The sequence below is a fragment of the Lycium barbarum genome, chromosome 7 (genome assembly GCF_019175385.1).
Source record: "Lycium barbarum isolate Lr01 chromosome 7, ASM1917538v2, whole genome shotgun sequence".
Classification (NCBI taxonomy): domain Eukaryota; kingdom Viridiplantae; phylum Streptophyta; class Magnoliopsida; order Solanales; family Solanaceae; genus Lycium; species Lycium barbarum.
Window position 1 is genome coordinate 52,590,191 of NC_083343.1, and position 72,089 is coordinate 52,662,279.

General features: G+C 40.9%; 1 protein-coding gene and 1 non-coding gene across 2 annotated transcripts; both read left to right on the plus strand.

Moving 5' to 3' along the window:
- The first annotated feature begins 30,415 nt into the window (after positions 1–30,415).
- Positions 30,416–31,600, plus strand: LOC132602272 (uncharacterized). Its single transcript, XM_060315204.1, has 2 exons — positions 30,416–30,912; positions 31,542–31,600. The coding sequence occupies exons 1-2, from the start codon at positions 30,519–30,521 to the stop codon at positions 31,577–31,579; spliced, it is 432 nt and encodes a 143-aa protein (XP_060171187.1). The 5' UTR covers positions 30,416–30,518; the 3' UTR covers positions 31,580–31,600.
- Positions 31,601–64,815: 33,215 nt separating this feature from the next.
- On the plus strand, positions 64,816–64,921 carry LOC132604802 (small nucleolar RNA R71). The gene has a single exon (XR_009568900.1). It is a non-coding gene; the product is annotated as a small nucleolar RNA R71 (small nucleolar RNA).
- Positions 64,922–72,089: the final 7,168 nt, after the last annotated feature.

Genomic DNA, 72,089 nt, shown 5'->3' on the forward strand with positions numbered 1-72,089 from the left:
ACCTACATAATCAGAAAAATAAAAGACCCTCTTTAGATCAGAGTGAGACCCGTTACGAGAACCTTCCGGAAATTGTTAAGGCCCCGACTTGCCCTAGATTACGTGAGAAGGGTTGTGCGGGGAAGTGGGTGCAATTATACCAGTATTAACGCATCGAAATGCATTAAAGTTTTGAGGTTAAGCGTGCTAGGGCCAGAGCAATTTTGGGATGGGTGACTCCCTGGGAAGTGTACTAAAATTTCAACAAATATAGATATAAGAGACAAATAGGAAATTTGGGGGTAACCTAAAGGAAATTAGAATATGCGGAGTGATTAGAAACCTTAAAAAGGTCGGGTAGATTGAGGTAGAATAGGCCGGTGAAAAAGAAGACAGAGCAACATAGCTTTGGAATGAGAGTATGTTTGAATAAGCGTTTGGGGAATGTTTTGTAAACGAAATGGTAGTAAATGTATATGTATGCATATGACATTCCATTTATGACTGTATCGATCGGCAGGTGGGCCCCAGCAGTCAGTGTTGCGATATATGAAAGACATTGACTGAACGGAATTTAAAAGACAAAGCGAGAGATATGGTACAGATGTTACAAGTAGACTGATACTGGTTCCACCAATAATTAAGGCTAGAAAGTCCTAGTACAACGATGTCCGGGAATAGAAAGAAAGCGAGTACGAAAAAGGGGATAGCAATTGTAACGTTTGGAAATTTTTGAAGGAAAGACAGAGACCTCCCCGAAGTATTATGAGACCCCATAAGGTCATTTAAAAATTCGAGGACGAATGTTCTAAAGGGGGGGAGGATGTTATATCCCGTATTTTGCACGTTTGGATAAATTGGGATAATCAAGACAAGTTAAGGACAAGGCTACAATTTTATCTTGTTTAATATATAAGTTGTTCAAGAAAATATTGACGTAGAAAATTGAGGAAGGATTAGGGAAAAATTGAAAATTTGGAGAATTGTTTCATAAATTGCAAATTGTCATGAAATAAAAGTGGGCTTCGAATGAAAAGAAAAAAAATTGGGCTTGAATTAATTGGCCAAGGTGGCCATCCACCTTAGTGGACCAAGGCCCATGTGAGAGCCCATTACATGCTATTAAAAGATGACAAAGTCATCTTATTTATCATCTTCACTTTAGAAAGTTCAAGAAAATTTGAGAGACAAAAAATTGAAGGGCCATTCGGCGAAGGTGCTCAACAATTGAGCCTTCAATTTTGATCCCAAAAAAAATAATTCCTCCTAGCATTCCTACTAATTTGAAGGTCCACTTCAACGTGGTATAATTATTTAAGCAAGAAAACCACTCTTGGTGGCAAGTGGAAAATTGAGGAAAAGGTGATAATTTCTATTCTTTTACATGTTATGGAAGATTTATATATGTTATAGTGAGTCGAATTGAATGAAAATCATGGAAATGTTATGTGTTGTGTGTGGGCCGTGTAGGTGTGTTGTATGTGTGTGGCCGTGTGGTGTAAATTAGTGGAGGAAGGATGAATTAATTTTATTTAGCGTGTTAGTTGTGTTGTTGTGGCCTTTATAATGTAAATGAAGGTTTAATGGTTCAAGTCGGCATTGAAATTTGTTGTGGGTTGTTGTAGGAACTTAATGCGATTTTAATATGGTTTTATGTAATTGTGGAAATGGAGTTGCTAAGGTGTGCATTGTTATTGTATTTTATGAATTTGAAAGAAGAAAATGTGTTGTTGTAGTTCTTGTTGTATTTGGATGGTTTTGGATGGAATGGAGGTTGGTTGGATTGTTTTGAATGTTATGCGAATAGTTTGAAATGTACTTGAATATGTAAGCAATTGTGAATTGAACGTAAATGGAAAGTCGTCAAGTTTATAGAAAGAAGTTGTTAACGTTGGAATGTGTTTTGAATTGATTGTCGATATTGTTGGAATAAATGTTGGCATTGTTGTATTTTTGGCCGAGTTGAATTCTCAGGGATGGTGCATTTACAGGGGAAATGTTGCCGAAATTTCTGTAGATTAAGTGTTGGCTTAAAATTGGACTCTAAGTGTTGATGGCTAATGTTTGATATGTATGAATATTGTTGTAGATCTTGAGAAGTCAAAGACTTAAGTTCGGATTAGCGTAGAAAGCGGGCAAGGTATGTAAGGCTTAACATTTTCTTCTTTGGCATGATCCTTATGAAATAAGTATATGACGTATATGTATGACTTCAGAAAGATCCTTATTCTTAGAGCCACTAGGATGGCTTACGTTCTTGATTTCCTATAAGCTGTTCCGTATGGCTTTGATATGTATCCATGACGTTCAATGATGTGTATCTATGATGTCCGAAGTTTGGCCAATATGTCCCGAATAGCATGTGAGAAACAAACGATATGACTATAGTTTTGACCTTCCAAATGTTAACATATTTTATTGTTCCATCGGGCCTTTGATATGTTTGATATGTACATAAGATTCCAAAAGTTCTATTTGATTTGATCCATAATGATATCCAAAAGATTTTGACATGATTATGGTTGTGATTTTCCAAAAATGGCTTCTGAAACGCTTATAGAACGTTCTGTACTTCAAAAGCTCGTAACTTTCTTATGCTAATTTCGATCGACCCGAAACTTGTTTCTGAGTCCTCAGATGTCGGTAAATATATTTGTCCATCAAGTCTTGGAGTTTATTCATTCATTTATATGCATATGGTTTTGATACGTATCTATGACTTTTGAAGCTCTATTTGATATGTTCCGAGTTGTCTACGATTCTTGTCCATTTTCGATATGGGTACGCTCGATATAATCGAGCTTATTATATGAATGAATAACGAGATAAGCATAAAGAATTTTGTTTCTAAAGAGTTCTGTAAGTTTTGATGTCCCTAACTTTCGTAAGAATCTCGGATTTGCTTGAATGTCCATAAAAGTTTTGTGGTAAAAATGTCCGAAACTCTCACATACTAACTCCGATTGATTCGAGACGTGTTTATGATCTTCAAATGTCGGTAAGTGTACCTATCTATTGAGTCTGGATATTTGTGCATATGGGTTCTTACTGCTCTGTTCGTGCGAGCCTCAGTATGTTATTCACTGCGCCCCGGGCCAGGTTCTGTTATCATGCATCTTCCTCTGCATTGTTCACCGCGTCCCTCTCCCTTGCGGGCCGGGTTCTGTTATATGTATGTCTGTATATGATGATATGGGGATGGCGGCCAGGATGGCATATGATGATTCTGTTCACCGCGTTCCGCAATAGAGGGTCGGGATCTGTTATCTGCATATACAGTACATGACTCTGACATACATTGATTACCCTGTCCACCGCGTCCCTCACTAAAGGGCCGGGATCTGTTACATGCATATATGGTATCTGATTTTGGCATCGGATGATTCGGTCCACCGCGTCCCTTACCTGAGGGCCGGGATCTGTTATAAGATTATGTTCACCGCGTCCCTCACTAGAGGGCCGGGATCTGTTATATGTATAGATACGATATATGATTCTGATATGTTTGGTTTGTATCTGGAAAGTAAGCATTTTGGCATTATGTATCCTCTGTATTTCTTCTGACATATGATATCAGCATACATGATCTGTGTCTGGAAAACAAATATTCTGACATTCCGGATCCGTACTTCTTCTGACATATGACTTCGGCATATACGATCTGCGTTTGGAAAACAATCATTCTGATATTTTGGGTCTGCACTTTTCTAACATATGACATCTGCATATATGATTTGTGATTGGGGAAAATAGCGCTTTGGTAATCTGGATAATGTACTTACTTTTGTATCGTTGTTCCGGTTATGGTTCTGCTTTCTGTATTTCATTCCTTACATACTCAATATATATTCCGTACTGAACCCCTTTCTTCGAGGGCTGCGTTTCATGCCCGCAGGTACAGACGCTTATTGTGGTGATCCGCCAGCCTAGGGTGTCCATTCTTCTACTTTGGAGTGCTCCTTTGATCCGGAGCCCACACTTTTGGTACAGATCTTACCGTTGTACATATTTATGTGTATATGACTATTCAGGGGTATGGCGGGGCCCTGTCCCGTCATATGTTTCTATTGTCTTTGTTAAAGGCCTGTAGACATGTTTGTGGGTCGTGGGTCGCATGTGATCAGTGACGTCTATATGGTTTGTGTCCGGCATTCCTATACACTACGATAACCTAATCAATTTATGTGTTATAATATAAGTAACGATTTAAATGATATGTTTATGGTTTTGTATTCACGAAGTCCTTAATAGGAAACGCAAGTGAAATTTGGTTAGTTGGTATGTACGAATGTCCATCTCGGGCACTAGTCGCGGCCTACGGGGTTGGGTCGTGACATGCCACTTCGTGATAAATGAAGGGATCGTCCTTGGGCATAAAATCTCTGAAAAAGGTATTGAGGTTGATCAAGCGTAGATCGATGTGATATTAAGCTTTCTCCACCTATCTCAGTTAAGGGTGTCCGGAGCTTCTTGGGACACGCTGGTTTCTATTGGTGTTTCATTAAGGTTTTCTCAAAATTTCTAACCTGATGTGTAAGCTTCTTGAAAAAAAGGCTAAGTTCGAATTTGATGAGAAGTGTCGAAAGGCATTCAATGAATTGAAGGAGCATTTGACCACAACTCCTATTATTGTTTCTCCATACTGGTCTCTGCCATTCAAGTTGATCTGTGATGTGAGCGGTTTTGCTATAGGTGTGCTTGGCCAGAGACATAATAAAATCGTGCACCCTATCTATTATGCTAGTAGAACGTTGAATGCGGCTCAGATGAATTACACGGTGACTGAGCAAGAGCTGCTTGCTATAGTCTTTGCTTTTGACAAATTTCGAGCTTATTTGTTGGGGTCCAAAATTTTGGTGTACACAGATCATGCTACATTGAGGTACCTAAAGGCAAAGAAGGAAGCTAAGCCGCGACTGATCTAATGGGTGCTATTGTTGCAAGAGTTTGATTTCGAGGCGAATGACCGCAAGGGAAGTTAGAATCAGGTTGCTGATCATCTCTCCCGGCTTAAAGAAGCCGGGAGACCTTCAGATAAGCTAGATATTGATGACGCATTTCCAGATAAACAGGTGTTGTCAGTGTTAATGAAGGTGGCACCATGGTATGCAGATATTGCCAACTATTTGGTAACAATCATAATTCCAGAGGAGATCAAGTTCTACCAAAAGAAAAAGTTTTTGTGAGATGCTCATCAATACTATTGGATGAGCCATACTTGTTCAGAACATGCACTGATAGCATCATTCGACATTGTGTTCCTGAGAGTGAAGTGGTGGTGATTCTAAAGGTATTCCACGACTCTCCGATTGCGTGTCATCATAGTGATAACAGGATTGCTGCTAAAGTTCTTGAATGTGGTTACTATTGGCCCACTCTCTTTCATTATACAAATCTGTTGGTGCGGTCTTGTGATTAGTGTCAGAGACAAGGGAGTATAGGTAGGAGGCAAGAGATGCCTATGAACTTTGTAATGGAAGTGGAGGTGTTCGATGTCCGGGGTATTGATTTTATGGGGCCCTTTGTGAGCTCTTGTGGCAGGAAGTATATCTTGGTTGTTGTGGATTATGTATCTAAATGGGTAGAAGCGGTGACTTTACCTAATAATGAAGCCAAGAGTGTCATGGTGTTCCTAAAGAAAAACATATTTACTCGATTTGGTACCCCGAGGGCTATAATCAGTGATGGTGGTTCTCACTTCTGCAATAGAGCCTTTGCGGGATTGATGGAGAAGTATTGTTACACCTCGGAAATTTTTCCGTACTTGTGTGATGAGTAGAACAATGAAGGACTTGAGTGTATGGTGTTTTACTAAGTCGAGAATGGCTAATTTTGCATTTTTGGAAATAATAAAGTTGCAGAAAAAAAATTCACCCAGTGGTCGTATATGGCACTATACGGCCCGTAAAGTGATTTACGGACCGTATAGTGCAATCGTCTTTCATTACGTCAAAAATCTCAAGATTCTGTTAAGTGTTGAAATGGTTAAAGACGACCCAGTTTACGGCCCGTAAACTGGTTTACGGACCGTAAGCCAGGTCGTAAACTGCCATGTCCCTCAGCCAAGACTTCCTGTAAATGGTGAAAATGATTAAAAACGACTTGGAGGACGGCCCGTAAACTGGTTTACGGACCGTAAACCTCAGTCGTAAAGTGCCATGACACTCAGCCAAACCTTTTGTTCTTGAATTTCTTAAACATGATCATGGAAGACGGACCGTAAACCACAATACGGTCCGTAAACTGCAATTTACGACCACTGTTCACCCGACGAGAAATCATTAAACATCAGCTTTTGAGTTATTAAAAGGAACTTAGGCCTCATTTTATTTCATTCTTCATTCATACAACTCAAGAACACTCTAGAACTCTCCAAATACTTCCTCCATAAGAATCCAAGAGAATCAACGAAAAAGCTAAAGATCAACAACACAAAACGTATGAAATCAAGTGCAAGAACACATCAAAGGATCATCTAAGTCAAGTAATTCCCAAGAAAGTGAAACTAGGGTTTTGTTTAAGTGAAGAATTTCAACTCAAGGGTTGTTCAACCACTATCCAAGGTAAGTTTCATGATCATTCTATGTTGTTTGAAGTATTGAAAAGCATAGACACTTGAAATGTAGAAGAACATAGAAATGGACCATTATTGAGTGAATAGTGCCATAAATGAATGATAGTGGGATTGAATTATGAATGTTGAAGTGTTGTGAATACAAATACGTTATAAATGATGTTTATATCATGAAACAAGCGTTAAACGCATGAAAATGCAAGGACGAGTCATAAGGCTAATTATGAGGGAAATTGGAGGAAAATGGTGGATTTTGCTAAATGTACGTAAACGACGATTGTTGATTTCGATATTTTGAGTAATGCTATGAATGTTGGGAGTTAATATAAAACATGGGAAAAATAGTATAAACAAGAGAAGCACTGTCCGACTTCTCTTAGAATTAGCGACGCGTTCTTGTAGTTAGTATGCTAATGTTGATATGAATTCTTTATGAAGGTAACGACGCGATATTGAAGGAGAACGAGTGAGCGATATCTTAGCTAAACGACCAAGGTATGTGAGGCTAGTCCCTTCTTCCTGATGGCATGAATCTTGTAGCACGAAATTCCTATTCTTTTCATGAGTTCTTATAGTCCGAAAGGCTAAGAGTCTAACTCCTTAATGTCTATATAAGATGAGGAATGCGATATGATGATGCTAGTATAATGACGATGTTAATTATCGCTTACACTCACCTTATGTACTAGTTCCTTCAAGGTGAGGCAGAGTATCAATAGTTGTTCCATAATGGAATCGGGGGATCACGACCTTACGTCACCCCGATAGAATAAAGTTGATCTTGAGCCTTATGCATGTATTACAATGAGATAAGTATTTTATGATGAGTATATTATTATTATGAGCATTTCACACCGTGCCTAGTTGGCCGGGCAGTCACCGCCAAGGCGGGCAGCTATACGGATACACCATGACCTTCGGGCATGGGCAGACACCACTAGTGAGCGGCATGAGATGGTACCCGGGATGCGGGAGGCCTGGACGCGGGCTAAAATTATTGATTATCACACCGTTCCGACATGGACGGGCAGCTTGCATATGATGCATATATGTTATGAGGATGAGTACGAGTAAGATGGCACGCATGATTTCCTTTATGATTATCAGATAGATCCAGATATTTCATGTTGATGTTATCACTATATTGTTGATGTTTTCTTTCATTGTTTATGCTTCTCATACTCAGTACAACATTCGTACTGACGTCCTTTCTTCGGACGCTGTGTTCATGCCCACAGGTAGACAGAGAGGAGAGCTTGGCCCAGATCCTCAGTAGTAGTCAGCTGGTTGAAAGCACTCCATTGTTCGGAGGTGCATAGGATTATCCTTTTGGTATATATGTATATTTTGGGCACGACGGAGTCTTGTTCCGTCCATGTATATACAGTATGTTAGTAGAGGCTCGTAGATACGCAGTGTGGGTTAGATGGTCTCACAAGACGTTTTCATATGCATGTATATTATTTTGATGGCCGAAAGGCAATTGTATATAAAGTATTTATGTTTGCTTAATTATGATTTTCCTACAACTGGTATGTAAATTGATAAAAGAGTATTAAATGAGCAAGATAAGTAGTAGAGTGAGCGGTGCTCGGTAACTAGCTCCGGGTACCCGTCGCGGCCCCTAACTGGGTCGTGACAGAAGTGGTGTCAGAGCAGTTCGTCCTAGGAAGTGTCTACGAGCCGTGTCTAGTAGGGTCTTGTTTATGGCGTGTTGCGCGCCACGCTAATAAACAAAAGGCTACAGGGCATTTAGGAAAATGACCATCCTTCTTCTCATGAAATCGTGCGATAGAGCCATGCTTAGGATTATGTTGTTCCTAAAAGTGCGTTATGGTTTCAGAAAATGCCGCCAAAGGGAAAAGCTACAGCTGCCCAGAAGGGCAAAGCTACGATAAAGAGGCAGGCGGAAAGAGAGCCTCCGGCAAATGTAGAGGAAAGCGAATCGCAAAGTGAGGTCGTGCCCAATGTAGGACAGCAGGGAGGAGCCTCAGCTCCGATTCCTCCATCGAGTGTTTCGGGTCAACAAGTGTCCAAGGCCATCCATTTATTGACACAATTGGTTGCCGCTCAGGCACAACGACAGGATGCGGGTCCAAGGGATCGTTCAGCTAGCACGAGAGCCCGTGACTTTATGGCCTTAAATCCTCCAGAATTCTTTGGGTCAAAGCCAGATGAAGATCCGCAAAATTTTATCGATGAGATGTTGAGGACTTTAGAGATTATCCATGCTTCCGAGACCGAATCCGTGGAGTTGGCTTCTTATAGAATCCGCGATGTGGCGGTGTTATGGTATAAGAATTGGGTGATAACAAGAGGAAAAAATGTTCCACCTCCCGTGTGGCAAGAGTTTGTAGATGCCTTTATTCGTCACTACTTGCCACCCGAAGTCCGCCGAGCTAGAGCGGAAAAGTTCCTGAATTTAAAGCAAAGGGGTATGAGTGCCCGAGAGTATAGCATGCAATTCAACTCATTGGCTCGATATGCTCCGACTATGGTGGCCGACATGGGAGACAGGATCTATAGATTTGTGAGTGGTCTGGGGCCACATTTGTACAGAGATTGTTTGACGGCCTCCTTGCAAGACGGGATGGATATTTCCCGGATACAGGCCCATGCTCAGAATCTCGAGGAACGACAACGACAGCAAAGAAGTGATCGTGATGGTGACAGAAGACAAGGTAAGAGGGCTAGATCTATGGGAGAGAACAGTGAGTATAGAGAGGGACCGAGACAGACACATCCCAGGCGCTCAGGTCAGTCCGTGACTAGTGCGCCTCCCAGATTCTCAGACGGAAGGTTCGATCGCTCTTTCCAGTCAGGGCAGGGTCAGAGTTCGAGGGCCCCAAGTTCTCAGTATCAGGGAGATTTTAGTCAGAGGAGACCTCCAGTACCGCGGTGTAGCCAGTGTGGCAAATTACATTCCGGACGGTGTCGTCAGGGTTCGGATGCTTGTTATGCTTGCGGGCAAGTTGGTCACATGATGAGAGATTGCCCCTCAGCGAGAGATAGAGCTGGGACTCAGCCTACAGGCTCAGCAGCGGGTTCTTCTTCAGCACGCCCGACAACACAGACTCCTCAGACTACAGCAGGTAGAGGCAGAGGTAGAGGGGGAGCATCTACTTCAGGTGCTGTTCAGCCCCGTGTGTATGCTTTAGCTGGGCGACAGGATCTCGAGTCTTCCCCAGATGTTGTCACAGGTACCCTGACTATATTTTCCCGTGACGTATATGCTCTGATTGATCCAGGTTCTACCTTCTCATATATTACTCCGTATATCGCTGATTGTGTTGGGGTGAGACCCGAGCCAATTAAACCTTTCGAAGTATTCACTCCGGTTGGTGATCCTGTAATAGCGAGGCAAGTATATAAGAACTGTGTAGTCCTTATACGTGATCGTCAGACAAAGGCTGATTTGATTGAACTTGAGATGATAGATTTTGACGTAATTATGGGTATGGACTGGTTGGCGTCATGCTATACTAATGTTTGTTGCCGGACAAAGGTAGTTCGATTCAAATTTCCGGGAGAGCCCATACTCGAGTGGAAGGGTAATACAGTTTCCCCAAAGGGTAGGTTTATTTCCTACCTTAAGGCGAGAAAGATGATAGCCAAGGGTTATATTTGTCATCTAGTTCGGGTTCATGACACGGAAGCGGGAGTGCCAACTTTCCAGTCTGTCCCGGTAGTGAATGAATTCCCAGATGTGTTTCCCGACGAGTTACCAGGCCTTCCTCCAGAAAGGGAAATCGATTTAGCTATTGATGTAGTACCCAACACCGAGCCTATTTATATTCCTCCCTATCGAATGGCTCCAGCAGAGTTGAAAGAGCTAAAGGCACAGTTGAAAGACTTACTCGAGAAGGGTTTTATTAGACCCAGTTCATCACCGTGGGGAGCACCGGTCTTGTTCGTGCGAAAGAAAGATGGGTCGCTACGAATGTGTATCGATTATAGACAGTTGAACAGGGTGACTGTGAAGAACAGATATCCCCTTCCCAGAATCAACGACTTGTTCGATCAATTACAAGGTGCTAAGTGGTTTTCTAAGATAGACCTAAGATCGGTTTATCATCAAGTGAGGATCAGAGAAGAAGCCATTCCCAAGACAGCCTTCAGAACGAGGTACGGCCATTACGAGTTCCGAGTGATGTCGTTTGGGTTGACAAACGCCCCGACGGTGTTCATGAATTTAATGAATATTGTGTTCAGGTCGTTCTTGGATCTTTTTGTGATAGTGTTTATCGACGATATCCTGGTATATTCTCGCACAGAGTCAGAACATGCAGATCATCTAAGAATTGTTCTTGGCGTTTTTCGAGATCGGGAATTGTATGCAAAGTTTTCGAAGTGCGAGTTTTGGCTAAAATCCGTGGCATTTCTAGGTGATGTTATTTCAGATGATGGTATCCGAGTCGACACTCAGAAAATAGAAGCTGTGAAGACTTGGCCAAGGCCTACGACACCTACGGAAGTTCGTAGTTTTCTTGGGTTAGCAGGATATTACAGGAGATTTGTAGAGGGCTTCTCATCTATTTCAGCCCCATTGACGAAGTTAACTCAGAAGTTGGCTAAATTCCAGTGGAATGATGCCTGTGAGCGTAGTTTTCAAGAGTTGAAAAACAGGTTGACCTCAGCGCTAGTGCTAACACTTCCGGAAGGGTCTGACGGCTATGTCGTATATTGTGATGCCTCCGGTGTGGGAATAGGATGCGTATTGATGCAGCATGGGAGAGTCATTGCATATGCCTCGAGACAGTTGCGAAGGCATGAACAGAATTATCCGACTCATGATCTCGAATTGGCCGCGGTTATCCACGCCTTAAAAATATGGAGGCACTACTTGTATGGTGTACATGTTGACATCTATACGAATCACAAAAGCCTCCAATATATTTTCAAACAGAAGGAGTTGAACCTGCGGCAAAGGCGATGGTTAGAATTACTAAAGGATTACGATGTGAACATTCTATATCATCCAGGGAAGGCGAATGTAGTGGCAGATGCACTTAGCCGCCGATCGATAGGTAGTTTATGTGGAGTTCCTTCGAAAAAGCGGGAAATGGTTCGTGAGCTCCATCAACTAGCAAGTCTCGGCGTACGTGCGACTGATGCAGAAGATGCAAGTATTAGCATTAATGACCCCACAGTTTCATCATTGAATCTAGAAGTGAAGGAACGGCAATATGAGGATTCCCAGCTAAGCCATTATCGATATCTAGCTCACGAAAAAGAAAAGTCTCCATTCGAAGTTTCCATAGAAGGGGTCCTTAGATATCGGGGCAGGTTATGTGTACCGGATGTGGCAAACTTACGCCAACGGATTTTAGAGGAAGCACATCATTCCCGGTATTCTATTCATCCAGGTGCAACCAAGATGTACCACGACCTTAAGTTGCTATATTGGTGGGATGGCATGAAGCGAGACATAGCGGGGTTTGTAGCCCAATGTCCAAATTGTCAGCAAGTGAAAGCCGAACATCAAAAGCCAGGAGGTTTATTGTTAGCAATGGAAATTCCTACGTGGAAATGGGAAGAAATTAATATGGATTTTGTGGTAGGATTACCCCGTACGCGAGGGAAGTATGATTCTATATGGGCGATCGTGGACAGGCTCACAAAAGCAGCTCATTTTCTCCCCGTCAGGACTACGTATTCAGCGGAAGACTATGCTAAATTGTATCTCAAGGAGATTGTACGACTTCATGGTATTCCTTTGGCCATTATCACGGATAGAGGGGCGCAGTTCACAGCCATGTTCTGGAAGTCCTTTCAAGAAGGTCTAGGTACTCGAGTTAAGCTCAGCACGGCGTTCCACCCACAGACCGACGGGCAAGCCGAGCGCACTATTCAGACCTTAGAAGATATGCTACGAGCATGTGTGCTGGACTTCGGTGGTAGTTGGGATGAGCATTTGCCTCTTATTGAATTTGCCTATAATAACAGCTATTATTCAAGTATCCAAATGGCCCCGTATGAAGCCTTATATGGAAGAAAATGCAGATCTCCCATTGGATGGTTTGAAACCGGAGAAGTACAATTGATAGGCCCCGACTTGGTCCAACAAGCAGTTGAAAAGGTTAAAGTGATTCGAGACCGACTGTTAACAGCTCAAAGTCGCCAAAAGTCTTATGCGGACAACCGCCGACGGGAGTTAGAATTTCAAGCTAATGATTGGGTATTCCTGAAAGTTTCACCAATGAAGGGAGTAATGAGGTTCGGCAAAATGGGAAAATTGAGTCCAAGATACATTGGACCTTATCGAATCATCCGCAAGGTGGGAAGAGTACCCTATGAGTTGGACTTGCCTTCAGAGCTCGAATCTGTACACCCAGTATTCCATGTTTCGATGCTCCACAAGTGTATTGGAGACCCCACGAGGATTGTTCCGATTGATGATGTACAAGTGACAGAGAAGTTGATATACGAAGAAGTGCCCATTGCTATTTTGGATAGACAAGTGCGAAGGCTTCGGAATAAAAATGTTGCTTCAGTCAAAGTGCTATGGCGTAACAATAATCGGGAAGAAATGACTTGGGAAGCGGAGGAAAAGATGAAATCTATGTACCCCCATTTGTTCCAATCCCCAGAAGAGATTCAAGATGAGACGTCGACGATATGAGGTATGAATGTTTTAATTTTATGTTTTTGGTCGTGTGTGGCCATAAATATGTTGATATTGTGATATAGCCCTATGAGGCGATGATATTATGGGCCGATGTGGTAAATTGGTAGTGCCAAAGTACAAAGGGAACTTTGGCAAAAAATTTCTAGAATCCCCGAGTGTCGAACATTCGAGGACGAATGTTCCAAAAGGCGGGAAGAATGTTACACCTCGGAAATTTTTCCGTACTTGTGTGATGAGTAGAACAATGAAGGACTTGAGTGTATGGTGTTTTACTAAGTCGAGAATGGCTAATTTTGCATTTTTGGAAATAATAAAGTTGCAGAAATGTTTTTCACCCAGTGGTCGTATATGGCACTATACGGCCCGTATAGTGCAATCGTCTTTCATTACGTCAAAAATCTCAAAATTCTGTTAAGTGTTGAAATGGTTAAAGACGACCCAGTTTACGGCCCGTAAACTGGTTTACGTACCGTAAACCAGGTCGTAAACTGCCATGTCCCTCAGCCAAGACTTCCTGTAAATGGTGAAAATGATTAAAAACGACTTGGAGGACGGCCCGTAAACTGGTTTACGGACCGTAAACCTCAGTCGTAAAGTCCCATGACACTCAGCCAAACCTTCTGTTCTTGAATTGCTTAAACACGATCATGGAAGACGGACCGTAAACCACAATACGGTCCGTAAACTGCAATTTACGACCACTGTTCACCCGACGAGAAATCATTAAACATCAGCTTTTGAGTTATTAAAAGGAACTTAGGCCTCATTTTATTTCATTCTTCATTCATACAACTCAAGAACACTCTAGAACTCTCCAAATACTTCCTCCATAAGAATCCAAGAGAATCAACGAAAAAGCTAAAGATCAACAACACAAAATGTATGAAATCAAGTGCAAGAACACATCAAGAGATCATCTAAGTCAAGTAATTCCCAAGAAGGTGAAACTAGGGTTTTGTTTAAGTGAAGAATTTCAACTCAAGGGTTGTTCAACCACTATCCAAGGTAAGTTTCATGATCATTCTATGTTGTTTGAAGTATTGAAAAGCTTAGACACTTGAAATGTAGAAGAACATAGAAATGGACCATTATTGAGTGAATAGTGCCATAAATGAATGATAGTGGGATTGAATTATGAATGTTGAAGTGTTGTGAATACAAATATGTTATAAATGATGTTTATATCATGAAACAAGCGTTAAACGCATGAAAATGCAAGGACGAGTCGTAAGGCTAATTATGAGGGAAATTGGAGGAAAATGGTGGATTTTGCTAAATGTACGTAAACGACGATTGTTGATTTCGATATTGTGAGTAATGCTATGAATGTTGGGAGTTAATATAAAACATGGGAAACATAGTAGAAACAAGAGAAGCGTTGTCCGACTTCTCTTAGAATTAGCGACACGTTCTTGTAGTTAGTATGCTAATGTTGATATGAATTCTTTATGAAGGTAACGACGCAATATTGAAGGAGAACGATTGAGCGATATCTTAGCTAAACGACCAAGGTATGTGAGGCTAGTCCCTTCTTCCTGATGGCATGAATCTTGTAGCACGAAATTCCTATTCTCTTCATGAGTTCTTATAGTCCGAAAGGCTAAGAGTCTAACTCCTTAATGTCTATATAAGATGAGGAATACGATATGATGATGCTAGTATAATGACGATGTTAATTATCGCTTACACTCACCTTATGTACTAGTTCCTTCAAGGTGAGGCAGAGTATCAATAGTTGTTCCATTATGGAATCGGGGGATCACGACCTTACGTCACCCCGATAGAATAAAGTTGATCTTGAGCCTTATGCATGTATTACAATGAGATAAGTATTTTATGATGAGTATATTATTATTATGAGCATTTCACACCGTGCCTAGTTGGTCGGGCAGTCACCGCCAAGGCGGGCAGCTATACGGATACACCATGACCTTCGGGCATGGGCAGACACCACTAGTGGGCGGCATGAGATGGTACCCCGGACGCGGGCTAATATTATTGATTATTACACCGTTCCGACATGGACGGGCAGCTTGCATATGATGCATATATGTTATGAGGATGAGTACGACTAAGATGGCACGCATGATTTCCTTTATGATTATCAGACAGATCCAGATATTTCATGTTGATGTTATCACTATATTGTTGATGTTTTCTTTCATTGTTTATGCTTCTCATACTCAGTACAACATTCGTACTGACGTCCTTTCTTCGGACGCTGTGTTCATGCCCACAGGTAGACAGAGAGGAGAGCTTGGCCCAGATCCTCAGTAGCAGTCAGTTGGTTGAAAACACTCCATTGTCCGGAGGTGCATAGGATTATCCTTTTGGTATATATGTATATTTTGGGCACGACGGAGTCTTGTTCCGTCCATGTATATCCAGTATGTTAGTAGAGGCTCGTAGATACGCAGTGTGGGTTAGATGGTCTCACAAGACGTTTTCATATGCATGTATATTATTTTGATGGCCGAAAGGCAATTGTATATAAAGTATTTATGTTTGCTTAATTATGATTTTCCTACAACTGGTATGTAAATTGATAAAAGAGTATTAAATAAGCAAGATAAGTAGTAGAGTGAGCGGTGCTCGGTAACTAGCTCCGGGTACCCGTCGCGGCCCCTAACTGGGTCGTGACAAGTATGGTGTCAAATATAGGGTGACAACACCGTATCATCCTCAGACAAGCGGGCAAGTTGAAGTCTCCAATTGGGAGATCAAGAGTATTTTAGCTAAAATGGTGAATACAAACAGAACTGATTGGGCCCGCAAGCTCGATGATGCTATATGGGCTTACTGGACTGCTTTCAAGACTCCAATTGCGACTTCGCCTTTCAAGCTAGTTTTTGGAAAAGCTTGCCACCTGCCGGTCGAACTGGAGCACAAGGCCATGTGGGCATTGAAGATGTTAAACATGGACTAGGAAGAGGAAACAAAGCTCCGGTTGTTTCAACTTAATGAGATGGATGAGTTTCGCCTGAAAGTGCAGCATTGTATAAAGAGAGGATGAAGCAGTATCATGACAAGAAAATCCTGAAGCGGGAATTCTACAAGGGTGATCATGTCCTGCTGTTTAATTCTAGATTGAAGCTGCTACCGGGCAAATTAAAATCAAGGTGGTCCGATCCTTTTGAGATGGTAACTTTTTTACCCCATGGAGTAATTTAATAGAAGTCCGGAGATGGAACTCGGACATTTATGTTACACCTCAAAAATTTCTCCGTGAGCGTACAATGAATAGACCAACGAAGAGTATGAGTGTACGGTGTTTTACTAAGAAGGGGATGACTACTTATGAGTTTTGAAAATGCGAGAGTTGTAGATTTGCACTTAGACCCAGTTGGTCGTAAAATAGAATACGGCCCGTAAAGTGGTTTACGGACCGTAAACTGCTATCGTCTTTCAACATTCCAAAACTTCAACTTTCTGTCAAATGCTGGAATGGTTAAAGACGACTTGGAATACGGACTGTAAACTAAAATACGGCCCGTAAACTGAGTCGTAAACCACCATGTCCTCAACCTGACTTTCTGTTTCTGTCATCCTTAAATACGACCACGAAATATGATCCGTAAACTGGAATACGGACCGTAAACTGTGTTTACGACCACTGTGCACTTTCGACGACTGTTCATTTAAGATCAGATTTTAGGTTATTAATAAGAGACCAAGTTCATTATTTCATTTCCACATGACACCCCCTCTGTCTAAAACCTCTCTCTACATAAATTCCACAAGAATTCAAGGATATTTGGTGATCAACAACATAAACTAAGTGAATCAAGTATAAGAAAACCCATTAAGGATCATACAAGTCAAGAAATCTCATTGGAGATAAACTAGGGTTTTGCTCAAGTGGAGTATTATCAACCAAGGCTTGTTCCTACGATATCTAAGGTAAGATTTATGATGTTTCTATGTTGTTTAAGGTATTTAAGAGTTGAAATACTTGGATTGTAGAGAGGTATGGCAAAATGGGTCATGAATGTGGAATAGTGCCATTTTGAGAAATAGTTTGAATTGAGTTATGAGTCTTGATGTATTGTGATGTAAATGTGTTATAAATGATGTTGAGAACATGAGATGAGCAATGTACGTGAATGGACATAGTTGTGTGTTATAGCTATGGCTATGAGTAATTGAAAGTAAGTCTAGAAATGTGGATAGTGCGGATGAATAATGATTATTGTTATGGTATTGTAAATGCATTATTGACGTTTGGGAGTTGATATACGCTATGGAGGAATGTCGTATAAATAAAGGAGAGGCTGTCCGACTTTCTCTAGTTTTGGTTAGATATGCTAGCTATCGATTCTAATGATAGTATGACTTTAATGAAGGTAGAAACGCCAGCATTGGAGGTGAAAACGCAAGTGCAAAATAGTGAACGGAAAAGGTATGTAAGGCTAACCCTTCTTTCATAAGGCATGGTTCTTTGGCCAAATATCTAACTCTTCTATGAGACTGTGATGTCCTTCAAATGACTTGATCTCCCGAGCTAGTAAGCTCATGATTCTTGATACGCCACGATTGTACTAAATCCCTCGTATGACGAGTAAGCCGATAAAGATAAATGTGATGAATGACGATGATAGTATAATGATGATGGTGATGATGATGATAATGATGTAATTAGTAAAGATGCTTATGAGCTATTATGTATATGTGTCTATGTATGACTATTATGGAACCCTGAGCTTATGAGGCCGGGTAAGATATGTAAATAAGTATGTATATGATTACGTAACGCGCGCACACCTCTGCAGATGGTACGGATAATCCTGACGCCTTGGTAGGGCCAGGTATGAGTAACCTTGAGCCTTGGTTGGCCAAGTACGTATGAAACACCGATCCTCCATGGTCGGGTATGCTATGTAAATACTATGTATATGATATGATGATGTATATGATATAGAAATGAGTATGAATATGAATATGATACGGCATAAATATGAATATGATACGATATGAATGTGAATAAGGTTATGTATACGAATACGGATGCTAATATGGAACGAATACGATTATGGATACGGATATTGATGTATGAGCACAAATACGCATTTGAATGGAAAGTTCCTATGAAAGGCAAGTAAGTGCCCATGACGATGATATTACCATCTCCCATCTTGTGCTACTTTTCATGATGTTCATTATGCTTTTATATTGATATTAATCATGCTTTACATACTCAGTACATTCTTCGTACTGACGTCCTTTTGTTTGTGGTCGGTGCACAGGGAGACAGGCTTGATCTATAGCCATATTCTCAGAGACTACATAGCAGGGCTCCACTTCATTTGGAGCTATAGCTTTTGGGTATTTATTCTTTTGTGTACATAGTTATGGGCATAGCTGTCACGACCCAACCTCGTAGGCCATGACTAGTGCCCGACCTGGACACCCGTATACGTACCTATCAGATATAGTCAAACTGAAACTACGAACAATATGGAACTTTACAAAAGAACTTCGAAAGTTCATAGCGTCATCATATATGTATATTCAGATAAATTGTCTTCTGAGGAGTCACAACTGATCAAATCATAAAATGATACACAAGCCGACAAGGCTGCCACTACACATCAATATCATGTCATATGCAAGCCGGCAAGGCTGCCATTACAGACGGACATCATATCATAGCACATCGTATAGACACAGCTAAACAGAACTTATACACAACCCACACATATGTGCACAGACCTCTAAGAGTACTAGTAGCGAAATATGACGGGACAGGGCCCCGTCGTACCCCTGGGTAAACATATACATATACGTCATAAGATTTGAACCAAAGGTCTAGACTACGAAACAACGGAGCTCTCCAAAACAGCTGAGTAGAAGTCCTATGCTGAAGGGTCGCCAAACCGACTATCTGTACCTGCGGGCATGAAACGCAGCCCTCCGAAGAAAGGGGGTCAGTACGGAATATGTACTGAGTATATAAAGCATGAAATACAATAAGGAAGATCATAACTGAAGTAGAGATTCCAGGAGACAAGTATGATAATCAAGAAATCACTGTACCTGTGCCTTACGAAACAAAATCATGCATATCATTATCATATACCGTACCCAGCCCATTATGGGACTCGGTGAATAAAATCATATCATCATATACATATACCGTACCCGGCCCTCTAGTGAGGGACTCGGTGAATAAAGTCGTGTACACGTATACCGTACCCGGCCCATCATGGGACTCGGTGCCATAATCATATCATCGTATCATCACATCATCATATCATCATATAACATACCCGGCCCTTTAGTGCGGGACTCAGTGAACAATGCAGTGAAACTATGCATGAATAACATACCTGTGTTATGTCCCGTATTTTCATACGTCGGGACGCTTTAAAATAAGCGCGACGAGTTAAAGGCAAGACTATCTTAAGATATGAAGTAGAGATTTTAACTTCCGGTTTCGTGTCGAGTCACAATTTATCCACAACTTTCGTGTGGCATTAAACTAGTAATGGAAAATTGGGATGAAACTAACCATAATTGGATTAAAAAGTGGGATTGGAAAGAAAAAAAAAATCAGTCCACTTTATGCCTTGTTTGGCCGTGCCATGTAAGGCTTTGGTCAAAGAATCTTGACCCAATTTAGTGTAATCCACATGGCCAACTCAATGAGGGGAACATATTGACACAAAGTCTGATCACTCCACACCTTCACAACATAATTTTCATCACCACAAGTCAAGAAACATTTAGAGATAGAAAGGAGTTGTGAATGTCACAATACGTGTTGAATGCCCTTGTAGACTAATTGTAGTTCTTCACATCTTGATATAGGATAAGTATTGTTGGGCAGCAAGTACAAGTTAGAATACAACTAAACGCAAAACGTATGTAAAGCCTATTCCTTCTTTCTTTTGGCATGTCCTAGACGTAAGAATGAAACGATATGAATTTTGGGGTAAATTCTATTCTCTAGTTTCATGTATGGCTTATGAATCTATATTTCACTAATGTTATTGTCATGTACCTACAGTATGAGTGACTAATGAACGATGCATGAAAGTTCCTATACTTAAAGAATTGCACAACTAAAGACATACTTGACTTCCAAAAGCTATACCATATTAAAGTGACATATGTACATGAAGTCTAAAACGTTTCTTGTAATAGTTTGTTATGAAACTTGAAATGAACTGAAGGTGAACATTATTTTGACACTTAGAGCGGGTTAGTTGCTTATCCCTTGAGTCTAAAAAGATGATTTGCATATATGTGGTTGCTTATTATTCTGCTCGTGCTTACCGCTATATCCTTCACTGAGTCCCGGGCCAGGGTACGTTTTCGTGCGCACATTTATTATATTAATCACCGAGCCCCTCACTAGAGGGCCGGGACACGTTATGTATATATATATGATGATGGTATGATGATGTGATGATATGATGATATGATGATATGGAGATGATGGTGGCCAGGAGGGCATATTCCTTATTACCGAGTCCCTCAGGAAAGGGCCGGGACACGTCTATGTTTATGTTATGATGCTATGATTTTAAATTACCGAGTCCCTCATAAAAAGGGCCGGGACACGTCATGTATGTTTTATACAGAATGATTATGCAGCTTTGACTACAAAACTCTATAATAGCAATGATATGAGAATGATACAGATGAAATATGTTCAAAGGCAAGTTTTATGAAATTCTGTTGTTGCAATGCATCCTATGTACCGTGTCTCAATATAGGTCTATACTATGTTTCAAGCTTTACATATTCAGTACATATTCCGTACTGACCCCCTTCCTTCGGGGGGCTGCGTTCATGCCCGCAGGTACAGACGCTCGCTTTGGAGATCCGCCAGCTTAGATCATCTTTCAGCTATTTTGGACTGCTCCTTTGTTCCGGAGCTAGCTTGTGGTATAACCTCCTTATGTTGTGTCCGTATGTGTTTATTTGGGTACGGCGGGGCCCTGTCCCGCCACATAATACGGTCGTTACTCTTAGAAGTCTGTGGACATCGGTGTGGGTCTGTTTACAGTTGTTGATGCGTTTTATGTTTTGACTTAAGTTTGGGGCGTACCCAGTCGTAATGGCAGCCTTGTCGGCTTGCATATGTGTGTATGTTTGGTATTTTGTATATCGTGACAGCCTTGTCGGCTTGCTTAGGAATATATATAAATGTTGTTGTTTGATAAGTGCAGCTCCTCGGGAGATGGATGACTAAGGCATACAGAACTTGACAAATCTAAATAACTCACTATCGTCTTACATACAAATGAGATCATGACATGCTAATTATAAATTATTAGAGTTAACAGATAAATATGAGTGTCCAATTCGGGCACAAGTCACGGCCTACGGGGTTGGGTCGTGACAACCTGGCCCGGGACTCGGTGAATGATACAATAACAGTAAGCGCGAGTAGAATATCATGAGCAACTATATGCCACTACATCATCATCTGAGACTCAACAGAATAAGTGGACTACCTAACACTCGAATATCAAGACAATAGTTATGGTAAGTATGGATGTCAATAGGAACTATACCAAATAAAGCCTCAGGAATCATACGTCATGTTCCAAGATAATGCAAAACAATTGTTGGAAGTCAAGGACATTAATCATTACAGAGTCTTTAAGAATAGGAACTTTCTGTCACACCCTAATCTCCCTAGAGTGTGATGGGCACCCGACCCTTACTTAGGGCCGAGCGAACCCTCAGACTCTTAGTGCACACATTACCTTCTTAGACTTTTAAATCAAATAAAATGGAATACTTAGTATAGCTTTCAGAAATATTCTTTTACATCTATATTCTCAAATCAAGCAAAATCTATAATCATGTAGGGTTTATCACATAACACAAAATGACATATCGGCTGATGGAGCCGCTTACAAAGCTGACATTCTATACCCACGACTCTGTCTGCAAAGTCTCTAACATCAATCCAGAAATCGTAACATACAAACTCTGACTCGGCAACACTCCAGGAGCAATTGGAGCTTGCCATCTTCGCTGGAACATCTTCTATAATAGCTTCAACTCATCTGGGTGTACCTGCGTGGCATGAATCGTAGCCCTCGAAGAAAAGGGGGTCAGTACGGAAAATGTACTGAGCATGTAAGGCAGAGATCACAGAAAAGGGGTCGTAACTGACAATAAGAATACAGAAACATGTACAATGTCAAGAATGTAAAACTCTTGCCTTTAAAACATAAATCATGCATATCGTTATCACATACCGTACCCGGCCCGTTATGGGACTCGGTGAATAAAATCATGTCATCATACTTTCATTTCATTATGCGTGCATATATATATATATATATATATATATACCGTACCCGGCCCTCTAGTGAGGGAGTCGGTGTATGAAGTCATACCGTACCGGCCCATTAAGGGACTCGGTGGATAGAGTCATGCATGTGAACATCATAGACTCGGTGAATCAAATCATCATATGCCCTCCTGGCCACCATAACATATCATCATATCATCATACACATATACCGTACCCGGCCCTCTAGTGAGGGACTCGGTGAACAATGCAGTGGAGTGTGCACGATAACATACCCGGCCTGGGACTCAGTGAATAGACATATTGAGGCTTGCACGAACAGAGTAGTGCGAAACCATATGCACATAAATCAAGACTCGATAGACCAGTAAACTGTTATATCCCGTGTTTTCACACCGTTGGAAAATTGGAAATAATTTGGACTTGTAGGAAATAAGGTCATATTGAATTTATGTAACCCATGAGTTGTTCATGAAAGAATATTAATGTGGAAGTGTTGAAGAAGGCCAAGGGCAAAAATTGGAATTTCGGAAATTACAAATGGGATCTATAAGTCATTGGGCCAAAATAATTGAATGAAAAATTTAGGCCCAACACTTAAGGGATGGCCGGCCATGAAGGCCCAAAACCCACCAATTTAATGAATATTTTCCATGTGTTGGAATTAATATATGAAGCCCTTATCTATTGGAATATTCAAGAAGCATAGAAAAGAAAGAACAAAACAAAAGAAGAGCAAAAATTGAAGGGAATTCGGCCAAACCCTCACAAATTCACCTTCAAAAATCTTCCTCCAAAAATTATTATCTTGTGGTTTGTCTACTAAATTAAGTGTCCTTTACAACTTGGTGTAGTTGGTTTGGAAGAAAGAGGACTTGTTTCTTCAAATTGACAACTCACTCAAGTGAAGAAGATTGGAGAAAAAGGTAAGAACTCATCCCTTTTTATTATGTTATGAAGGTTTGTTTGTGTTGTAGTATGTAGGGATGAGTAGAAAGTATGGAAATATGGAAGTTTGCAAAGTGGGTATATAGATATATATGTAGCCGTGTGTGTGCAATGTGGTGTAGGCAAAAATGAGTTGAATTTTATGTTGTATTCTAATTGTGGTTATGGTGGGAATTATATTGGAAGTGGAAGTTAAATTAATTTGGTTGAAGTTGTAAAATGGGCACTTGGCCGTGTGGCACTTCTTGAAGAAATGGGAATGAATTAATGTTGTTTAATATGTTAGTGGTGTTGTTGTGATCCTTGCAATGTAGATGAAGGTAAAATGATGTAAGTTTGCATTGAAATGGAATGTAGTGGCTTATGTCGTTTTAGAATGATTTTATGACATTATGAAAATAAAGTTATTAAGTTGCAAATTATGATGAGTATTGATGAAGTTGGAAGCTAGAAACATATTATGAGTGTGTTTGTTAAAGATTAGAAGTTTCGGACGAGTTATGACTTTAGCGGAAAGTTTGTATATTATGTATATCGTATGAATATTTTGTGGAAATGCTATGAAATGCTTTTAAACTATGTTGTGGTGATCTAGATTGATAATGAATGTGAAATCGTTGAGCTTAGTTTGAAAGTTAAGGTTAAAGTGAATGTTATGGCATTATGTCGGCAAGTAGAACTAGTTATGTCATATTGTGTTTTGTATTGATTGTGGTTGTTGTGGGTGTTGTTGTTGGGTTGTTGTTGATTGATTTGGCCGAGTTGAATTCTCGGGGGTGCTATATGTATAGGGGAAATGCTGCCGAAATTTCGGTAGACAAATAAGAGTTGAATTGAATTTGTAGCATCTATAACTTACAATTGGTAAATGTGACCATTTGCAGATTTTCGACGAAACGGAGAGTGAGCTTGGATAGGCTTAAAAAGCTCAAAAGGTATGTAAAGCTACCCCGATCCTTCTTTTGGCATGTCTAACTGTTTTAGGATCGGATTCGGGCCTCAAAAGACCTTCTTGGCCATCGGAATCCGCAAGAGAAAATCTCAGTTTTTCCCTCAGTAGAATTGAACCATTTTGATATGCTTTTCCTGAAAGTATGTAGACTTTCTCTAAACTCCTTGAAAAGCTATAGAATGTCCGTAGAACCTTTATAGGTGACCCCATAAGCTCAAAGGGCGTAATTTGAGCCCACCGCCTTGCTTGTTCCGAGGTGGGCCCGCTATTCCCGGTTTTGCCCTTAATGTACTAAAGTCCCCTCTTTGAACGATTTTTGAAAGAAATGTTTCGACTACCCTTTTAATTACCTAACTAATATGGTTTTAAATATTCCATTGAGTCTGATAAATTGTTTTGATACTCGAAACTCATTTACTATGATTCCTTACGACTTCATCGGATCGGTTTGTCTTTGATATGCCTCATCGAGTCTATGGAAACATTTATGATAATTTACTTGCATTAGTTTCTCACGACTCTATTCGTGGATACCCCAATGTTTCCCACACTGAGCCCGGGCCAGGATATGTTGTCAAGCGTGATCCTCTGCATTGTTCGCCGTGCCTCGATGTGAGGGGGCAGGTATACGCGTACATGGGTTTGTGGAGTATGCTGTGCCATGTACGCTTGTTCTGATATGATTTACTATGGCCATCTGCTATGATATGTTATGTTATGGGGTTATGCCCCTATTCTGATTCTTCTGTGTTGTGGCACCAGCGTCGGGAGGGTGGCCACGTTCTGTCGGCCGAGTCCCTTGGCAGGGGCCGGATTTGATATGACATATGTTCTGTACACACTCTGCATGTTTTGGAAATATGTATCTGATACTTTGGATTTTCCATTTACTTTCTGTATGTTCTGCACCAGTTATGATTTTGTTTCTGCAACTCAGGCTTTACATATTCAGTACATATTACGTACTGACCCCCTTTTCTTCGGGGGCTGCGTTTTCATGCCGCGCAGGTACCGACGACAGGTTTGCTGATCCGTCTGCTTAGGATCTCATTCTGCTATTTTTGGAGCGCTCTTTTATTCAGAGCCATCTTTTGGTATAGTCTGTCACTTCTATATATATATATTCTCGTTCATGGGTACGGCGGGGCCCTGTCCCGTCATAGGATTCTGTTGGTTTGTTAGAGGTCTGTGGACATGTTGTGGGTTGGGATCTTTCTGTACAGTTGGGTGCTTATGTTGTGTTTGGGCGATCCCATTCGCCGCGGCGGCCGGTCCACATATATTTAGATGTTGCTTTGTTGGCCCTGTGTGGCCTTTGTTGGTATTTTCTGCGTGCAGGATATGTGGGATAGTCCATAAAACAAAGGAAACTCTGCCAAAATTTTTCTAAAAATTAGCTAAATTTGAAATGAAGCCTTGTCGGCTTCTGCCATATACTAGAATGCGTTTGAGTGCCCAGATCGGGCACTAGTCATGGCCTACGGGGTTGGGTCATGACAAAAGTGGTATCAGAGCGGTTCGTCCTCGGAATGTCTACAGACCGTGTCTAGTAGAGTCTTGTTTATCGGTGTTTTGTGCACCACACCTATAAACAGGAGGCTACAGGGCATTTAGGATACTACCCTTCTTTCTGTCTTAGATCGTGCGATAGAGCTGTGTTATCAGGATGATTCCTCCCTAACGAATTGTTACATTTGCAGTTATGCCTCCAAAGAAGGCGACAGCGGCCCAAAAGGCCAAGGCAGCAGCTGTGGGAGAGACTAGTCAGGCCCAGAGGGTTACCAGGGCCCATGCTCATATTGCTCCTGATATTTTGCCCCCGGCAGAGGGCTCTTCCACCCCGCCACACGTAGAGGATATTGGAGCAGCAGCGGCTGCAGGTCGAGGGGCGGCTCCACCGCCAGCTCCCGAGATTCCAGTACCTGAGCCTCCAGCTCCACGGCCAGGGACTGAGGATCAGACTATGAGAGAGGCAGTCCAGCTATTGACTAGACTTGTGGCAGGACAGGTTCAGGGGCATGGACAGGGAGGTGACCGGGCTTACAGGCGTGACAGTTCGAGAGCCCGTGAGTTCTTGACTTGTGGCCCTCCAGAGTTCTTCGGGACAAAGCCCGAGGAGGATCCCGAGGAGTTCATCAGGAAGATGCGGCACACCTTACAGTTTATTAATGCTTCCGAGACAGAGTCAGTTGCATTGGCTTCGTACCGGTTATATGATGTAGCGGCAAATTGGTACGAGTCATGGGAGTTATCCAGAGGCGACGGCGCTCCCCCAGCAGTTTGGGATGATTTTTCTCAGGCTTTTCTTAGCCACTTTCTGCCTCCGGAGCTACGGCGAGCCAAGGCTGACAGATTCTTATTGCTGAGACAGAGGGGTCGCAGTGTTCGAGAGTATAGTATGGAGTTCGACTCATTGGCCCGATACGCACCCGCTGTGGTAGCTACTATGGCTGACAGGATGCACAGGTACATTATGGGGCTGGACCGTTATTTTGTCGACAGCTATTTGGTATTGGCTGCTCAGCCCGGCATGGATATTGCCCGGATTCAGGCCCACGCCCAGGGCATGGAGGACCGGCATAGGGAGCGTCAGCCTGATAGAGGCCAGGATCGGAGACAGCCCAAGAGGGCCAGATCATCTGGGTATTCTGGAGATTTTCGGGGCAGGCAGCCTCAGCAGCCGCAGCAGCCTAGCAGACATCCATCCCAGCCGGCACAGAGCGCACCTCCACAGCCTACAGGTCGCAGATTTGATAGCCCAGGTTATTTAGGAGCAGGTCAGAGCTCCAGGGCTTCAGGTTCGCGGACAGACAGGGGTTCTGGTCAGACGAGGCCACCTAGGCCTCAGTGTTCTTACTGTGGCAGATACCATCCTGGGGAGTGCTACAGAGCCACCGGTGCATGTTTTTCTTGTGGCCGTCAGGGCCATTCTGTGAGAGATTGCCCGTATAAGGGTAGTTCGGGTGGTGCAGCGCAGCCTACTGGATCAGCCGCCGGGTCTTCATCTTCATCAGTGGCTATGCGCCCTACGGGGCCATGTACTTCAGCACCAGCGGGTCGCGGCAGAGGCCGTGGTGGAGCTTCGGGTACTAGCGGTCCTTCGAACCGCATCTATGCTCTGTCCAGCCGCCAGGATCAGGAGGCATCGCCTAATGTCGTTACAGGTACATTATCGGTTTTCTCTCGATCTGTGTATGCATTGATTGATCCAGGTTCGACCTTGTCATATATTTCGCCTCTGGTTGCTAGTAAAATTGGTATAACGTCTGAACCTATAGAGCCGTTTGAGGTAGCCACACCGATTGGGGACTTTATTGTAGCAAAACAGGTATATAAGAACTGTTCTGTAATTGTATGTGGCCGTGACACTAAGGCAGATCTGGTGGAGTTAGATATGGTCGAGTTCGATGTTATTATGGGAATGGACTGGCTAGCCTCCTGTTATGCAAATGTTGATTGCCAAAATAAGGTAGTTCGTTTCCAGTTTCCTGGGGAGCCAGTTATAGAATGGGCCGGTAATACAGCATCGCCGAAAGGTAAGTTTATTTCATACCTTAAGGCAAAGAAAATGATCAGAAAGGGTTATTTTTATCATCTGGTTCGGGTACAAGACTTGACAGCAGAAACGCCGACTCTTCAGTCAGTTCCCGTGGTTAATGAATTTCCAGATGTGTTCCCAGAAGAGCTTCCAGGCCTTCCTCCAGAGCGGGAGATAGATTTTACTATTGATTTGCTTCCAGATACTCAGCCGATATCTATTCCCCCGTACAGAATGGCACCGGCAGAATTGAAAGAACTGAAAGAGCACTTGAAGGATCTGTTAGAAAAAGGCTTCATTAGACCCAGCACTTCGCCTTGGGGAGCCCCGGTATTATTTGTGCGTAAGAAAGACGGGTCGTTGCGTATGTGTATTGATTATCGACAGCTGAATAAGGTAACCATAAAGAATAAATACCCCCTCCCCAGAATTGACGATTTGTTTGATCAGTTGCAGGGCGCCAAGTATTTTTCGAAGATAGATCTTCGGTCTGGCTATCATCAGGTACGGGTACGGGAGGCCGATATTCCTAAGACAGCATTCCGGACCAGATACGGGCATTATGAATTCAGAGTTATGTCTTTTGGGCTGACTAATGCTCCTGCGGTATTCATGGATTTAACGAACCGGGTATTCAGGCCATTCTTGGATATGTTCGTAATTGTATTTATCGATGACATTCTGGTCTATTCTCGGTCCGAGGCAGAGCACGCAGATCATCTGAGAGCGGTATTAGGGGTACTTCGGCATCAGAAATTATATGCCAAATTTTCTAAATGTGAATTTTGGCTGGCTTCAGTGGCATTCCTGGGCCATATTATTGCAGCTGATGGTGTCCGGGTGGATAAACAGAAGATTGATGCCGTGAAAAATTGGCCCAGACCCACGACGCCCACAGAGGTACGTAGTTTCCTGGGGTTAGCAGGCTATTACAGAAGATTTGTGGAAAAGTTTGCTTCGATTTCAGCGCCTTTGACAAGGCTAACTCAGAAGGGAGCCAAGTTCCAGTGGACTGATGCTTGTGAACGAAACTTCCAGTTGCTGAAAGTGAAGCTGACCACAGCCCCAGTTCTGACTCTTCCAGAGGGACCTGATGGATATGTTATTTATTGTGACGCTTCTGGCGTGGGATTGGGCTGTGTATTGATGCAGCACGGCAGAGTTATAGCTTATGCTTCTCGGCAATTGAAAAAGCATGAAAGGAATTACCCTACTCACGATCTGGAGCTTGCGGCGGTGATCCATGCCCTGAAGATATGGAGACATTATTTATATGGCGTTCATGTTGATATCTATACAGATCATAAGAGTCTCCAATATATTTTCAGGCAGAAAGAGCTTAATTTGCGGCAGCGGAGGTGGCTGGAGCTCCTGAAAGACTATGATGTGGATATTCTGTATCATCCGGGCAAGGCTAATGTTGTTGCAGATGCGCTTAGCCGGAAATCTATGGGCAGCTTGGTCGATTTACAGCCAGACAGGAGAGAGATAGTACGTGACATTCATCAGTTGGCTAACCTTGGGGTTCGTCTGGTCGATTCTGGAGGTACACAAATTTCTGTCCGAGGGGTTTCTGAATCATCTATTAAGGAAGATATCAAACGGCATCAATATGAAGATCCTGTTTTGGCACAGTACAGAGACACAGCCTATGATAAGGAGAAGACTCCGTTCGAGTTCACTCCGGACGGGACTTTATTATTTAGGGGCAGGTTGTGTGTACCTGATATTGCAGGCCTTCGGCAGCAGGTTATGAGCGAGGCACATTATGCTCGCTATTCGGTCCATCCTGGGTCTACGAAGATGTACCATGATCTCCGATGCTTACACTGGTGGGATGGCATGAAACGGGACATCGCAGAGTTCGTCGCCCAGTGTCCCAATTGTCAGCAGGTCAAGATTGAACACCAGAAGCCGGGTGGACTGTTGCAGGAAATGGAAATTCCGACGTGGAAGTGGGAGATCATTAATATGGACTTCATTACAGGGTTTCCTCGCACTCCACGGAAGTATGATTCCATCTGGGTTATTGTTGATAGGCTGACAAAATCAGCCCATTTTCTCCCCGTCAGGACTACTTATTCCGCCGAGGATTATGCCAGGCTTTATATTAAAGAGATAGTGAAGCTTCATGGAGTTCCTATATCTATTATCACTGACAGAGGTACTCAGTTCACGGCGAACTTCTGGAGATCTTTTCAGGAAGGATTAGGGACTCAGCTGAGCCTGAGCACAGCTTTCCATCCTCAGAGTGACGGACAGGCTGAGCGCACTATCCAGACGCTTGAAGATATGTTGCGAGCCTGTGTTATTGATTTCACAGGTAGCTGGGAGGATCACTTGCCATTGATTGAATTTTCTTATAATAACAGCTACCATTCCAGCATCCAGATGGCTCCGTACGAGGCTTTATATGGTAGGAAATGCAGGTCACCTATTGGCTGGTTTGATATTGGTGAGACAGAATTAATCGGCCCAGATATGGTCCAGCAGGCAGTTGATAAGGTGAAACTAATCCGAGAGCGACTATTGGCAGCCCAGAGTCGACAGAAATCATACGCTGATAAACGGCGTCGTCCTTTGGAATTCCAGGTTGGTGATTGGGTATTTCTAAAGGTATCGCCTATGAAAGGCGTAATGCGATTCGGCAGAAAGGGTAAGCTTAGTCCGCGTTATATTGGGCCTTATCAGATTATTAGAAAAATTGGGAATGTCGCCTATGAGTTAGATTTGCCATCTGATTTGGAAGCGGTACATCCGGTATTCCATGTGTCTATGCTCCGCAAATGCATTGGTGATCCCTCCAGAATATTTCCTGCGGATGATATTCAGGTGACGGAGCAGTTATCTTATGAGGAGCAGCCCGTAGCTATTTTGGACCGTCAGGTACGGAGGCTCCGTAATAAGGATGTAGCCTCTGTTAAGGTACTGTGGCGGAACGAGAATAGGGAGGAAATGACCTGGGAGTCCGAGGAAGAAATGAAGAAGAAATATCCTCATCTGTTCCCTATGCCCACAGGTAACCTTGAATCCCTACTTAATTTCATTTCAATGCCAATCGTATGTCATATGTGTTGTTTGTAACCATGAACTCCCCCAAAGTGTTTTCAAACCCTATAAGATTAATTTTACATTCGAGGACGAATGTTCTAAAGGGGGGGAGGATGTTATATCCCGTGTTTTCACACCTTTGGAAAATTGGAAATAATTTGGACTTGTAGGAAATAAGGTCATATTGAATTTATGTAACCCATGAAAGAATATTAATGTGGAAGTGTTGAAGAAGGCCAAGGGCAAAAATTGGAATTTCGGAAATTAGTTTCGGGAATTACAAATGGGATCTATAAGTCATTGGGCCAAAATAATTGAATGAAAATTTTAGGCCCAACACTTAAGGGATGGCCGGCCATGAAGGCCCAAAACCCACCAATTTAATGAATATTTTCCATGTGTTGGAATTAATATATGAAGCCCTTATCTATTGGAATATTCAAGAAGCATAGAAAAGAAAGAACAAAACAAAAGAAGAGCAAAAATTGAAGGGAATTCGGCCAAACCCTCACAAATTCACCTTCAAAAATCTTCCTCCAAAAATTATTATCTTGTGGTTTGTCTACTAAATTAAGTGTCCTTTACAACTTGGTGTAGTTGGTTTGGAAGAAAGAGGACTTGTTTCTTCAAATTGACAACTCACTCAAGTGAAGAAGACTGGAGAAAAAGGTAAGAACTCATCCCTTTTTATTATGTTATGAAGGTTTGTTTGTGTTGTAGTATGTAGGGATGAGTAGAAAGTATGGAAATATGGAAGTTTGCAAAGTGGGTATATAGATATATATGTAGCCGTGTGTGTGCAATGTGGTGTAGGCAAAAATGAGTTGAATTTTATGTTGTATTCTAATTGTGGTTATGGTGGGAATTATATTGGAAGTGGAAGTTAAATTAATTTGGTTGAAGTTGTAAAATGGGCACTTGGCCGTGTGGCACTTCTTGAAGAAATGGGAATGAATTAATGTTGTTTAATATGTTAGTGGTGTTGTTGTGATCCTTGCAATGTAGATGAAGGTAAAATGATGTAAGTTTGCATTGAAATGGAATGTAGTGGCTTATGTCGTTTTAGAATGATTTTATGACATTATGAAAATAAAGTTATTAAGTTGCAAATTATGATGAGTATTGATGAAGTTGGAAGCTAGAAACATATTATGAGTGTGTTTGTTAAAGATTAGAAGTTTCGGACGAGTTATGACTTTAGCGGAAAGTTTGTATATTATGTATATCGTATGAATATTTTGTGGAAATGCTATGAAATGCTTTTAAACTATGTTGTGGTGATCTAGATTGATAATGAATGTGAAATCGTTGAGCTTAGTTTGAAAGTTAAGGTTAAAGTGAATGTTATGGCATTATGTCGGCAAGTAGAACTAGTTATGTCATATTGTGTTTTGTATTGATTGTGGTTGTTGTGGGTGTTGTTGTTGGGTTGTTGTTGATTGATTTGGCCGAGTTGAATTCTCGGGGGTGCTATATGTATAGGGGAAATGCTGCCGAAATTTCGGTAGACAAATAAGAGTTGAATTGAATTTGTAGCATCTATAACTTACAATTGGTAAATGTGACCATTTGCAGATTTTCGACGAAACGGAGAGTGAGCTTGGATAGGCTTAAAAAGCTCAAAAGGTATGTAAAGCTACCCCGATCCTTCTTTTGGCATGTCTAACTGTTTTAGGATCGGATTCGGGCCTCAAAAGACCTTCTTGGCCATCGGAATCCGCAAGAGAAAATCTCAGTTTTTCCCTCAGTAGAATTGAACCATTTTGATATGCTTTTCCTGAAAGTATGTAGACTTTCTCTAAACTCCTTGAAAAGCTATAGAATGTCCGTAGAACCTTTATAGGTGACCCCATAAGCTCAAAGGGCGTAATTTGAGCCCACCGCCTTGCTTGTTCCGAGGTGGGCCCGCTATTCCCGGTTTTGCCCTTAATGTACTAAAGTCCCCTCTTTGAACGATTTTTGAAAGAAATGTTTCGACTACCCTTTTAATTACCTAACTAATATGGTTTTAAATATTCCATTGAGTCTGATAAATTGTTTTGATACTCGAAACTCATTTACTATGATTCCTTCCGACTTCATCGGATCGGTTTGTCTTTGATATGCCTCATCGAGTCTATGGAAACATTTATGATAATTTACTTGCATTAGTTTCTCACGACTCTATTCGTGGATACCCCAATGTTTCCCACACTGAGCCCGGGCCAGGATATGTTGTCAAGCGTGATCCTCTGCATTGTTCGTCGTGCCTCGATGTGAGGGGGCAGGTATACGCGTACATGGGTTTGTGGAGTATGCTGTGCCATGTACGCTTGTTCTGATATGATTTACTATGGCCATCTGCTATGATATGTTATGTTATGGGGTTATGCCCCTATTCTGATTCTTCTGTGTTGTGGCACCAGCGTCGGGAGGGTGGCCACGTTCTGTCGGCCGAGTCCCTTGGCAGGGGCCGGATTTGATATGACATATGTTCTGTACACACTCTGCATGTTTTGGAAATATGTATCTGATACTTTGGATTTTCCATTTACTTTTTGTATGTTTTGCACCAGTTATGATTTTGTTTCTGCAACTCAGGCTTTACATATTCAGTACATATTACGTACTGACCCCCTTTTCTTCGGGGGCTGCGTTTTCATGCCGCGCAGGTACCGACGACAGGTTTGCTGATCCGTCTGCTTAGGATCTCATTCTGCTATTTTTGGAGCGCTCTTTTATTCAGAGTCATCTTTTGGTATAGTCTGTCACTTCTATATATATATATTCTCGTTCATGGGTACGGCGGGGCCCTGTCCCGTCATAGGATTCTGTTGGTTTGTTAGAGGTCTGTGGACATGTTGTGGGTTGGGATCTTTCTGTACAGTTGGGTGCTTATGTTGTGTTTGGGCGATCCCATTCGCCGCGGCGGCCGGTCCGCATATATTTAGATGTTGCTTTGTTGGCCATGTGTGGCCTTTGTTGGTATTTTCTGCGTGCAGGATATGTGGGATAGTCCATAAAACAAAGGAAACTCTGCCAAATTTTTTCTAAAAATTAGCTAAATTTGAAATGAAGCCTTGTCGGCTTCTGCCATATACTAGAATGCGTTTGAGTGCCCAGATCGGGCACTAGTCATGACCTACGGGGTTGGGTCGTGACAAAAGCTTACCGACACCTGAAGGCTCAGAAACAAGTTTCGGGTCAATTCGACTTAGTATAAGAAAGTTATGAGCGTTTGAAGTACAGAACCTTCTACGCACGTTTCAGAAGCCATTTTTTGGAAAATCAGAGCAACAATCATGTTAAGTACCTTTCGAATATCGTTATGGATCAAATTTATTTGCCGACATCATATATCATATATGCATATAACAGATTTATACATGCATACTCATAGAACATCATACAGTGTATTGCTACGGAACGTGCAGCCTGCTTCATAAATATATTGCTGCGGAACGTGCAGCCCGATCCATAAATATATTGTATTACTGCCGAGGAACGTTCGGCCCGATCCAAGACTGTATGCAAAAGTTGGAAACATTAATACTTACAGAACCGTTTTAAGGACATGAACTCTTATACTTGGCTCGTTATCCAATCATGCAATAACCTCAACCATACTAAGTATGCTCATATCAATAGGCAAATAAGAATCGTAAACACGTTCGGAAACATACCCAATAGAACTTTGGAAATCGTAGGTTCGTGTCAAACCATATGGAGTAGCTTATGGAAATAAAAAATAGTGGCCATCCTAGTGGCTCTAAGAATAGGAATCTCTTGAAATCATACATATACATCATATACTTGTTTCATAGGGATCATGCCAAAGGAAAGAAAGGGTAAGCCTTACATACCTGTCCCACGTCCTGTTAGTTACGCTTAATTGCCCGAACTTGCTATCGCTAATCTACATTCAAGAAGATTTTATACAATCATTAGATTTGTCGTCACATACTTGTCTTAATCCTTCAAATGAATTCATTTACAATCTGCCGAAATTTCGGCAGCATTTCCCCTGTAAACACACCATCCCCGCGAATCTAACTCGGCCAATTTATCAACACCAATCCGAGAATTCAACTCGGCCAAATTATCAACATCAATGCCGACAATCATACTAACAACTTCAACAATCAATCCAAAATGTGTTCTAACATAGTTCAAGAACTTTCAAACAATTCACATAATGTTCAAACAACCCAACCAACATACCACTTCACCCGAAACCTTCCAAATTCAACAAGAACAATAACAACACATTTCTTCCCTTCCAACTTCATGAATTACACCAACAATTCACATACTAACAACATTGTCTTCCATAAATACAAGAAGACTATATTCAAATCACATTAACTTTTAAAACAACTCTCCAACCATTACAACTTCACTAGAATCATTAAACTTTCATTTTCATCATAGAATTCATTACAACAACAACCAAAATACTAGATAAAATTAATTCATCATCCTATACAACACAACACACACACACACACACGGACAAACTCCAACACACTAAATTCATGGTTTTCATTCATTTTATATCATTGAATCCACAACACAACAATCAAACCACTAAATAAAATCGTTTCATCTTTTCTACACAACACACCCTATTCGGCCATGACCTCCACACCCATATTTCATGAATTTCATCCATTTCTACATGCTACAACACTCACAAATCATCCATAACACATGTAAAAAAGATTGAATGCTTTGCCTACTCCAACAATTGCTCCATGTTGTTAGGGACGTTCCACTTGGTTGAATTACTAGAAGAAAATAATTTTTGATCAAATTTTCTCCAAGGTTCTTGCTTGGTTGCCCTTGGCCGAATGACCTTCTATTTTTGGTCTTCTTCTCCAAGCTTCTTAGAGCTTCTAAAGATGAAATAAAAATATGACCAATTGGTCATCGAATTATACACATGGATAATTCCTTTATTTGGGCCAAAGCCCACCCCATAGTGCACGGCCCACTTAGCCTTTTTATTCAAGACTATATTATTATTTTTTTGTTTTGGAATTCATGAAAAATATTTTCCTAATTCCAAATTTGCCCTTAGCCTCCCTCGATATTTCCATGAGCCATCTTGCAAATTTCCCTTTTTACCCCTAGCCTTTCTTTATATTTCCATATCAAAAATTTTCATAACCACTTGTATATTAAACAAGATCAAAATATAACCTCTCCCTTAACTTATCGCAATTACCTCGAAATATCCGAATGTGCAAAATACGGGGTATAACACTTTCACACACCAACTACTATCCAACGTATAGAGGACTCGAGGGGAAACTCAATCACTTAAGAGTTCTAGCATCAAGAAGTGAATAAGAATCATGAATCACACTCGGAACTTATGAATAAAGTTATCCCAAAGTTCATATCATTCATCACTTAAATCTAAGACATGCCAAAAGAAAGAAGGGACAGCTTTACATACCTGTTAGCGACTATTCGTGAATCCTTTCGCCTCGTCGCTCTTTTAGCCTATTTATATAAGAGTAACGTTATCGTTAGTACTATATTTTATAGTTCACAAATCTATAGCCCATTTCTTGTAGAACCTATATTTCAGCTTATATATTCTCGTTTAGGGTTTTTTCTATTATCTAAAGACTTAACGAAAATCGGGCAGCACTTCCCCTATATATTCGCCTATCCCGAATTTCCAATTGCCATCCTGTTGACACAGAAATACCAACAACAACATATGGACATAATCATATTTTCAATTCTTTCAATTCAACAAGAATAACAACATGTTCATATCAACACAACTTCAATCTTAACTTTCTAATTCTTTCCATTCCTTCACCATTTAATCCATGACAACAACAACAACTATAATGAAACTAAAAATTAATTTACCGTGCCTAATTAGAACATCCCCCTACACGGCTCAATTTACATTTCAACACCAACATCTACAACTTCTTATATTCATCACATATCTACCAATTTATACAAGTTTAAATTGTCTCCAAAATGTGTATAAAAAGAGATCAAACATTACCTTAATCAACTTGTCTTCTTAACCTTGCTAATCACTTGGATGCTACAACAATTTCACACCTCAAATTCTTTTTTTCTTCAACCTCCCCCTCGGCTAGAAATCTCCCATGGCCGAGAGAGTTTTTTTTTTCTTTTCTTTTGCTTTGTTCTTGCTTCAACAATATGAATGATGTTTAGCAAGTCATTTGATGGTGTATATATGATGTTCTCCAGCCCTACACGTGCCACCCTTATGTGGCATGTGTTTTTCCTTTTGTTTTTAAAAATCGGGTGGGGCCCTCTTCATTAATTAATCTTAATTAATTTAATTATTTACAATTCCCACTTAATAACCTAATCATAATTAATTAATTTCCTAATCTCCAATAATAATATTTTTACACTAAATAAAATTTATAAACAATTTTTTCTAATTTAGAAATTAAAAAATTAAGGGTTTCTATTCCGTGTCCGAGAAGGGTCCCGTCTTTAACTCGCGTCGATCCTTTTGCGAATAACTCAACGTATAAAAATACGGGGTATAACATCCTTCCCCCCTTTAGAACATTTGTCCTCGAATGTTAAACTAGTCCTGAAGTCCCAATACTTTCTCAAGTGTTCTTTCTATTTAATTATGCTCTTCACATACTTCTTCATCGGTCGATTTGCTATAATTCATTATAACACATTCCAGGTCTTTATTTAGTCATTCCTATAATATCTCCTCTTTCTGTTGCTTCTCGAGGCAATAATTCCATGCCTTTGTCTTTACTCTTCTCGTTATTTCGTAGTTGGTCTGTATTTCGAGCTGTTCTGCTGAAGTGTTACTGTCTCTCTTATCTGCATACTGCTCAGTTGTATTGTCATCGATTGATTCGGACTTGTATTCGTGGTACACGTAGTCATGGCTCGACTCTTTAAATGTGATTTTTATAACGTGAAGTCGTCCCTCATCGGTTCATTAGACTTTAATATCCCTGGAGTATCGCATGCCTCTGTTAACCTGTAGACCCTTCGCAGGTTTTACGAGTAACACAAAATTTCCCAGAGGATAATATTTTTGTACTCCAATATCCTTGCTTTACTTACAGTCCGTATTCTGGAATCCTCAGCATCATGTGTCACTTTCTGACTTTCTTTTAAAGGTCTTTAACTATTACCTTCTTTTACTTCTTGATCTCGATCTTTAGGGTTGGCTATCAATTAGCGCTAGGGTCCCCTCATATTATAGCTTTACTGCCATCCAGTAACCTGCTTGTTTTAATTGTCTTGGTTAAATCATTTCGTAATTTCTTTTACCCTAACTGGCAATACTTTAGGCGTATTATCTCGTGTCGTTACTCTATTTTTGACCCAACTCTTCTATTGCCCCCTTTACTCCAATTTGCTCTTAGCTCTCCTATCACGCATCTTATTGCAATCTTTACACGAGTAGGTGTAGGTGCTCAAATCAGTCCGAAAAATACCTTAGCGTCGCCTTGCTAGTCTTTATACAGACCCTATATTCTTCTCTTATATCTTTCAATTGATATCAAGGTTCAACTATGGCTTTTGCCCTCAGTACTAATTATATTTCTGTAGTTTTGCCTCAAACCATCTTATACCTCTCTTTGATGTATCCGAAATATCACAACCACATTGTTGTTACTGAATTCTTACTTTTCTTATCAAGTACTTACTTGGTCTCATCCTTAGCATACAAATATTCGTAGGTTGCATAACTATTTTGTACAACTTGTATAAAGTGTATCTAATCTTGGTTAGAGTCTTCTCTTTTCCTGGTTCATTCTGCTTTACATATCCGTACTAAAACTCGTTTGTAGCCTTTCTTGTCATACTCCTTTCCTTTCCCTTCTCCTTTGCTACTTATGTGTCACAATGTCATTAGCCAATAACTCTGTTGCCAACATCTTAACCTCTAATCCAATATAGCCTTGCTATCCCTTATAATATCTTTTATGTTACTCGTTACCTTTTTTTTTTTTTTTTGTATTCTTCCTTTTTATAAGCATCCACCTTCTGATGTCATATTATCCAAGGTCTTTACCAATAATTCTCAGCACTGTCTCAAATACCATCTTGGCTTCTATCCGTTTATTGCTGGCTTTTGAGATCCCACTAACTTGTTTCAGCATGGGATCTCACTTGAAGTTTAAGTATTCACATTAAACGTGTTGCAGTGTCAGTTGATTTCATCTTACACTTGCATTTCTCTCATCCGCTTCCCCCCTTTTGGGTGTACTCACATCATTATGTATTTATATTCCGCTCTATGCCTCCATTTCTAATTTTCAAATTCCTATGATTCTTTTTCCAATACATTTGGTATACTGCGTCATATCCATGTCTTTTCTTTATCATCTATAACTTAGACTACCCATATACGAAACCTTAACACCATCACGAGGTGATGAGAACTCTCGATATATAGTACAAAATCTAATCTGATGGTTGGTACTCGAGTATTGTAATTAATGTAGCAATTTATTCAAAGCCACATTCCATTCATTCCAATCAGTAATTAGCTAGTGCTTATAGTCATTTCAAATTCTCCATTTGGTAGCACTTATATTCTGATGACAAGTGTCTCAAGCTTTCTCATAACACTATCTTTATCCCAACGGATATCACCTGTTTCCTCTAGTAAACTCACAATGCATCAGTTGTTTCACAAATCCACAATCCTTGTCCTTTAAGGATTTCACTATTCTCAAGGTGAGGTCACATATGCGCAGTACCCCTTTATGCCTCCTGCTTTTTCTCCCTTGTCATACATTCACGCTAACTTCTAACTTACTCAAAATCATACCAAATTCGTTTTAATAATGGTCTTGTCTCATCACTTTTTCGTCGTACTACACCTTAAGTTTATAGCTATACATTTTCCTTTTATCCTATACTCATACTCCATTAATTACATCTTTCTTGAGTGCTTCCTTTAGTATTCCTTTCACTTCTCCAGTCTATATCCATCTTTTATTCTGTACACGAGGATTCTTACGCTACTCCTGTATACTTCAGAAAACACTACTTCTACATAACCCCTTTCTTATTTTCATAGTATATTATGTTCATTCCTATTTCTTCTTATCATACCAGTCATTTCTGGCATTCATTCTGTCCCGTTGCTCATCTTCCCTTAGTTTGGGCTTTCACAATTCTGTCGCTTATATTACTCGTTTTCTTAGCTATACGTCATAACACATCGCTATACTGTAATCCCACTTGCTTTCTTCTTATCTGCTTTTTTCAATTAACCCCTTCTCTTCCTGTGCTCGCTTCCACTTTCGTTACCACTTGATCTCTATTCTGAACTTTCCCTGTAGAACTTTGTAAGTCTTTCTTATTCGTTCTACATTTGCTTTTTCCGTTTCACACTAATCAAACCGTATTCTTCAGTTACTTCTTTGCTATGCTTTACTCATTTCTATAACAATCCTTATTGTATTCACATTGCATCCTGTTCGTAATCCATCCTATATCGTAAAACGTCTTAATCTTATTCATGATTCTTACTATGTTTTAATTACACTCTGTGGGCTAGGCATACTTAACCCTTCACCCTTTCTGATCAATCTTAGCCTCAATATCTCACAAGCTGTCTTATCAATACCTTCATAATTTGTCTCAATCATACTATTACTCCTTTTAACTGTAAACTCGTTGTAATTTATCTCTACTTATCAGTTCACTCGATACCTCAATAAAACATTCAGTTAAGACTTGCCTCCTTTTTTTATATATCATCTCTTAGTATCACAAGCCCTTCCGAATCATCCTAGCATTTCATCAATAACACATGGAACACATTATCCATGACAGCCTGCAAGTTTAAGTTTTCCTTCTACAAATTCCATCTCCAATTAGTTGGTTAAGAACTAATGAAATGTTACTATGAAGTATTCTCCAACCACCACCAGAAGAGAACTAGAATCCGACAAGCACCACAGGACTTCTTACTGCTTGATTCACATAATTTACCTCTAGGTTTATTCTTGAGTCGTGAACGAATCATTTAGTTCATAAACTACTGGTTGTATGCTTTGTACTTTTCAATAAAAGTGAAACTTAATTACTAGACGTTTTTACCCTTCAACATGAGCTTTTCTAAGGCAAAATGTGGTTGGAAAGTATTCTGGTCCGTCCAAATGAATTCCAAACTTTGCTGCTCATATATGCTTTTTCGAAATAAAATTTCCCAAGTAAGAATGGTGCCTCTTACAGATGACATGGAGGGTATCTCTTAAAGCTTTAATCCAATATATCAAATTTACGCCATCGGTATCGATTTTCAAGACATATTATGAACTTATATCTCATTCTCTCCTTTTTTTCCTATTTCTGGGAAAAATTAGGCAGAGTTTCCTCTGTACTTCTTACTATCCCAAAACCTGCACGCAGGAAATACCAACAATACCTCACAGGGCCAACATATATACACATATATCCTATCGTATCATAGCCACACAGGGCTCCCAATTTCCAGTAAAAGTATAAAGGTGTCAGGACTTACCTCACATATCGCACCTCGAGACGTACCTGATCCTTTAACGACCTGTCCTGTTATACCTTCCTATCTACCTTCTCTTTCATCCTTCAACTTTACATTTCAATCACATTTCAATATTCTTACCTTATCTGACATGCCTCTTCCGTACCATTGCTTACCTGCGTACTGTGTAGCTTCCAATATCATCGGTCGCTTTCTTCTGTCGATGTCGTTCTTCAGCTGAAATCAAAGGTTAGTATAAGGAATTTCATTTCCTATGGTTGGGATCTATCGCACCATCTTAGATATGAAAGAAAGGTAACATCCTAAATGTCTTGTAGTTTCCTGTTTATAGATATGGTGCACAACACACCGATAAACAAGACTCTACTAGACACGGTTTGTAGACACTCCAAGGATGAACTGCTCTGATACCACTTTTGTCACGACCCAACCCTGTAGGCCATGACTAGTGCCCGACCTGGACACCCGTATACATACCTATCAGATATAGTCAAACTGAAAGTACGAACAATATGGAACTTTACAAAAGAACTCCGAAAGTTCATAGCGTCATCATATATGTATATTCAGATAAATTATCTTCTGAGGAGTCACAACTGATCAAATCATAAAATGATACACAAGCCGACAAGGCTGCCACTACACATCAATATCATGTCATATGCAAGCCGGCAAGGCTGCCATTACAGACGGACATCATATCATAGCACATCGTATAGACACAGCTGAACAGAACTTATACACAACCCACACATATGTCCACAGACCTCTAAGAGTACTAGTAGCGAATTATGACGGGACAGGGCTCCGTCGTACCCCTGGGTAAACATATACATATACGTCATAAGATCTGAACCAAAGGTCTAGACTCCGGAAAAACGGAGCTCTCCAAAACAGCTGAGTAGATGTCCTATGCTGAAGGGTCGCCAAACCGACTATCTGTACCTGCGGGCATGAAACGCAGCACCCCGAAGAAAGAGGGTCAGTACGGAATATGTACTGAGTATATAAAGCATGAAATACAATAAGGAAGATCATAACTGAAGTAGAGATTCCAGGAGACAAGTATGATAATCAAGAAATCACTGTACCTGTGCCTTACTAAACAAAATCATGCATATCATTATCATATACCGTACCTGGCCCATTATGGGACTCGGTGAATAAAATCATATCATCATATACATATACCGTACCCGGCCCTCTAGTGAGGGAATTGGTGAATAAAGTCATGTACACGTATACCGTACCCGGCCCATCATGGGACTCGGTGCCATAATCATATCATCGTATCATCACATCATCATATAACGTACTCGGCCCTCTAGTGAGGGACTCGGTGAAAAATGCAGTAAAACTGTGCACAAATAACATACCCGGCCCGGGACTCGGTGAATGATACAATAACAGTAAGCACGAGTAGAATATCATGAGCAACTATATGCAACTACATCATCATCTGAGACTCAACAGAATAAGTGGACTAACTAACACTCGAATATCAAGACAGTAGTCATGGTAAGTATGGATGTCAATAGGAATTATACCAAATAAAGCCTCAGGAATCATACGTCATGTGCCAAGATAATGCAAAACAATTGTTGGAAGTCAAGGACATTAATCATTACAGAGTCTTTAAGAATACGAACTTTCACACACCAACTACTATCCAACGTATAGAGGACTCGAGGGGAAACTTAATCACTTAAGAGTTCTAGCATCAAGAAGTGAATAAGAATCATGAATCACACTCGGAACTTATGAATAGAGTTATCCCAAAGTTCATATCATTCGTCACTTAAATCTATGACATGCCAAAAGAAAGAAGGGACAGCTTTACATACCTGTTAGCGACTATTCGTGAATCCTTTTGCCTCGTCTCTCTTTTAGCCTATTTATATAAGAGTAACGTTATCGTTAGTACTATATTTTCTAGTTCACAAATCTATAGCCCATTTCTTATAGAACCTATATTTCAGCTTATATATTCTCGTTTAGGGTTTTCTATTATCTAAAGCCTTAACGAAAATTGGGCAGCACTTCCCCTATATATTCTCCTAACCCGAATTTCCAATTTCCCTCCTGTTGACACAGAAATACCAACAACAACATATGGACATAATCATATGTTCAATTCTTTCAATTCAACAAGAATACCAGCATGTTCATATCAACACAACTTCAATCTTAACTTTCTAATTCTTTCCATTCCTTCACCATTTAATCCATGACAACAACAACAACTATAATGCAACTTAAAATTAATTTACCGCGCCTAATTAGAACAGCCCCCTACACGGCTCAATTTACATTTCAACACCAACATCTACAACTTCTTATATTCATCACATATCTACCAATTTATACAAGTTTAAATTGTCTCCAAAATGTGTATAAAAAGAGATCAAACATTACCTTAATAAACTTGGCTTCTTAACCTTGCTAATCACTTGGATGCTACAACAATTTCACACCTCAAATTCTTTTTTTCTTCAACCTCCCCCTCGGCTAGAAATCTCCCATGGCCGAGAGAACTTTTTTTTTTCTTTTCTTTTACTTTGTTCTTGCTTCAACAATATGAATGATGTTTAGCAAGTCATTTGATGGTGTATATATGATGCTCTCCAGCCCTACACGTGCCCCCCTTATGTGGCATGTGTTTTTCCTTTTTTTTTTAAAAAAATAATCGGGTAGGGCCCACTTCATTAATTAATCTTAATTAATTTAATTATTTACAATTCCCACTTAATAACCTAATCACAATTAATTAATTTCCTAATCTCCAATAATAATATTTTTACACTAAATAAAATTTATAAACAATTAGTTCTATCTTAGAATTTAAAAAATTAAGGGTTTCTATTCCGGGTCCGAGAAGGGTCCCGTCTTTAACTCTCGTCGATCCTTTTGCGAATAACTCGACGTATAAAAATACGGGGTATAACAATAGCGGGGTCCTGTCCCACTTATGTGATATGTTATACTCTTCTTAGAGGCTCGTAGACATGTGAATATGGTTAGATGTGTCCGGCCTTATCGGCCTATATTTTGTATATTATTTTGATAGCCTTGACGGCTCATGTACATTGACGTGGTGTAGATGCCAACCATGATATGAAAGCATCGTTGTCCAATGGGACTAGCATGAATGGTGATTAGAAATGTATGTTTAATTATGTGGCTCACCTAAATGTAAGTGAAGTGTAAGCCAAAAGGGGTGCCCGGGGTGGGCTAGCAATGAGCGCTCATCGCGGCCCTCTAGACGGGTCGTGACAATTTAAGGTGAACAGGCAGAGGGTGAAGCACAACTATGGTTGCATTGATGGGGATAGAATTGTTGATCACTACCGGTTGAAGCATCTAGGAACGAATGTTGACCCAAAGAATCCTGATCCGAAATAAAACGGTACCACCATCGTGCCGTGACGTTAAATCAAGCGCTTCTTGGGAGGCAACTCAAGTTTAGATTTCTGTATTTTTCTTGGTGTGTTTATTTCGTTTCAGTAATGTAGCTGGGCTATTTTACGGGTGTTAAGTGTGCAGGAACTGAATTCAGGAACTCAGTGCAAATTGACAGACCGTCAATAGTGTTGACGAACCGTTGATGTGCGTGTACGGTATATAGAGGTTCAGTTCAAAGAGTTGGCAATTTCAACTCTCTGAACATGCAATTCAATTAGCTGTCGACATTTGACAGTACCGTCGATGTACAAAGATTATCCATTAAATTACCTAGGTAAGTACTGCGTATAAAAAAATATATTTATGAAATATAAAAAAAACGACGAGCAGAGGGTTTAAATCCCTCAACACCCGCTCCTTTTCCTCTTCTCCCTTTCCAACTTCTTCACCCATTAACCCATGATCTTCTCTCCATTAACCCACAATTAATTCCGTCATGACCCCAAACCAATAGGCCATGACGAGTGCTCGACCATTACTGACCAAGCGCCCCTAAACTCGTACTTGCCATATGTTGAATAACCTGGTGGCCCATTGCTGAATTATATCTGAGTGATCGCATCTACTATAAAGTTTATGCAATAAAATCTACCTCGAAAACTCATATACTATACACATGGATATATATATATAGGCATACGTGCAAAGGATGACAGTGTAGACCGACTAGGCCACTACATATGGTGTACAATAGAATAATAGCTAACATAGCTACACGACACTCATTCTATATATAATTGTCTACAGACCTCTATGGAATATAAGCTGCAAAAAAGACAGGACAAAGCCCTGTCATGCCCATATATCTACGTATTAAGATAGCATACCAAAAAGGGCTATAGCTCCGGACCAATGGAGCGCACCGATTGTAGTTGAGGGGAGATCTTACTGGTCTGGATCGTCCGGCGGGCTACCTGATCCCACGGGCATGAACGCAGCGTCCACAAGAAAGGACGTCAGTACGAACAGTGTACTGAGTATGTAAGGCATGCATAACAACATTACAAGAAGTATGGAACATAACATGAGATAAAGAGATGACCTGTACATTTGATTTCCCCATAAGGCGGATATCATGCATGCTTAGCTTCCAAAGAAAACATTTTTCATATACAAATATCATAATAGTGCTACGGAACGTGCAGCCCGAACCATAAATATATTATATTGCTGCGGAACATGCAGCCCGATCCATATGTATTATATTGCTGCGGAACGTGGAGCCCGATCCATATATATTATATTGCTGCGGAGCGTGCAACCCAATCCATACCCATATATCCCACGTTCGGGCATCCCGCGTCCGGGACAATGTCATAATATACCAACTGATTAGGTGGCTATGCGGGTATAACGCCTCTCCATTTTTCCCATATCCCATATATATATATATATATATATATATATATATATATATCATTCACATAGATAATATAAGTAGCATGCATGAGATCCCAAATAAAAGCTACGATTCTATCGGAGTGACGGAAGGTCGGTAACCTCCGATTATGTTGTGGAGCAATCATCATCACTATATCTCACCTTGAAGGAACAATGACTATAAGGTGAGATCAACAACAATGAATAAAATCAAGAAAATCATGAAATAAGCTCAACAATCTCATCATAGCATTTAAAATCATAAACTTTGAGACTTCTAGGAATGGGATCATCATCATCATTATGATTTCCATCATGAAAACATAATCTTCTTTAGCGTCATAAGAAACTTTATGAATCATGAATCTTTAGCTTTTGGAAATAAGGACATTATGGAAGACAGGTATGGATTCACAAGAAAGAAGCCATCATTGTCATCATGGTCCTTATAGAAAACATCTTGTCTTTAATATCACAAAAACCTTGAGAATCATGAACTTCTAGCTTTTCGAGAACAAGGGTGTTATGGAAGACATATATGGAATCGTAACATATGAGTCATGCCTTTAGAAAGAAAGGGACTACCCTTAACATACCTTTCAGTCTCCTTGGCGATTCAACGTTTATCCTTCCATGCTCGTAAAGCTACATATAGACCATTCGTACTATAGTTAGGCTCAAAGTCATATGCCCATCTCAAATCCTTAATTTAATTACATTTAGAATCTACCAAAATTCGGGCAGCATCTCCCCTGTTTATATACCTAGCCCGAAATCACAATTCAACAACCAACAACAACAACAACAGTGCCAACATCAACAACATCATCACCAACACCATTTATGTTTCATAAAACATCCCACACGATGTTTTCCAAATTTCTAAACTAAACAAATTGTAGTACGACTATTTAATAGCTTTTCCTTTGGAACTAAACCGAAACTAATATTAATAAGGAGAGAATCGTACCTTACTCCCTCTAGTATTGCAATATCTTCACTTTCCACTTTGAATTTGAGCCAGAACTCATCGCTATACGATTTTATAATCACAACTATACGCTGTCTGGACCAGAATCTGGGGATTATACTCGATTTGCATTAAAATTTGGTGTGTGGAAGTTGGTGGAAGATTCCAGAAATTTGGAGAGATTTCAGGGGTGGTTTTGAAGAAAATAAGAGAGTAACCCCTTTTTATAACATTTTAGGCTTGGGTTGCACCTACCTAAAAATTGCTTAGCGCATTCGTGCTGAGTTGCCCCTTGGTCCTCTATGTGTTCGCATCACTCCTTGGCGCGTTCGCACATACCATTTTCCTATCCATCCAGCGCAACTTGTAACACCCATATCTTATTATTCTGATACCATATCGATGAGCGGTTTATTGCGTTAGAAACTACCTTCATGAACTTCACTTTAGACTTTTACGTTGCCTCAAAACCCCTCGTATACTAAACGATATCCTCTCCTCATGTAGGGTCAAAATTTCCCCTTATATTTTCTCCAAAATCTAACAAGCTTGGTTCTTATTAAGTCACTTGCTTTCTAATCTTCCCATAGCTTATTATATGAACTAAACCTTCATACCCATAGGGTAAACGCATGCAATCATATATACCCTTGAAGGCAACTACAAAGTCCATACTTGAAGCAACCAACACTTACAGATTTCAACATACAGAACTACGGGGTGTAACATCCTTCCCCCCTTAAAACATTCATCCTCGAATGTAGTAACTGAAAATCCACGATATTTTTTCTTTGATTTCTGGAAGTGATTGCCCTTCTCCTGGACTCCGATCACCTTATCTTTAGAATATAAGTTGGTTAGCCTTTTCTCATTCTCTCTTAACTCTTTATTGAACCCTTCCATTTCTATAGCTTTCTGTTCTTATGTATGCAATCCGGGATAAACTAATACTTGGTTATCATTCTCCTTCCATTAAGGTGATTCTGGTCCGTAACTACTACGGCTACCCGTTGACTTGTAAGTATCTCTTCTTACTTGCTAATAGACAATTCTCTTATTCAACTATGGCATCTTCCTTTGCTTGCTTCTTTGGTACTAATTTGGGCCATCCCTTTTCATACTCGTCGATCTCGCATACGCACCACATCATCTCTTTGTGGTCTATTGATCAGACCCCTTGATTCCTCCCAATCTCATCACAGTTACTTTCACAATAGTATTTTTATTGCCGATGAATCCCTACTGTTGACGGTTGTTTACCTCAACTATCCATTCCAATTCCTTTCCAAGATTAACTATAACAACCTTCACATAATTTCTTAAATACGTACATACACATCATTGCCTCACCATATTTATTATTCCTCGTAGCTGGGTTACACTTATGATAAGCTAATAATCATAGTTCAAACTAATTCACGACTCAAAATATCCTGAAACTCATATTGGAACTTTTCATTTACTTCCTTCTCCTCAAATTTTGCAATGTAGATCTATAAGTATGAGACTAAGGTAAACTCTTATTTTACCACGAGTCTACTTATTCTTGATCCCCCTTATATCTGTGATCACTTAATTAGCCTTTATTCCTCGTTGTCTTTCCTGCGTTGCCCTTACACTATGTTGTTGGGTAGTTCCTTACGACGATTATTCATATAGTTCTATAATGCATGCTCTCGTATTCGACATCGCTGGCGACTTATGAAATGCTCTCTAATCCCCGGCAGTACTGCTATCTTGCTACCCATAAGCACACTACCTTCCTTCTCTTTGGAGATCGCCGCACTGCCTATAATTATCCTTTTTGTTAAGATTCTCACTTCTTCTGGCACTAAGATTCCCTTTCACTGTAACCCCATTGTCCTTTGTATTCATTTCATTTTTTTTTTTCATTCTTTTATTTTCCTTTTGGATGGCTTGTAAACCTTGCTTATCCTTGTTACCCTTCAAAATATATCACTGTGTATTTAGATATGGTCCAATTTCTTCGGCACGAACGATTTGAATGAAACATCATATCTCACGTCAATGAGAATCATTCTGTTTGACTTGTTAATCCCCTTACTTTCCTATCATACTTTCTTTCCCATACCTACCCCATAATATACTTATTTTCAATCTGTTTCTACTTTCTTCTGATATATTCTCGACATATCAATACCTCTCGAACTTTGGCTTCTTAAGCTAATACATTTCTTTCTTTAGAATCTCGGGAATGCCATAATTCATCTCAGGACTAACTCTGCTTTTCCCCTATTTTTAAGGAGGTTCTTATACACCAGTAACCTTTGAATAGTAATCAAATTTGATAATCATCTGGTCGACCTTAATGATCCTTCCACTTCTCGGTTCTTTATAATGTCGGAATTCCTTTCATCGCATGGTTTGGCCTATTTTCCTTTCTGCTAGATGAGGTCTGGTATCAAATAGAATGCTCATACATCTCATATTCACTATAAGTGCCTCATTTATTGACTTTCCACTTCTACCTTTTATGACTAGTAATTCCTTGGACTAATGATTTAATGGGGACAACGAAACTCATTAGGCTCTTTAGGGAATATCCGATTGTACCGCGCTCCTTAACACCCTTAAAATTCTTCTTGCTCTGGGTTCCCAATTTCGATTTTCGCCTATATTATACCGTTAAAGTTAATATTCCATATCCTTTTATTTTCTTAGCTCATTTGTCTCGTAGTTCTTCCAGTGTCCTGCCGCTTTTTGTTCTTAGAATGAAATCTTTAAAAGGTACACTCTTTCCCTTGTTCTTTTAGTCAAGCTTTCATCTTTCTTTTTTGCCGCTATGGATAGTTCATATTTATAGATATTCCCCGTGCATTATTACTTCCTTTATGATCGAATCTCTATACACTTTACAGAGGTTCTTATCCCTTGTCACTGATATATTGCCTCCTATTCAGCTTTGTTAACTTATTATCCTCTCTCCTGTTCTTGGTGATTGCTTGACTTCCTTCAACCAATCCGTTAGTGTACCCTTCTTACATCCATCCTCAGGGGTTTTGAGTTCCTTTACTCCTAAATACACTTTTCCACTTGCCATTTTATAACATGGGCCCTGGAGTTCGTAGAATATCCTTTCAGAAGTACAAATCCGTTTTATCTCTAAGTCATTTTTTGAAAGGGCTTTTCCGTTTCCGAGGTAATTGTGGCGTGTTATTATGACTATGCATGCACCTCTTCGGACGCCCCTTAAAAGTCAAAACCCCTTTAGTTTCTTCGCAAAATCTGCTTATTCTTTCCCAATTCGCATCCCTGTTCATTGTCACTACCCTCCAGTCTCACTTATCAAAATCTATTTTCGGGCCCTATACATTTATCCATTCGTCACACACTATCATAATATATTTTTTTTCCGAATTCTTACTTTTGAAATTCGTCTAAACGGTTCTCTACCTCCACCGTCATCTTAAACTCTCTCTCTCAGAAGCTTTACTTGACCCTCGTTATCAACATACTCCCCTTGCTCACACTTTTCTTTTTTTTTTCTTTTTTCAGGGCATCCTAATCTTCTTACTCTTGTATACTCACTTTCTTCTTTTCCCTGATGTTATTGCATCAAGCTTGTCCAACTCTACCCCTTAGAGAAAATAATGTTAACTTGCCCTGTTGCACTTGTCGTTTGAACTTCAATTCCCTATTCCATCAATACCTTTTGCATATCGCAACGTTAATTATTGGGACACACATACTAGTTAACGTAACCACACATAAAATATCGTGTATACCTTTACTAACTCCTTACTTACAAAGTGTCCCCCAATACTGTTTAAACTCGTCCTAATTCTGTAGCTGTAATACGGCTTCTGTCTCTTTGCCAAGCCGGTCCACCTTATCTCTCGCAATTATTTAGATTTTCCAATTGTGAATTTTACACGCTTCTAATTTCCCTCAAGCTATTCTAGTTCCTCATCCTTCACTTATGTCCGAATCTTTAGGACTTCTTAGCACACTTCCCAGGGGGTCATCCATCCTAGTACTACTCTCGCCCAAGTACGCTTAACTTCGAAGTTCTGATGGGATCCGATGCGTTAGAGCTAGTATAATCGCATCCATCCTTCTGTATGGCGTTTATCACATGACCTAAAACAAGTTGAAGTTCTCGCGGATCCCAATAAAATTCCTATAATGCATCTCCCTCCGGATTGGAAAGGTCCCTTACTCTCCTGACCGAACAAATGTTGGTTTAGCCTTCAGAACTCCCAATAACAACCATCAATCAACACACACGACTGTGTTCTATACCTAATTTTAAGATTCCTAGTGGTGGCCAAAAACATCTTAGTCGCAATTACCTATAAGTACTTTGGTTATTGGTTCCTTTAAAACTCCCATTTGTCAACTATTAATTAAATCCTGCAATAATTGTACACATATGAAAAAATATTTCAATAAAAGACTCATATACCTGTAGCCGGCCTGTGAAGTATCCTCCTCATCGTCCTCCTGCCATCTACTGGTCTGGCCCTCCTCATCTCCCCCATCCAAATCCGAGGGGTACGAATATCCTGGCGACACCTGATTTACCGAAGGCCAAGATAAAGGGCTAGAATAATCGGTAACACTCACAGGCATACCTACCCTAATATAGTGCTCCACCATAGGAGAAGCTGGAGGGGTCAACTCTCGTACAGCCTCGGGAGCCTCCTCCACCGGCGTCTCATAGAACCCTCAGCGGGTCCGTCTCATAACTATTTTCCGATGGGTCCTCCTCTATGGAAGTCATGAACTTTAGGGGGATCGTCTCGATGTCCTCGAAAGGGTCTGTCTCAATAGAATAGCTAGGACTCCTCCTACTCGGTCCGGGGATTTGTGGTCCCGAATCCACCCTGGGGGCCTTCCTGGCACCCCTACAATCTGAAGGTGATCTTTTCATCTCTTATCAGGCTGCGCCTACCTACAGGAAAAGAGAGTTAGAAACGATCTTTCCAAGACTCTGGCTCTAACGCACGATCTAAGATAGAAGGAAAGGTCAATGATTCCTAAATGCCCCGCAACCTCCAGTTTATAAGTGTGGCCGGTTTCACACTCATAAATAGGACTTTACCGGACATGGTCTGTAGACAACCCTAGCACAAACTGCTCTGATACCACTTTTGTCACGACCACAAACCAATGGGCCGTGATGAGTGCCCGACCATTACTGACCAAGCACCCCTAAACTCGTACTTGCCATATGCTGAATAACCTGGTGGCCAATTGCTGACTTATATTTGAGTGATAACATCTGCTGTAACATTTATGGAATAGACTCTACCTCGAAAACTCATAAACTATACACATGCATATATATATATAGGCATACGTGCAAAGGATGACAGTGTAGGCCGACTAGGCCACTACATATGCTGTACAACAGAATAATAGCTGACATAGCTACATGACACTCCTTCTATATACAATTTTCTACAAACTTCTATGGAATATAAACTGTAGAAAAGACAGGACAAAGCCCCTGTCATGCCCATATATCCACGTATCAAGATAGTATCCCAAAAGAGGCTGCAGCTCTGGACCAATGGAGCGCACAGACTGCGGCTGAGGGGAGATCCTACTGGTCTGGATCGTCCAGCTGGCTACCTGATCTAGCGGGCATGAACGCAATGTACACAAGAAAGGACGTAAGTACGAACAATGTACTGAGTATGTAAGGCATGAATAACAACATAATAAGAAGTATAGAACATAACATGAGATAAAGAGATGACATGTACATCTGATTGCCTCATAAGGCAGATATCATGCATGCTTAGCTTTCAAAGAAAACATTTCTTATATACAAATATCATAATAGTGCTACGGAACGTGCAACCCGCTCGATAAATATATTATATTGCTAAGAAACATATAGCCCGATCCATATATATTATATTGCTACGGAACGTGCAGCCCGATCCATACATATTATATTGCTGGGGAACGTGTAGCCCGATCCATACCCATATATCCCGCGTCCGGGACGATGTCATAATATACCAACTGATGTCACAACCCGTCTAGAGGGCCGCGACGAGCACCCGGTGCTAGCCCACTGATACGCTCAAATTACACCTATTATTGGTATAACGCGGACGTTGTCAAATATAGTAACCCAACAAGGTTGGGGTCGAATCCCACAGGGAATATGGTGTGAAAAGGTTACTAAAGTCGTAAATGCTAAGTTCTAGGTCTAATATCTTAATCCGATAATGTTGGTAAAAGTTGGGTTTTGTCTATGACTAATTTCTAAACTGTTGTTTTAGTGACTATTTATGGTAAAAGAAACTATGGTTGTGTCCCCGTTAGATAGGGTGTATGATCATGGGTATTGATCTTGATATACTTGTAATGGATCATTATATGAATGCACTTAATCTCTATGTGAATCTCTACTATTTCCCAATAAATAAAGATTATATCTTTCTATGATTTTCCCAAATATAAGAAAGTGATTATGAAGAACGATTAATCATGCCAAGTAAACTCCTCTTATTCCTAAGTGAATTTATTAAACAAAGTTTAAAGCTTTGAGTTCTTGTTAATTATTCTTACCAACCCTAATTATTTTCCCAAATAAATTAGGGTTTATGGCTTTAATCAATGTTTGCAACCATTAATTATGAATGAAGAATGAAGAATAATCAAACCCTAATAATCCATTATGTGTATATCAATCACAACACCTAATCACAAAACACCCATCATTGGGTTCACAACCCTAGTAAGGGAATTTAGCTACTCATGACAAAGAACAAGAAATAAGATATTGAAGAATTCATAAATGCTTACTTTGGAATAAAAAAAGATTTGGTAATACTTGAATTGATGTTTGAATCTTCAAAAACTAGAGAGAAATTTTTGTTCTAAGTCAAGAGACAAAAATATATTGAATGGTGACTATTAAAACCCTACAATGACTATTTATAGGTTTTGAAAATACATAAGTTACAGATTTTGCACTTCAGTCCCGTCATGATGAAATACGGTCCGTAAATCACTTTACGGACCATAAACATGGTTTACGCCCAACTCGTTCTCTCAGCTGTGTGCAACTTATCCTTCCAAAATACGGACCGTAAAGTGGTTTACGGTCCGTAAACTGCTTGGTCGTAATTCAACATCTAATACTTTGACTTTCTGCCAGATGCTCAACTGGTTAAATACGTGATGGAATACGGACCGTAAACTGAAATACGGTCCATAAACCTAGCTCGTAAATCACCATCTTCTCAGCTTGACTTTCTGGTTCTGTTATCCTTAAACACGACCATGGAATACGGCCCGTATTGTAGAATACGGACCGTAAACATCACTTTACGAGCTGGTTCTGCACTTCAACTGTGATTGTGCCGAATTTGTTCCTTTACCTGAAAAACACTAAAAACCACGTAAAATCACATAGGCTTGCTTAAAAACAAGTAAAACTTAGAGTCAAAAAGCATCGATTGTGGCGTAAAACCACGCCACATCAACACCCCCAACTTAAAGTATTTGCTTGTCCTCAAGCAGGCCATACCACACAACGACTCAATCTAACACTTAGATATTATAAAATAACAATGTCTACATCGGTTTTGACTTGGAACTTTTGGCATGCATGTTCCCTTTCAACTGACCACCCCAACTGTAATTTGTAAAGCAATATACACACTTGAAGAACGTTATGACTAATCATGAAGCTTCTATACATGACATCACATTATCGAACATGCTTTTGTGCACACAAACGCTACTTTCGGTAGTCACTTTATTTTGTTCAATTCTCATCCTTATGCCCTCACATAGACCAAAGAATGTCCCAACACACATATATACAACAAGAATGGGACGAAGATGAAAGATTGGAGAAAACACTCACACTCACAAAGAAATTCATATCGACACATGCAAATACCATAGGCTTGCCCTTATTTTCTATGTTTTCATCCTAGGCTCGTTCGGTTGTGATCACATTAGGACTTGTTTCAGCTTGTAATGTAGGCTTCGGGACGGGTAGGATACTTTTTGGGTATTGGTGACTCACCCTCCTTGATACTACAACATCTCTTTACCTTGATTCACCTTTTTTCTTTCCAACCCCTTTATTTTCTTTCACGTTTTTCGACCTCGAGGTGGTTTTATTCCTATCCAACTAGCAATTCTTTTTGTGTTTAAATTTTTCTGATGATGATTTTTTTTTTATTATTATTATTTTTCTTTTTTTGGATTTATTTAGTGTCAACTACCACATCGACTCTCTATTAGCAAATTCCACCACCCCCAACCTTTGTTCTCAACATCCACTTCACATTTGATTTACCCCCAACTTAGGCGCTTGGCCTCGTCTATCTAGTAGCATCAAGGAGGGAACAGGTGCGAAGATGGGTAAATTTCACAACGGGTGAGGTTTCATTCGGCTAACCAAGAAAAAGGTCAAAAAGGCTCAAAAAGGGACAACTAGTGATATTTTCAGCTTTTGGAGAGGCTTATTTAGGCACAGTGACTTAACACAAAGAAAGCCTACGATCCTTTCACAACCAAACTAACTTTCGTATTTCAAACAAGACCAACCAGGCAAGTTCTAGATTATACATGCGTAAACAAAATTAAACTAACGACTCACACTCACATCGGCATAAGGACAATTATTTTTACACTTGTGACCTCCTAAGTAATCATTCCTCACACACAACACCCCAATAATCACAATGTCATATCAAGAATCAATCATGTCAGACTATAACTGTTCTAAGTATGCATTTTGGCGTAATTCTGAGGGGTCCAAATTTTCAACAAACTACAACACATGCCATTAGTTACAAAGTAACACCAAATAAGTCACAATTATTCTATTCAACCTAAGCAACATCCTAAACATGCCAGTTTCAACAAAATAAAACCCCCCTCAGGAAAAGAACTCTGGCAAAGAAAAGCCGAGGGGGTTCCTAAACACCTATTTACACTATTCTACTATCAATTAGTCCCACCCCCAACTCAAGAATCAAGCACTGTCTCAGTGCTTCAGTTATAAGAATGAGGGAAAGGAAATGGTACCTTGTTGCTGGGAGCACCTCAAGACTGGCCTGCCGCATCTGGCGGTTGACTGGAGGACTCTCCTAGTTGGCGCTGCGGCTCAACTAGTGACTGAAAGATCGCCTGCTGCAGGTCCTCCTTTTCACTCCTCTTTAATCTCCTAGCCAACTCCTCCGGGTCCTCGGATGAGGCAAGAACCCTTTTTCTAGTATTGCGAACAGAGGGCTCGGCCTCCCCCCTCTCCTCCTCAGAATCCAGCAAGTCCAGCACCTTAAATGTGGTAGGAAAAATGGGCTATGGTGCTGGTGCTGGTGTGGCTATCATCCCGTGCCCCTTGAGTGTTTCAAGCTCCTTTTTCAGCTTCTCCAACTCACTCCTCAAGGAACTAGACTCCCCACCGGGTGCGGTCTGCTCTCGAGTCAACAATCGCGCCTCAAAGCTGTCAAGCCTAGCCTGATACACCTCGTGCCTTTTCTCAAACTCAACACGGATCTCTGTGGTCGCCTCAGTAACCAGCTGCTGCACTATTTTCTTCACCGCCGGCCTGAATTGTAGCAAGCTTTTGTCTACTTGCCTTTCGGTCCACACCGCTTTAATTGCAATCTGGCTGTAGTTACCAGGACTGAAGTGCAGCAATCCCAGCTCTGGATCAGCAGGCTCGGCTGTCGCAGCAGCAGTGGCGGACCTCGAAGGATGATCCTGTGTGACCGTAGGTGGTGGTGGAGTTCTTGCCTCAGAACTACCAAGTGTGGCAGCGGCCTCCTGAGCATGGACAGTCCCAGAAACACCTGTCGTGGTAACCTCAGGCCCAGTAGTAGCAGCACCAAAATCGGACCCTACTGGATCAATCCCATAACCACGGCTCGGACTCAACTTTAACTGAGTGTCGTCGTCATCACCGGACTGATCTGCCTCCCGGTCCTTTTTGCTTACCGGCTTGTTTTTCCTCTAATCCCCTACATGTGCGGTGGTGATGGTACCGTCCCAATCTTGAAGCCGAACTATCTTTGCCCGTCGACATAATTTCGTGATCAGACACGGAAAGACCATGTTTTGGTTGGGCTTGTGTGCCCGCACATGCAGCTCCTCAGCTATTAACTCGCCAATATCCATCAGGTACCGTGACATGAAGGAGGCAATAGTTACTGCCTGACTGGTGGACAGGGTATTATCTGCCTGGGTTGGCGTGATCCTGTACCGCAACAACGTCCACCAGAATTTAGCCTCTGTGGACAAACAACTTTTAGTGATCTTCACTTTCCCATCATTAGTCCATTTCTGCTCGTGTGGCTCAGCTGTGATAAGTGCCGCAGTCCACTCCCTGACGGATTTCTTGTCCTTCCTGTCGCGTTTGTCTAGGAACAGTCTCAAATCACTAGGAGCCACAAAATCATCACCAAACAGGACCCTGTTTATGGCTTTGGAGGAAATATCAACCAGGGAGTTCCGGACCGTCACATTTTCCAGCAAGGGAATCTGATGCCAAGCAAGACTCTGCTTCTTCATCGACATTAGGACGGCCCTATATGAAGCATAGAACTCCCGCACAATATGCGGAGCATACTCTCCCGGCTCATGAGTGAGTGCATCTAACTTGTACCCTTTGATGGTATCATCCAGCTGTGGATGAGCTGAAATACCATCGAAAATCAGCCGCCGTTCTTCAAATATTTTCCACAGCGGCTGTCCATCAGTTCCTGTCCCGGCCATCCATTGGTCATACAACTGCTTTGACCCCTTTACCGAGAACTGCAGCTTCTCTTCATCCAACCGTTTGGTCCTGACGACCAGCTTACGACCCTTAGGTGGCGTATCATCAACTGGATCACTGCCCTCACTAGGCCCTGCTGAGTCATTCTCTGGTGGAGTCTGGGTGGCAGCCCCCCTGCTTGATGCCTCCGCGTCAGAATCCCCCTCTTCACACCGGGAGGCTTCTGTCGCAGACTTTGATGGAGTCATGGGTGAGGGCAGGGTTGATGTGGTTGCCATTTTGTCTTGGGTGGGGACTCCCCGGACTTTTGGTGGCGGTATAACCTCGGCACACTCGGATCCTGATTGTTCCCCTTCCGAAGTGGAAGGTTCATCTATCAACCTTGAATCCGAGCGCGCTCTCTTTTTCTTGCCCGTGCTGTGGGCCCCCACTCTCATTGCTTTTCTTTTCTGACCCATTCCTGCAAAAGACATCACATATCAGTTATCATGAACAATCAACCAAAGATAAGAGTATATGACTGTGCACAGAATACATATTCTGTCTGTGGTCGTAAACACAAAAGACGGACCGTAAACTGGTTTACGGTCCGTAAACTGCAATCGTAAATTGAGCAATCATCTTCAGAACATTCTGTCCCCTGGTGAAATCTTAAATACGGACCGTAAACTGGTTTACGGTCCGTAAAGTTAGATCGTAAACTGGGATTCCTTTAGGATGTCATTCTGTCCACTTAACATGCTTAAATACGGACCGTAAAGTGCAATACGGTCCGTAATGTGCAGTCGTAATTCGCACCACAGACAGACACATATTTTGATTTCACAATTTCATATCATATCTCGGTTTCACATTGTGTTGGGGTTTAGGCTACTCAGACTTCGCCTATTTTTCTATCAATATTCATAATTCCCGCGAGTGTCAAGCCATTGGTGGGCTGACCAAAAACTTAAAAGTTTGAAGTATGGAATGCCCTCCAACCCATTTGGGTGTTATTAACAATTACCCACGAGAATTAAAAGAAATTGAACACCTCTATCCCCTCACTAGATCATTAACCAAGGGAATTAAGCACTTAATTTCACCAACCCAGTTTAAACAATCACTTACCACCAAGTACAAGTTCACAGATAACAAAGAAGGATGGGGAGCATGATTCATACCTTTCAATGATGAATCAGACCACTAGAAACACAGATTTGTAGAGCACCACTGCAATCACACACGAAATTAAACCTAGGGCAGAGGGAGATTTCGAATTCTTGGTGAGATGGAATTGTTGGTGGGCTGGGTTTTGATTTTGGGTGGAGTTTGCGTATTTATGGTGGTTAGGAAGATGGAAGGTGATGGTTTAATGGTGGGTAGACGTGGGGATGGAAGAGAATGGAAAAGAAGACATGAAGATGGAGAGAAGTCGATTGGAGTGTTTGGTTCATCTGCCCTGGTTTAAATCGTGGGGGTTTTATTGAAATTGCTACGTTATTTTTTTTTTGTTCTAAATACGGTCCGTAAATTGATTTACGGCCTGTATTTAGAGATGTTATATCGGGCAGTACACTGTATTGTCTCATGTTAGTTTACGTTCAGGTTTACGGACCGTATTGTGAAATTACAGTGCTCACTGTTTTGTAGCATTGTGAATTACGCCCTGTGGTACGAGCCGTATTATGAAATACGGTCCGTATACTTCAGGCGTCTTTTGCAATGTTGCAGAACAGTGTCTGACAACTGAACTTACCTACTTCTCAGCAGAATTTTTCTGTTATATATTCCTGCACCAAAACAACCATTACCCTATATGTACGAAGAATAACAGAGAAAAATAAATATTACACTTGGGTTGCCTCCCAAGAAGCGCTTGATTTAACGTCGCGGCACGACGGTGGTGACCATTCACTTCTTCTCTTGGTACACCAGATCATTGTTCGTTCCGAGGTGTTTCAACCTGTAGCGATCAACAATCCTATCCTCCGAAACCATTCTGTGGTAGTGCTTCAATCTCTGCACATTCACCTTAAATGTCCGAGTACCATCTCCGGACTTCAATTCAACCGCACCATGGGGTGAGGCACCTACCACCTCAAACGGACCAGACCACCTGGATTTCAGCTTACCCGGTAGCAACTTCAGCCGAGAGTTAAACAGTAATACAGAGTCGCCCTTGTAGAACTCTCGCTTCAGAATCTTCTTGTCATGCTATTGCTTCATCCTTTCTTTATAGAGGGCTGCACTCTCATACGCCTGGTACCGAAATTCATCCATCTCATTTAATTGGAACAACCGCAGCTTGGTTGCTTCCTCGCAATCCATGTTCAGCTTCTTCAGCGCCCACATAGCTTTGTGTTCAAGTTCAACCGGCAAGTGACAAGCTTTCCCGAATAGAAGCTTGAAGGGAGAAGTCCCAATTGGAATCTTGAAAGCAGTCTGGTATGCCCACAGAGCATCATCGAGCTTGCGGGCCCAATCAGTTCTATTGGCATTCACTGTCTTTGCTAGAATACTTTTGATCCTCTATTGGACACTTCAACCTGTCCACTTGTCTGAGGGTGGTAAGGCGTTGCTACCCTATGCTTTACACCATAGTTCTCCATCAGTCCCGCGAACGCTTTATTGCAAAAGTGGGATCCACCATCGCTGATTATCGCCCTTGGAGTACCAAAACGAGTAAATATGTTCTTCTTAAGGAACCCCATAACACTCTTGGCCTCATTATTGGGTAAAGCCACCGCTTCTACCCATTTTGACACATAATCCACAGCTACTAAGATGTATTTCATTCCACCAGAACTCACAAAAGGTCCCATAAAGTCAATCCCCCAGACATCGAACACTTCCACCTCCATAACAAAACATAGGCATCTCTTTCCTTCTGCCGATATTCCCTTGCCTTTGACATTGGTCACAGGACCGCACCAAAAGATTAGCATCATGAAAAATAGTCGGCCAGTAATAGCCGCACTCAAGTACCTTGGCTGCTGTCCGGTTTCCGCTATGATGACCCCCAACAGGAGAGTCATGGCATGCCTTTAGAATTTCCATCACTTCACTTTCCGGAACATAACGCCGAATGATGTTATCAGCGCATGTGCGAAACAAATAAGGCTCGTCCCAATAGTACTGCCGAGCATCCCGCAAGAATTTCTTCTTTTTGTAAGTTTTGATATCATCGGGAACTATACCTGTTACCAAATAATTGCCAAAATCAGCATACCATGGTGCTACCTCATTTGACACCGCTAACACCCTCTCGTCTGGAAAAGCATCATCTATATCAAGCTCATCAGTCAGTCTCCCAGCTTCTTCAAGCCGAGAGAGATGGTCAGCCACCTGGTTTTCAGTGCCCTTTCGGTCTTTTACCTCAAAATCGAACTCTTGCAGCAGTAGCACCCATCTGATCAGTAGCGGCTTTGCTTCCTTCTTTGCCATGAGGTATCTCAAGGCTGCATGATTAGTATAAACCACAACTTTGGACCCCAACAAGTAGGCCCGAAATGTTTCGAAGGCAAACACAATGGCAAGCAGGTCTTGCTCCGTCACTGTGTAATTCATCTGTGCAGCATTCAGTTTTCTACTAGCATAATAGATCGGGTGCATAATTTTGTTGTGCCTCTGCCCAAGCACAGCACCAATCGCAAAACCACTAGCATCACACATCAGTTTGAATGGTAGGAACTAGTCAGGAGCAACAATAATAGGAGCAGTAGTGAGACGCACTTTTAACTCCTCAAACGCCTTCTGGCACTTCTCATCAAACACAAATTTAGCCTCTTTTTCAAGAAGCTTGCACAAAGGATTGGCAACTTTATAGAAATATTTAATGAAGCGCCTGTAGAACCCAGCATGCCCCAAGAAACTTCGGACACCTTTGACTGAGATAGGTGGAGGAAGTTTGGAGATCACATCAATTTTTGCTTGATCGACCTCGATTCCATTTTCAGAGATTTTGTGACCGAGGACGATTCCTTCCTTCACCATAAAATGGCATTTCTCCCAGTTTAGCACCAGATTAGTCTCTTCACACCTTTTTAGTACTTGACCCAGATGGCCAAGACAATCATCAAATGAGTCACCCACCACAAAAAAATCATCCATGAACACCTCCAAGAAATCCTCCACCATGTCGGAGAAGATTGACATCATGCACCTCTGAAAGGTCGCTGGTGCATTACACAAACCAAAAGGCATCCGGCTGAATGCAAATGTCCCGTAAGGACAAGTGAACGTGGTCTTCTCCTGATCTTCCAGAGCAATGTTGATCTGATTGTAACCCGAATAACCATCAAGGAAACAATAATAAGAACGCCCTGCTAGTCTATCCAACATCTGATCAATGAAGGGCATAGGGAAGTGGTCCTTGCTCGTGGCTGTGTTCAGCTTGTGATAATCCATGTAAACTCTCCAACCGGTGACAGTTCTGGTCGGGATCAACTCATTCTTCGCATTCGGCACAACAGTAATGCCGCCCTTCTTAAGAACACATTGGAACGGGCTCACCCATTTACTATCAGCGATCGGGAAAACCATGCCTGCATCTAGCCATTTGATGATTTCTTTCTTGACGACCTCTTGCATATTCTCATTTAGTCGCCTCTGATGCTCTACACTTGGTTTGCTGCCCTCCTCCAACTGAATTTTGTGCTCACAGATCCCAGATGGGATACCTCGAATATCTGCTATTGTCCAACCAATAGCACGCCTATACTCCCTCAATACCTCCAAAAGCTGCACAATCTGCTCCTCAGTCAATGAAGCTGAAACAATCACCGGTAATGTGTTGTCGGGACCAAGGAACTCATATTTCAGGTGTAACGGGAGCTTCTTAAGCTCCAACTTAGGTGCCTCAATGATCGAAGGCTTTGCTGGAGGAGTTGTTCTATTTTCTAGATCAAGACTCAGCTTCTTTAGGTGGTATGTGTATGAGCCCAACCCAACAAGTGAGTTAACTGTCTCCTCATAGCCTTCAATGTCTTCAGCATCGAAATTCATCAGAATGCCAGCCAAAGCCTCACCCAAGCTTTCTTCTTCCATTTTGAACTCCACTGCATCATCAACTACATCAAATGAATCAATTACCGAAATGCTCTCATAAGCACTTGGTAACTTCATCCCTTTGCTAGCCTGAAAAGTCACTTCTTCATTGTTGACTCGAAACTTGATTTCATTTTTTTCAGAATCCATCAAAGCCCTCCCTGTAGCAAGGAAAGGCCTCCCCAGAATGATATGAATGTCCCGATACACAGCACAGTCAAGAATCACAAAGTCAGCGGGCAACAAAAACTCACCAACCCACACAATCACATCATCAACCACCCCAACAGGTCTTTTGATAGACCTATCAGCCATCTACAACCTCATCATAGTCGGCCGTGGCATTCCCAAACCTGATTGCTTATATATAGCAAGGGGCATCAAATTAATACTCGCCCCATTATCACACAAAGCGCGAGCAAAGTCATGGTACCCAATAGAACAAGGAATGGTGAATGCCCTAGGATCTCCCTTTTTCTGAACAGTTGTGGTTGAGATAATAGAACTCACAGTGTGAGTCAAACTCACGGTTTCATGTTGAACCGTCTTCTTCTTAGTCAGCAACTCCTTCAGATATTTCACAAAACCGGGCATCTCTTTGACAACTTCCAAGAAGGGAAAATTCAGAGATAACTGCTTCAGCTGATCATAAAACTTTTCAAACTTCGCATCTTCATTCTTCTTTACCAACCTCTGAGGAAAAGGAGGTTTAGCTTTGAAAAGCTGTGTCAAAGGGCGGAAAGCCCCTTTTACAGCCTGCTTACTTGTGTCATCAGCTTCTCTCACCATCTCTGGAATATCAGCAACCTTCTTGTCAGTAGGCCTCTTATCAGCAATAATGGGTGTTTCAGACTGCAGCTCATTCTCTTCATTTATCTGCTCAAGATCAGTCACCTCCTCAGCAGCCCCCTGTATTGTTTTGCCACTTCTAGTAGTGATGGCAAATGCGCGGTCTATACCGCCTCCCCCATTCTTGGGATTTGGAATAGTGTCACTCGGAAGTCCTCCCTTTTTAGGAGGGTGATGCTCTCTGGATATATCCCTCATCTGCGACTCAAGCTTCTGAATAGCTGCTGTATGAGAACCCACTGTCTCTGTCAGCCCAGATAAAGTCCTTTCAGACTTCGATTGATTAGCCAGAATCTTCTCAAGCATTGCTTCAACTTTTGAACTACCCTGCTCTGTCGACTGCCCTTTTGGTGGTATATAAGGATTGGAACTCTTGTTCCCAAAATTGTTGCTGTTGTTGTAGCTCCCTTGGTTCGCACCACCATAGTTATTGTTGTAGTTCCCAGAGTTGTTGTAAGCACCTTGACCTTGCTGAGGTCTCCATTGATTCTAATTTTGATAGGCACCTTGGTAATTCTGTCTTTGATAACTCCCTTGAGAGTTATTAACATAATTGGCATCTTCAACCTGCATGGGTGGCCCATCAAGGAATGGACCATCATGAGCATGGTACATCCCTTTTGGCAAAACTACATCATCCTCACAAACATTTACTTTTTTGATCTGAGATTCATCGAACTTCTTCGTCAGCAAGGAAGTATTTGTTGCAAGCTCTGCCAATGTTTGCTGGGTATCCTGATTTTCCTTCACTATATTCTGGAGCATAGCACTACCATATGGTACCACTTCAGCATTGTTTGAGTGCCAAGCTTGATTATGAGTTGTCAGCTTGTTAAGTATGGTGGTCACTCGTCGAAAGGTCATGTTCATAAAACACCCATCAGCTACATTCTTAGCTACTGACTGTGTCACTGGATCTAACCCTATGTAGAACTTCTCCATCAATATATTTTTCGGAAAACCATGATTAGGGCTCTTCTGCAAATACTCTTTGAACCTCTCCCAGGATTCATATAGTTGTTCCCCCGGTCGCTGCCTGAATTCATAAATCTTGTCGCGAATCTCAGCCTTCCTGCTAGGGGGGTACCACTTTGTAAGAAAAACAGGTACCATTTCTGCCCATGAAGTAATCGAATTTCGGGGCAGCTTCTCGAACCATGTTCTTGCCTCCCCAACTAAGGAATATTTGAATAACCTCAACCGAATAGCATCTTGTGGAACATTGTTCTGGATATGATTAGCACACACATCCACAAAATTCTGCAAATGACGTTGAGGGTCATTCTCGGTAGAGTTCCGAAAGTATCCCTCAAGTTTCAACAGCTGGTATAAAGATGAGTCAATTTTCACTGTAGCAGCTCCAACTCGAGGTTGAACAATAGCAGATGCATAGTCCTCCTCTTGGAGGAGTTCAGCAAAAATATTCTTATCATCAGATTCATTCGCCTGATTGTTCAACCGATTCACCTGATTACCAGCACGCTGATTCTGCTGATTTTGATTCATGTTCACCTAGTTTACACAGAGTAGAAAACAAGGTGTGATGGAATAAGCAAAAGACTTTAATCAAAGCAAACACTATTTAGTAATTTCAAAACCGTATTCCCCGGCAACGACGCCAAAATTTGATACGCTCAAATTACACCTATTATTGGTATAACACGGACGTTGTCAAATATAGTAACCCAACAAGGTTGGGGTCGAATCCCACAGGGAATATGGTGTGAAAAGGTTACTAAAGTCGTAAATGCTAAGTTCTAGGTCTAATATCTTAATCCGATAATGTTGGTAAAAGTTGGGTTTTGTCTACGACTAATTTCTAAACTGTTGTTTTAGTGACTATTTATGGTAAAAGAAACTAAGGTTGTGTCCCCGTTAGATAGGGTGTATGATCATGGGTATTGATCTTGATATACTTGTAATGGATCATTATATGAATGCACTTAATCTCTATGTGAATCTCTACTATTTCCCCATAAATAAAGATTATATATTTCTATGATTTTCCCAAATATAAGAAAGTGATTATGAAGAACGAGTAATCATGCCAAGTAAACTCCTCTTATTCCTAAGTGAATTTATTAAACAAAGTTTAAAGCTTTAAGTTCTTGTTAATTATTCTTACCAACCCTAATTATTTTCCCAAATAAATTAGGGTTTATGGCTTTAATCAATGTTTGCAACCATTAATTATGAATGAAGAATGAAGAATAATCAAACCCTAATAATCCATTATGTGTATATCAATCACAACACCCAATCACAAAACACCCATCATTGGGTTCACAACCCTAGTAAGGGAATTTAGCTACTCATGACAAAGAACAAGAAATAAGAAATTGAAGAATTCATAAATGCTTACTTTGGAATAAAAAAAGAATTGGTAATACTTGAATTGATGTTTGAATCTTCAAAAACTAGAGAGATGTTTTTGTTCTAAGTCAAGAGACAAAAATATATTGAATGGTGACTATTAAAACCCTACAATGACTATTTATAGGTTTTGAAAATACATAAGTTACAGAATTTGCACTTCAGTCCCGTCATGATGAAATACGGTCCGTAAATCACTTTACGGACCGTAAACATGGTTTACGCCCAATTCGTTCTCTCAGCTGTGTGCAACTTATCCTTCCAAAATATAGACCGTAAAGTGGTTTACGATCCGTAAACTGCTTGGTCGTAATTCAACATCTGATACTTCGACTTTCTGCCAGATGCTCAACTGGTTAAATACGTGATGGAATACGGACCGTAAACTGAAATACGGTCCGTAAACCTAGCTCGTAAACCACTATCTTCTCAGCTTGACTTTCTGGTTCTGTTATCCTTAAACACGACCATGGAATACGGCCCGTATTGTAGAATACGGACCGTAAACATCACTTTACGACCTGGTTCTGCACTTCAACTGTGATTGTGTCGAATCTGTTCCTTTACCTGAAAAACACTAAAAACCACGTAAAATCACATGGGCTTGCTTAAAAACAAGTAAAACTTAGAGTCAAAAAACATCGATTGTGGCGTAAAACCACGCCACATCACCCACCCGGGCACCCCTTAACTCACTTTTGTGATTACATCTAGGTGAGCATACAATTAAACATATAAATCTATTCGTTCATCATACCAGTCCCATTGGACGACAATGCCTTTATACAATGATTGGCATCTATGCCACATCAACGTACATGAGCCGACAAGGCTATCAAAATGATATACAAAATATGGGCCGACAAGGCCAGACATATCTAACCATATACAAGTGACTATGAGCCTCTAAGAAGAGTATAACATATCACATGAGCGGGACAGGACCCCGCTGTGCCCATAATTATGTACACAAAAGAATGAGTACCCCAAAAGCTATGACTCCGAATGAAATGGAGCTCTGCTAGGTGGTCTCTAAGAATACCGCTATGGATCAAGCCTGTCTCCCTGTGCACCTGCGGGCATGACGCAGTGTCCACAAACAAAATGACATCAGTACGAAGAATGTACTGAGTATGTAAAGCATAGGTAATATCAATATAAAAGCAGAGATAGCAACATAAGAAATAGCATAGGATGGGAAATGGCAATATCATCGTCATATGCACTTACTTGCCTTTCATAGGAACTTTCCCTTGCTAATACGTATTTGTGTACATACATCACTATCCGTACCCCACCATAATACCGGTACCATATTTGTGCTCGTATTCATATACATGCCCTTATTCACATTCATATACATGGTCATATCATATTCGTATTCATATCATATACATAATCATGTCATACACATAGCATTTACATAGCATACCCGACCACGTAGGATCGGTGTTTCATACATATCCTTATATAAAATACCCGACCACGTAGGATTGGTGTTTCACGTACCCGATCATATATAGGCTCGGTGATCATACATACCTGGCCAACCAAGGCTCAGTGTTACACGTACCTGGCCCTACCAAGGCTCAATGTTGTCCATACCCAACTGCAGTGGTGTGCGCGCGTTACGTAAATATACATACATATACATCTATACATATACTACCCGGCCATATAAGCTCGGTGTTCCATAATAATCATACATATACACAATAGCTCATAAGCATCTTTACTTTTAACCCCATTATCATAATCATCATCGTTATTATCATTATAGCCATCATCAATACCATTATCACTATCATCATCATTCATTTCATCTACCTTAATATGCCTACTCATCATGCGAGGAACTTAGTACAATCGTAGCGTATCAAGAATCATGAGCTTACAAGCTCGGAAGATCAAATCATTTGAAAGACAACATACTCGTATAGAGGATTTAGATGTTTGGCCAAAGAACCATGCCTTATGAAAGAAGCGTTAGCCTTACATACCTTTCCGTTGCACTATTCTACACTTGCACGTTCTCCTCCAATGCTAGCGTTTCTACCTTCATTGAAGTCATACTATCATTAGAATCGATAGCTAGTATATATGACTAAAGCTAGAGAAAATCGAACAGCGTCTCCTCCATAACGTATCTCAACTCCCAAACGTCAATAATAAATTCACGATGCCATAACAATAGCCATTACCCATTCACATTATCCATAACCATGGCCATAACACACACGACGTCGACTTACATACATTGTTCATCTCATGTTTTCAACATCATTTTTATCGTATTTACATCACAATACATCAAGACCCATAGCTCAATTCATACTATTTCTCAAAATGACACTATTCCATATTCATGACCCATTTTTCTATACCCTTCTACAATCCAAGTATTTCAACTCTTAACTACCTTGAACAACATAGAAATATCATGAATCTTACCTTAAATGTTGTAGGAACAAGCTTTAGTTGATAATACTCCACTTGAGAAAAACCCTAGTTTATCTCCATTTGGATTTCTTGACCTTGGATGATCTTGATGGTTTTTCTTACACTTGATTCCCTTGATTTATGTTGTTGATCACCAAATATTCTTGAATTCTTGTGGAATATATGTAGAGAGATGTTATAGAGAGAAGGGGTTTGATGTAGAAGTGAAATGAAATAAGCCTTGGTCCCCTTATTTAATGACTTAAAAATCTGATTTGAAGTGCACCGGGGTCGTAAACTTGGTTTACGGTCCGTATTCCAGTTTACGGACCATCCTTCGTGGTCGTATTTAATCATATCAGAATCACAAACTCAAACTGAGATGTGGTGATTTACGGACACATTTTACGGGCTGTAAACTACTTTACGGTCCGTATTTTGGGTCGTTTTTAACCATTTTGCTCATTTGGCAGAAAGTTGAAGTTTCGGAAGCCAAAATACGACATGGCAGTTTACGGACCGTATACCACTTTACGGTCCGTATTTCATTTTACGACCAACTAGCCAGAATGCAAACTTGCAACTTTTCACATTTCCAAAACCTATAATTATTCATTATGGAACATAACCTCTCTGTTATTGCGATTGCCTTCGGAATCTCACTTAGGGTCATCAAATGTTATTTTTTACTCGCGAAAACATCGTACGCTCGTACTCATCACTACTTCATTCACTTGCGTACCAACGGAACGTCGCTCTTTCTCCAAACTACTTGTATCAAGTCGGAGAGCGTCTTGAGTACTCCACAACTATGTAAAACTTGATATTTTTGGATCAACAATCAAGCTTGGAAATTTTTCTTTCTTTTTCTCTCTAGTGGCCGAAACCCCTCTTTCTTTGTGTTCTTGAATTTTTGATTAAATTCTTGATAATTCCAAGTGTGCTTGATATATATCCACTCATAGGTCATGTGCATAGCACATGACCTTAATGAAATGGGCTTGGGCTTGCCCCCCTTGGCCGGCCTCTTCAAGGACTTGGGCTTCAATTCCTTGTTGTCCAAACTTGGCCCAATTCGTGAAATGTCCCGTTTTGTAATTCCCGAAACTAATTTCTAAAATTCCAAATTTACCCTCGGCCTTCCCCGAGGTCTTGACATCAATGATTTCATAATCAACATGAGCATAGCAACTTGAATCAAATTATTTCCTCAACACACACAAGTCTTATTTATTTCTTGATTTCCCGTTATACGAAAATACGGGACATAACAGAGTCGTTCAATCTCCTTAAGATAAAGCCTCGCATAATCCTCGGCTGCATAAGTAGTTCTGACAAGCAGAAAATAAGATGACTTTGTGAGCCTATCAACTATGACCCATATCGAATCACACTTCCGCTGAGTACGGTGCAACCCTGTAATAAAGTCCATATTAATTACCTCCCACTTCCATGGTGGAATCTCCATAGCCTGTAATAGACCTTCAGGCTTCTGGTGTTCTATTTTGACCTGTTGACAATTCGAACACTGAGCGACAAATTCTGCTATATCTCTTTTCATACCATCCCACTAATAAACTTCCTTAAGATCATGGTACATCTTTGTTGAGCCTAGATGAATAGAATAGCGGGAGTAATGTGCCTCCCCCATAACCTGCTGACGGAGTCCTGCAACACTAGGGACACACAATCTACCTCGATATCTGAGTACTCCATCACCTGTGATCACAAAGGGTGTCTTTTCTTTCTGAGGGGTTGTATCTCGGTAATGAACTAGAACAGGATCCTCATACTAACGCTCCTTTATCTCAACTACCAAGGATGATACCGCTGTGTCTTGAACAATAACTCTTGCATCACCTAACTCTATTAATCGAACTTCGAGGCTAGCAAATTGATGAACCTCACGGACCATTTCTCTTCCCTCTTGCGACACGTGCGATAAGCTACCTATATATTTACGACTGAGGGAATCGGCAACTACATTCGCCTTCTCAGGATGATACAGAATATCTATATCATAATATTTTAACCACTCCGACCATCGCCTTTGACGCAAGTTCAAATCCTTCTGCGTAAAGATGTATTGGAGACTCTTATGATCAGTATAGATGTTAACATGGACACCGTATAAGTAGTGCCTTCATATCTTCAAGGCATGAATCACTGCCGCTAACTTTGGATAATTCTTCTCGTGCTTCTTCAACTGTCTGGAAGCATAAGAGACAACCTTACCATGCTGCATCAATACATAGCCCAATCCAACACCAGAAGCATCACAGTATACCACATAGCCATCTGCTCCCTTTGGAAGAGTCACAACTGGTGCTTAAGTTAGCTTATCCTTCCGCGTCTGAAAACTCTGCTCACAACCATCTATCCATTGGAACTTAGCTCATTTCTGGGTCAATTTGGTCAATGGGGCTGAAAGAGAGGAAAATCCTTCTACAAATCTTCTATAATAACCTGCCAAGCCCAAGAAACTACGTATCTCCGTTGGTGCCGTGGGCCTTGGCCAATTCTTCACAGCTTCAATCTTTTAGGCATCCACTCTGATGCCTTCCTCTCAAATAATGTGACCCAGAAGAGCCACGGAGTTCAACTAGAACTCACACTTAGAAAACTTTGCATACCAGTCCTTACCCCGGAGAATTCCAAGCACTATTCACAGATGTTCCGTATGGCAGACCTCTGACGGAGAATAAACTAGAATATCATCTATAAACACAATCACGAACAAATCTCGGAAGGGTCTGAATGCACGATTCATCAAATCCATGAATACGGCTGAGGCATTAGTTAGCCCGAACGATATAACACGGAACTCATAGTGGCCATATCTAGTCTGGAATGTCGTCTTCGGAATGTCTTCTTCCTTCACCTTAACCTGGTGGTATCTTGACCTCAAGTCTATTTTCGAGAAATACTTGGCGCCTTGCAACTGATCAGATAAATCATCAATCCTTGGGAGCGGATACTTATTCTTTACAGTCACTTTATTCAATTGCTTATAATCGATACATATTCGTAAGGAACCATCCTTCTTTCTCACAAATAACACCGGCGCTCCCTACGGTGATGTACTAGGCCTGATAAAGCCCTTCTCAAGCAAATCTTTCAACTCTTTCAACTCCGCAGGTGCAATCCTATAAGGAGGAATAGATATTGGCTGAGTGTCTGGCAATAGATCAATAGAAAAATCAATCACCCTCTTTGGGGGAATGCCTGGAAGCTCATCTGGAAACACTTCTGGGAACTCATTAACCAGAGGAACAGACTAAAGAGGCAGCAACTCTGCTTGCACATCTTAAACTCGAACTAGATCAAAAATATACCCTTTTCTGATCATTTTCTCTGCCTTATGATAGGAAATAAACCTACCTCTAGGCGAAGCAGCATTGCCCTTTCACTCTAGGACTG

Coding starts and splice junctions, on each gene's coding strand:
- LOC132602272 (XM_060315204.1), top strand. CDS start 30,519: ATGAAAGGCGTAATGCGATTCGGCAGAAAGGGTAAGCTTAGTCCGCGT. Junction 30,913..31,541: donor TCTGTTCCCTATGCCCACAG/GTAACCTTGAAT, acceptor AACTTGGTGTAG/TTGGTTTGGAAGAAAGAGGA.